Genomic DNA, 66147 nt, shown 5'->3' on the forward strand with positions numbered 1-66147 from the left:
AGACAATGTAGATACCTTCTGCTTCATTTGTCTCTTGGTTCTGTTTCCAAGACAATGTAAATATCTTCTGCTTCATTTGTCTCCTGGTTCTGTATCCAAGACAATATAGATATCTTCTGCTTCATTTGTCTCTTGGTTCTGTATCCAAGACAATGTAGATATCTTCTGCTTCATTTGTCTCTTGGTTCTGTATCCAAGACAATGTAGATATCTTCTGCTTCATTTGTCTCTTGGTTCTGTATCCAAGACAATGTAGATATCTTCTGCTTCATTTGTCTCTTGGTTCTGTATCCAAGACAATGTAGATATCTTCTGCTTCATTTGTCTCTTGGTTCTGTATACAAGACAATGTAGATATCTTCTGCTTCATTTGTCTCTTGGTTTTGTATCTAAGACAATGTAGATATCTTCTGCTTCATTTGTCTCTTGGTTCTGTATCCAAGACAATGTAGATATCTTCTGCTTCATTTGTCTCTTGGTTCTGTATCCAAGACAATGTAGATATCTTCTGCTTCATTTGTCTCTTGGTTCTGTATCCAAGACAATGTAGATATCTTCTGCTTCATTTGTCTCTTGGTTCTGTATACAAGACAATGTAGATATCTTCTGCTTCATTTGTCTCTTGGTTTTGTATCCAAGACAATGTAGATATCTTCTGCTTCATTTGTCTCTTGGTTCTGTATCCAAGACAATGTAGATATCTTCTGCTTCATTTGTCTCTTGGTTCTGTATCCAGGACAATGTAGATATCTTCTGCTTCATTTGTCTCTTGGTTCTGTACTTTCTTTGATAAATGACTTTTGCTGAATAACAATATAGAAGGCTTTCTTTTTATTTGCCATCGCACATCTTGTATAATGAAATACAGAACCAAACCATGAATTATCAGTTACACAGTGTGCTAGTGACCTACTATGATATACAATGTCTATGGGATTGTTTTGCTTTTGCTTTTGTTTTCTGTAATATGTCTGTGCTCTTTAATTAGCCAGTCTGTTTTGTTTCTATGGGTTACAGTTCTGTCATTTGTTTAGATTCGTAATTCTAATATTTAAATTCGGATGTATAACGATTATTGGTTTCGTCGATCGGAGAAACATGACAATTGTTAGTAATAGACCAAGAAATGCTCAACCTTTTCGGATCATTTCGCTTCATTCCGCTTGTTTTGGTGATGTTCGTGTCATAAATAATTATTTTGTTGAATTTTGTCTGCCGTTCGCATTTCTCTTCTATGTATGTTGTCTGTCTCTCTTTAACTTATTTTTGTATTGTTTCGTTCGAAGTCTTCTCTCATTTTAGTACTGCATATAAATTGTTTTTCTTTTTAACTGTTTCGGTAGTAAAATAACTCGTTCTTAGCGTGTAATCTATTGATAACTATTTGATAGTGTCAGCTAAAATACAATTTCTTGAAGATTATAATGGCACAGCCAGTATATTTCATTATTTATAATACGAAAACGGAATATCGACATTGAAATGGAAAATTTAGATTTATTTTATCAGTATTAAGGGGTATGGGTTAGAAATGGTGTTACCAGGTAAATTCAACTTTCAAACTCTGAAACTATTTAAATGTGTTCGTTACGGTTTCATATTAAAAGAAACGTATATTCATCAGCTTGAACAACAACATTGTCAGCATGCAGAGATTTCAGACCATTCAAAACTATATTGGTCACTGCATACATAGGGTACTCATCAAACCTTGAATTTACGGATTTGTTTTTATGATTGAACATGATGAACGATCAAACTGTTTGGACAAAGATTCCGTTTTTTCTTTGGCTCTCGTTTTGTCTATTCTCTCTCATAATTATCAACGCAGTACATCAACAGCCTAAAGTATATATCCAGTGAACGGGTGTATGATCTTCAATCTTATACATAAATTATGGATTTAAGTATAGTGTGAGAAAGATGATTCATTCTAATTCTGATATTCGCTCCTGTTATCTCTTAAGGGAATTTCCTTGTTAAAGAAGCTAGCCATCTATTATTTCCTCTCCATCCTTTACAACTCTCATTATTCAAATATCGCGATAGGTAAATGAAACAAAATAAGTTATTAACTGTATTTTTGATTCATTGTTTTAGACAATACATAAATATGATATTGAAAGATAGCTGGCGACGTACTAAACAATAGCGATGACAAACAGACAAAACTAGCTAGTCTTTATCTTTATACTATTTATACAAATGTTTACAACTAATATAATTTTATCACATATAAAAAAGAAGACATGTCTTGATATAATGATTGGATACAAATTACAATTATCATCACGTACACAAAGTCCAAGAAAAACATCAATTCTGAGAAATCGTTAATTCAATGCTCAGGACTTTGACTGAATACATACTAAATTTTGTAAACATAATTTTGTTGTGACATTCTGATCACAATTTGACTTCAATAGTGGTAATTTGTAGAAATTTGTATTACCTAACCAGTGTTTTATCATTGTGGTAACGTTAAATCCTTGGATGTAACGATCAAATTAAGGGATGTTTTCGTCTATGACTCTTGGCTGCCTCTGCCTCATTTTTAGACTTATATCTCAAACTTGACATAAGCGGTCATCTCAGTACCAGAATCTATGACAAACGAGATGATTTTAATTTCAAATTATGAATTTCTCCCACCTTAGTAGCAATTTACCAACTTCGCTTTCATACGGGATATACATTTCTCAACTTATTCTGTGTTCAGGAGCATGAAGCTACTACTCAGACTTTGTAAACGATACGAGTGTCTGAGCAGAAATGTGATGAATCAGGGGTATGTTAAAGAACGTCTCGTCTTTTTCTACAAAAAATACTTCGTGTTTTAAAACGTAATTAAAAAAATTAAGAATTTAGAATTGATACTATAAGTTAGAAGAGCATTAGAATTTTAAAAAAAGCTAAAATATTTGTTGGTAATGGGGCTCCTTTTCAAGATATTTTATTTATTTTTTAAAAGTGCAGGAAAAGGCTGACTCAGACTTTTACCTTATCTTTTCATTGGTAATATTTGGGTCTCAAATCAAAAGAAATGAAATCTAAAAATTTCGGTAAATAAATTTTTATGAGCTATTAAAGTCTTATATGGAAAGTAAATGGGTGTTATCGGGTAAAATATTTTACCTTCTATCGAATGAAAAATACAAAGGAGTACAAGAATTTGACACAAATTTCATAACTTCTCCTAAGTACATCCTTAATAACATTTAATAGTATTGTTTTCTTTGTCTTTCTAAATATTTTTTTTACTAATTTTAGTCTTTATTTATAATGTCCATTAGGTGTTGCTCGGTACTTATACATCCCGTTATTGTGTTGTTGTGCTATGGTGAATGTTTGTCTGTATGCCTTTGAGTTTCTTTGTTGACACATTTGTCTCATTTCATAGTGATTAAGATTATAACAAAATGTTGACTGCTGTACCCTTATTTTTGAAAATTTTATCTGTTGTGTGTGTTTTTGTATTCACTCATCGTTGCCAATATAATGGAATTTGATGCGACTGTCATACAAGTGAGAGGTTTAGCAAGCTATAAAAGAAAAGATGCGAGGAAACTTCAAAACGGAAAGTCCCTAATTAAATGGCAAAATCAAAAGCTCAACCACATCAAATGAATGGATAACAACTGTCATATTTCTGACTTGGTATATGTACTTTATTATGTAGAAAAAGGTGGATTGGACCGGGTTTTATAGCTAGCTTAACCTGTAACTTGTACGACAGTAGCATCAAATTCCATTATATTGACAACGATGCGTTATGAAAACAATCAGACATAAGGAATATGACAGTTGTTATCCATTTTTGTTTTGTGTTTGAGCTTTTGATTTAACTATTTGATTAGGGGCTTTCCATTGTGAATTTCCTCTGAGTTCAATATTTTTGTTATTTTACTTTTTGCTTACTTTATTGAATTATGATCGTTATTTACTCGTCTCCTGTTAAACCATTAGGGTCACTGACATCAGAGGTACATTGTGTCATTTCAATGGCTCGTCATAAGACACAATGGTTTCAGCTAGTGAGAGGTTTAGCTAGCTATAAAAACAAGAATTAAACCATGCCGGTACCAAATCAGGAATATGTTGTTTTAAATTCGTTTGATGTGTTTGAACTTTAAACGGTATGTTTACTATTTAACGTTTTAAAAAGTTACCCGCAAGAATCATAATAAACTTCCAAACTTCCACTTTGTTTTTCATTTTTTGACTAAGTGCTGTACCACTATAGGGCACTGAAATTCAAATGTTACAATCAATGGTGCTATCAGATATACTAAGGAATCCGATTGATAATAATTATACTCTAAAGACTTGGTAGCAGTACTCGTCTATTGAGAATATTCAAGCAGTGCATGTACATGGCCTTTCTATTCCTCGAATGATACTCCAAATCCTTATTAAATATAAAAATGCACATGTTAGATGAATGTTCGTGACAAGAACGCTGTTGGCATAGAGAGAAACCACAGACTCTCGTAAAAGGTTATAATATCAGGGCCGTAACTACATTGAGGCAAATGAGGCAAATGCCTCATGTTTTAAATTTAAAAAAAAAAAAAAAAAAACTAAAACAAAAGATTGTCTTCATATCAAATTGTTTTCACTGAAAGTGTCTTGCAAGAAGCAAATTCTCTTCACTCTCTGCCGTCGCCCCTGCATATTTTTCGTAATCCATGTTTCTATTTTACTTTTGGTTTTCAGAGTTGATGGTCTATTGTTTGTACTTCTGTGTCCCGGGTTTGTCTTTTGTTCATTTATTGTCCTACTTAATGACTAGTCTGAGTGTTGATTTTCATTTGTAAACGTGTCACACTGTGAAATATTGCATGTCCACCGATGTCCAGGCATTATGCGAGAAAATATTTTAAGAATATACGATGCTACTGGACACAGAAAAAAGTGGTCGTTTCTGCATGGAGAATTGAACTTGATATCAAAAAATACGAAACTGCCTTCTTGTATATAAAACCATATCCAATTTTTCTTAGTATGGATTGCAAAATTAGGTATTTTTCTGTAGGTGAGATATGCACAGAAGTGATAGATATGTATTATAAATATAGAAAATTGAACATCTTAATCAACAACAAAATTAAAAAAAAATATCTGTATTGTAGCGTTGTCGTTTTTGTATGGATTCGTGTTTGTCGATGTGTTATTTTGGTAGCGTAAATTACGTGAAATCCATATTCAAATGGCACAAAGAAAACAAACCACAACACAAAGTTTTAATTGAAATCACTATGTAATCTGTTAAATGTATATCAGTTTGACATAATAAAACAGTTGAACAATCATCCTAATTCACTAACACAATATTACTCTCAACACTTCTAACTAACAATCTCAAATCTCTCTATTCTCTTTCTATTACACTCTGATCTCTCTCGCATCCCCTTATATACATATTTACAGGCGGTATCCCGACGGTTCCAAAGATAGGGTACCGGGCGGTTCTGTAGATACCGGGCGGTACCTCAACAGTTCTTAAGATTGGCTACCGGGCGGTACCCTGACAGTTTTAAAGATGGGGTTACCGGACGGTACCCCGACGGTTCCAAAGATGGGGTACCGGGCGGTTCTTAAGATACCGGGTGGTGAATTTAAATGAATTATAAATACCGTTCAGATAAATAAAATACTGGGCATTGCGCTATACTGAGAAATGTAATTTAACCCTTATGTATTTAAAATAAAGACATCTTACATAATAATAATTATACTGTCAAACTAAAATCGCTACAGTATCATATATCCAAGCGCCTGTGCATAAAACTAGATAGCTGACATGGTTTAAATTAAAGTAAGACCACCAATTTCCCGGTATCAAATCATTTGTTGAAAAAAACATCAATGTATTGCCATATGACCTTTTTCACAATATCTAAAAATTCCCGAAATAACACGGTTTACCGTTTAGTTTTAGTCAACTCAAGACTCCTGAAATCTTAGAGTTTAACACAGACCTTTAGATTCTATATCTGCACATTATACTGTAATCTGCAAATAAAAGTCTGGGTTAACAGGGGGTCAAGTAGTATGTAATGTCATTATGTTTTACATTGTTATAAATTGTTAAGTCAAATCGGTGTACCTGAATAAGCTTATCGCCACCGTCAAACATTTTAAATGTTTAATGACAATTAATAGAATTAAAATTAACTACGCACTTGTCGCAAATGCGCAATAATTCATTACATATGCATTTATTTTATATAAGAAATATTAGGGCATATACATTTTTAAAAGGTGGGATGAGTCTCCGAGAACTTCATTTTTGTAAATGTGAAAATCTACGTAATTTCGGGTTTGTGCCGTGATTGGCTTTAATATTTCAGCGAAAGCCTCGTTTCCTGTTGAAAAAGAATTCGATAAAACAAAAAAGAACTGATTCTAACATTACATTCGGTATATATTTATGCAAATCCTATCAGAGTTGGTAAACATATTTTGTAACAGACCTCTTCAAAACATGTAAGTTCTGTGCAGGGTTCTTCAATAGCCTGCACAATCTACACACAAATTCGCGTTTTTGAAAATACAGCAAAATTTTCAGATTTTACACAGGCACTTGTTTCTGCCAATGTGGGGTTAACTAATCACACCCGTACGGTCGATTTTTCGTAAAACAGGCAAATTCGTTTGGAATGAGGAAAATATTTATAGAATAAGCAAAAAAACACTGGCTATCAACCAATCAAAATTTAGCATCTATATAAGGTGTAATTGTAATGATATATACCTGTAAGATACTTGTAATATCGTTTGTGGGGCTCATACGTAAGGATGCTATTCTTTTATTATGTTTTTTGGTCAGTGCCTTCGTTCGTTCGTCCGTCCATTCGTCCGTCCGTCCGTTCGTCCCACTTCACGTTAAAGTTTTTGGTCGAGGTAGTTTTTTTATGAAGTTGAAGTCCAATCAACTTGAAACTTAGTACAAATGTTCCCTATGATATGATCTTTCTAATTTTAATGCCAAATTAGAGGTTTTCCCCCATTTTCACGGTCCACTGAACATAGAAAATGATAATGCAGATGGGGCATCCGTGTACTGGGGACACATTCTTGTTTAGCATATGTACAGATGTATATGCATGGCAAAATTGTGCCGCTCTTTAGGTGTGCTTTTTTTAATTGTTTAAAAATATACAATTGGCAAATGGAGATAAAAAAAAAAGACTCTGTAGTGATACTATTTGACTTATTTTGGTTCTTTACATTTAGCTAATGTCGTAATGATACAATTGTACAACTTGTTATGATTTTATATCTATAAAAGTATGTACACTTTTGGTATTTAGCTGTACTTTGCCTCCCAATGACCTTAGATCTACTCAGAATCACCTTTGACCTCAAGCAACAATCATCTTTATTGTGGCGTAGAATATAGATATACAATGTAGGAAGATGTGGTGTGAGTGCCAATGAGACAACTCTCCATCCAAATAACAATTTATAAAAGTAAACCGTTATAGGTCAATGTACGGCCTTCAACACGGAGCCTTGGCTCATACCCAACAACAAGCTATAAAGAGCCCCAACATTACTAGTGTAAAACAATGTTTTGAATTTAGATGTCAAAGTTTACCGGAACCTGTGTGATTTTACGTAATGGCAGACAAATTGCATATGTCAACTCAAGTGTCAATGCATCTATTTTTACAACGCATTTTGATTGGTTCCTTTATAAAAAGGAAGCTAATGGTTGTAATGCAATAGGGGTACCTTCATGTGGAATAATAGTAAAAATTCTTGCCAAATGACGTTAACATTAATTTTTGGTTCATGACGATAAAATGTACATTTTCCTTTACATGTAGATGATGAAAATAAGTTGACTGAATATGACGAATCATGTTAAATTTTTTTCAAAAAATATAACAGTAAAGATAATCATTTGACACCTCTGAGGAATCATAAGAAGTATGTTTTGATGAATCATAGTAATATTTTAACTAATTTGATGCTATAAATGTATATATCTGATGCAGAGAATGACCGTTTGACGCCTAACTGTAAAAGTCTCTGAGGCCTAGTGGTCTACATGTAAGTTATGAAACTACTGGATCACTAGACTGTTAACACAATGATGTGAGCTCAAATCCTGCATATGGCAGATGCATTTGACTTCAATCTTAATTGACTAGGATTGTCAGTTTTCCTTTCAAAGGTCATTCTAAGGTTCTCTCCATGCAAACTGCCTTCCTCTACCAAAAAAAAATTATGGCCATTAAATAGCACAATACTGAATAGTACTGAAAGTAGTGTTAAACACCTATCAATCAGTTGAAGGGAATATTTTCAACTATACTAACTACATTAATATATTTTTAATGTACTATTTGGCTTCCTCTACCAATAAAAACTGACAGCCAGGAAATAGCACATTAGTGCTGAAAGTGGCATTAAACACCAATCGATTAAGTCATGTAAGTGGAATATTTTCAACTAGTATTAACTTTTACTGTGAACCAAATGTATAATTCTTCTTAGAAGGAATAAGAATTCAAACATTGTCAAAAAAGAATAGTTTTTGGAAAATGACGCAGTCATTGTTCCATTACTGGCGACCTGAACTTCATTACATTTCTCTGCCTACCGCGCTTGGTTTCGTATTTACTATTTTTCATACAAACTGGAATCTGCTTGTGTTATCATTATGCATGATCATTGTGTAGTAATCAGCCAGGAACCAGTTTACAAACTAACTGGTTTCTGCTTGTATTTCACTACACTCGAACAAAGTGTTGTAGTTTGACAGGAACCAGTTTAGAATTTGTAAACTACAAAACGTAATCGGTTATTGATCATACCGTTTTGGTGTTTCATACCGACTTATATGGTTTGAATAAGCTTAAGCCCCTTCAAACATTAATGTGATAGGTATATTAAAGACTGTTTTACAAAAGGATGGAACTGTTTTGCTTTCAAAGTCGTACTATAGTGATATCTGTTATGTAAGGATTTCCACTCTCACCGGTTAATTTCTTCTTTTACACGTGCTTTTGAAACTTCCTGTTTAAACATCGCAAGTTTTAAAATTGTTTTTTGAGTGAATTAAACTTATTGAAACAATCATGAAGCGTTCCAGAATCATTTTCAAGCAGTTTCTTTTTCTCTTTGATGATGGAAAATATGTTTTCTCAAGAAAATACCGCAAACGATCACAGAGGAATTGAAACGTACAAGTCAAGTCGGCACCTGAATAAATTGGCATCTAGTCAAATCGGCACCTATTTGACGTCAATTCGGCATCCAATAATATTTGTTATAATATTTTCTATTCATTTAATTAATAACAGGTACCAAGTACATAGTGAATTTCACTGTGAAATCCACCGTCACTCACTGAATATGTTGTTGTGTATTTAGGTAAACAACGAGACCAAAGTGAATATGTTGTTGTGTATAAGGGTACAGTAAACAACGAAGCCTTTACCCAAGCTATTGTTTTAACAATTAGACAATAATTAAAATAAAATGGAAAACTATGAGTCCCTTTCAATAAATCAAACTTTCATGCCAAATAATTAGCAAATTTTAGGTGTTTTTTTTCAGTAAAGTTTAAACAGCATTAAACAAACAATCCTGTAAAATGCTCAACTGGTTAAAATAATGCATAAAAATATCCAATATCTCATGTATTAGTCCAAATAATAATGACGTCTGGCAAGGCTATTTTATTTTTTTTCTGGGACGCCTTCCTTAGACGTTCGTAGGAAGGCTTCGTAAGAAGGCGTCCCAGAAAAAAATTAACATAGCCTTGCGGTCATAAGAAGGTGTCCCAGAATAAAATTTAAAAAAGCCTTGCCAGACGTAATAATTATTTGGACTACCGTAACGGTTACTCATATATATATCAGACATGGGGTAATTGAAATATGTAATTGTAATTGACTGTAATTAATAACAATTTATCATGTAATTGAATGTAATGTGTAATTGAGCATTTTTTCAATTACATGTAATTGAATGTAATTAATTACATAGCCAAAATTGCCTGTAATTGACAATTACTTTTCAATTACAAGTCAATTACATTTGAAATTTTGGATCAAAAGATTAAATCTTGTGTTTTCTCAAAAAATTATTAAAAGCAATAATCTTAACAAATGTTGTAAGCTGACAAAGAAAAGCCTTCACAGTATACTTTCTGTATTAATACAACCATGGTAGATTCTTCATTTTGTATTGAATGATAAAAAAAATGTAGACACATGTATGCCATAATTTTAAAAGAAACCACTAGGAAGTCACTGTCTTGACCTTAATTAGTAGATTTAGATAGATATTTTAAGACATTGATTTAACATAATTAACTTTATTCAAGGACTTAAATAACCAATAAATATAACCTCTGGCTATTTGTTTTATTACAAACTATATAATGACTGTTTTTATAACAGTTATGTTAAACAGATATAAGGCTAATTAGAGAGAGATAAATATACCCCTAGGGCCTATAGGTACATGTTTAAATTCTTGAAGGGATAATGCATATGACAAAATCTCACTTGCAAAATTTGTTCACTATATATATGAATGTTGAAAGAAAACATTTTATCAGATTTAAAAATGAGCTCCAAGAGTGTACATACTCTTAACACCACATTTCATAGAAATAGAGATATATATTTAGATAAAAACAATATTACTTAGTAAAATATGTTACTTATTGTTATAATTTGTGTGTATATGTTATATATTTTTTTTCCAATAAAATACTTTAATGTTCGGAGCACAATGATGACAAAATTTTGGCCACATATACCTCTTCCACCAACATGAGAATGAAGGTTGAGGCCTGCATCCCAATATTTTTTATTATGAATAAATTGTTTTTAAATTATTGGTTAAATATAGCTTTTTTAACTCACTAGACATCCGTTAATAAATAAAGCACAAAACCCAGCTTCTTTCTATGCATATATGTTCATCACTCTTTAACAGCTATTAATTATTAATATTATATACTAATCATATTACTGTATTAGTAAAAAGTTAAGTCATATTGCGATTATCGTTTTAAAATTGTCTTCCAAACCCTTCAGTCTGAGTGCTCATTTAAACAAAAAAAAAAAAAAAAAAAAAAAAAAAAAAGAGTGTACTGGAACATTTTACTGTTCCTGATGACTTCCAAAATGGAAATACTTTCAAAGGAAAATGTATGCATTGTGGCACCCTCATTAGTGGAAGTTATAAAGTTACATCCAACTTTGTTACACATATGAAGGTAATACTATATAAGAATTTTAAAAATTAATAAATTCATAATGCTTCTTTTTCATTTCTAATCAGATTTCATTTATCTTATATCCTCTAATAGCTTACATTTAAATTTGGAAAATATTTTGTTTATTAAATTAATTAGTTGTGATTAAAACTAAAGTTTATTTTTGTTTTAAGAAGTCAGATTTCTAAATCACTTATTTAAGATAAATAATTTGAATAAGCTGGGATAAAAATGAAAATCATTTCAAAAAATAAAAAATAGTGCTCTTTTTTTGTATCATTTACAATCAAATAAATTTAAATAAATGTAAAATTTCAATAGGTAAATTAAAACAATTTAATATTTTCAAGATATTAAATAAGGCCTTTTGGCCTTTTGTAATTTTCAGAGAAAACACAGAGATTTGTACATTCTGCATTCTGAGAATAAAGAAATTCAACCAACATTGACACAATGCATAAAAAAAAGTCCTTGTCCAAGGTGAAAAAACTGTAACTGCTAGCTTGCCAATTCCTGTAACACTTGGATTAAAACACCAGTTAAAACTTATATCAGTTGACTATAATTGTAAAATGATAAAATCATTGAAATCTTCTGTTGAAGAAAGATTGTTTCAGTTTGTAGAGGATGAAGGATATATTCTTGCTAGCTTTTTAGACCCAAGATTTAAGACCAGATGACCCCATGTCTATTATATATCATTAAAAATAAGCCAAAAAAGTCATTTAGTTGAGAAAAATGAATATATACAAAATGTACATGAACACCCAAAAATGTGAAAGTTAGTATTAAACTCTTTTTGCTTAAATACTGAAAAAAATTCTGGCAACCCCTTTCTTATTTTTACTCTTTTTGCTTAAAATACTGTTAAAATATATATTTAACATGGATGACGAATTGACTATATCCAGTGTCGATTTAACCAGGTGCTTATTTGTCCAGGTGCCAATTTAACCAGGTGCCGGTTGACTAGAATTCTTTGACAAATGTTTGAAATTACCTGAGTTTCATTAGACCTTTGATAACAGTAACACAAAGATTATTTACTTAATATTTTGTGGGAGAAGGGGGTTCAGACTATGTGGTATCAGGTCTGTTCGCGCCCAATACATTTTCACACCCTACACGTTCGCACCTCGCACGTTCACACCCAAGGTCCGTTCGCACTCTACTCATTCGCGCCCAATTTTAATTCAAATTCATGTTAAATAATTGGAAAATCATGATTGTTGTTTTAAATTGCAATAACAATACGCTATCCAAAACATGATTAAGATTTATTCAACACAAACACTCCCCAAGGGTGACTGGGGAATAGAAATATGGTCACTTGGTCTTCTCCCGACCGGCAGTAAATCGCTTGCTGAAGTGGGGCGTCCGTTTGGCTGTGCAGGATGTATCAAGTTCGCAGTCACGTACGGTCAGAAGGGGGACATTAAATCTGATGCCTCCTGTAAAGAGAGTGCCACGCTCTTTGCACGTTAAGAACCCTTGCAACAACTCTTTAAGGGGTCCGTAGGTGGCCTGTTGCAAGGCCAAATTTCTGTTCCTATCCAATATACCCTCTTTTTCCGGTGGCATTCCAAATTTCTCCGACCATCATCCCAGATGGCCTCTATTGTATCAACCTACCTATTGTATTTATTGTGAACTTGTTCTCGTCCTGAATATGCATGAAATATTTGCCACTGGACGTTAAGCAACCAACAATCAATCAATCAATCAACACAAACAAAAATGCTGTCTCACTTTATTTTAAGACAATGACAACAATTATACTTATAAGAAAACACTTGCTTACAGAGTTATTAAACACAAAACCAATTAAGATTGGGTGCGAACATGTAGGGTGTGAAAGTGAAAGAGGGCGAACGTGAGTTGGGCGCGAACGGACCCGGATTCAGACTATGTACCATTGAGAAATATACAAGCCTTTCTACGGTATTCATTTGTACAATTCAGGTAGTCTTGACCTATTCATTTGTCTTAAAAAAAACAGCCAGTTGTCACCTTCACTTCACACACACACATATACGAATATCAATTATTTGCTAATACGAGACATGTTGCATTGTTAAACTAATTACAGTATGTGAAAATCAAGACTTGCATAAAAACTATCCCAATATTAGAGACAGTGGCGTCATTTTTCTTCAGAGCTTTCAGCTCTTTGATTATTGCTAATCACAGCACCCAAAGCTGAGCTGAATAATTACATTAGATTAATGATTATTTAAAACAATTGAAAATATTTTTTTTTTTTATATAAAAAAAAAAGCTTAAGTAAAGCATTACAAATAAACCAAATAAAATACAAAAAATGAAATAAGACCAGCAATAAGATCCAGCAAGAATAATATATAAGGTACAGTCACCCAGGAATAAAGGCAAGACCTGTTGAACATTTAATAATATATAAGGTACAGTCACTCAGGAATAAAGGCAAGAACTGTTGAACATTTAATAATATATAAGGTACTGGAATGAAGAAGGATGATTCAATTTTATTTTTTTCTAGTATTGAATTACCCTCTCAAGATATGTCTGCATACTTCAATATACAGTACTTCTGATTTAAAAATTTATATGTTTGAGTTGTTGGCAATATCAAAGTTAAGAGGGTCTTGGTAGCATGATAGGTAGGGTGCTTTGGTCAAGATGGGTAGGGTGCTTTGGTCAAGATGGGTAGGGTGCTTTGGTCAAGATAGGTAGGGTGCTTTGGTCAAGATAGGTAGGGTGCTTTGGTCATGATTTTCTGTATTCTCTATTATTTAATACAAATTTTCACTATTCTGTAAATCTAAATACCCATGCCATATGTCACCGAGGGCCAGTGTGGCTTAATTGTAATTATCAAATGACATGTGTCTGCCTAATTAACCAGATTTACAATTACTATGTAAAGAGATACTCAAAGACATTTGTGACATATACAAATGTTTCTAATTAGCTGTATGGGATTTAAATAAATTACAATTTAATTAGAAAACTGAGAATAAACTTAATTCCTCAATAAAGCCAACTTTTGACAATAAACATATAATTCTAAAATTATCTAACATATAAAAAAAAATAGATATGAAATACTGTAAAAAAAATAAAAATTATGTTTAATACACCGGGAGGGAAAATGCACCTATGACACATATTCTCTTTTTTTCATCAAATAAAGATATATAAACCCTAGTATGCAATAACTACTTTGTTTTGTTTAATAGGATAAATGATGTACAGTGCAGGCTGAGTGCAAATGAAACTTAAATTGAACATACTTTCAATTTTGTAGAAGAAATCAAGACTTTAGCTTGGTCTAGAGTTGTCTCCAAGTTTTCAAAACTGGCAACAAAGTATAGCAGGTCATGATTTTTTTGGCTCCAAATATTTGGAGCCAGTGCAGCCCCTGATACTGACTACATCAATATTAAAACATTTATTTATAATCTACATTTATGATGAAGTCAATGATATATTAACTTACACATATATATACTTGACAACAAAAAACGATCTCAACATAACCTATTTTCTTGAACAAATGATAATTTTCTTCTCTCAGTATTATGAAATATTAAAAATCTCTTTAATCATGTTAATACACATATATACATGTAACGAAATCACAATAACATATTCAATGCATGATAAATATTGATTTGATATTATTAACATGAATAATAGTTTAATATCAAGTCTTGATGCTAAAAATAAAAAAATAAAAATCACCCAAAATCTCTTTTAAATATTATATGGTGTAATTCAGCTAAAGCTATTATTGATAATTAAAGATAGTAATTTTGAGATAGATTTATCTAACAAAATTAAAGTACAATTTTTGCTACTGAACATGGCTTTGTGTGTCTTGTCAGCAAGAAGTAACCAAAATGGTGGAGACAGATCTTGAGAAGGACTTTCAACACAGGGAAAAAATTATAATTGAGTTGTCTTTCTTGGAACAATATTCTTGTATTTGAAGGTGCTCCTATAGGTCTTGTATTACAACTCCAGTTTCCAGTGCATGTCAAAACATGGAGGGAAACAAAATAGTGCATTTTTTTCTGAACTCAATTTATTCTGTTTGATTATAGGTTTATGCTGAATTGAAACATATATAGACTTTAAAAAAATATTGCATCTTTTGGGGGATATCAATTCAGAAAAGTGGAAGGATATCATGTTTACTGGAAGTGGTGCGGCCTTGTAAAAACAGCAAACAGAAAGTAGAAAAAAAATATTTTGACTTCAGGATTGCATAACTTTTTTATTCTACGTGGCATGACCCACTTTTTTTTCGATTAAATCACAATTTCACATTAGTACATACATGAAATGAATATGAATATTTTTTTCTATGTAGCATTTTTTATTTTTTATTTTCAAAGATCAGCTGTTTTGCATGTAAGCCTATGGAGCAGTCAATAACAAGACTGCAACCTATATTGTGGAGTGGGTTTTGCTCAATGATTTGAGAAGCATGGCTGCTACAAGAGAGAATCACTTGTATGACAGTTGTTTATTATTCTTTTTAAGAGTGAAGGAGCATGGCTGCTACAAGAGAGAATCACTTGTATAACAGTTGTTTATTATTCTTTTTAAGAGTGAAGGAGCATGGCTGCTACAAGAGAGAATCACTTGTATAACAGTTGTTTATTATTCTTTTTAAGAGTGAAGGAGCATGGCTGCTACAAGAGAGAATCACTTGTATGACAGTTGTTTATTATTCTTTTTAAGAGTGAAGAAGCATGGCTGCTACAAGAGAGAATCACTTGTATAACAGTTGTTTATTATTCTTTTTAAGAGTGAAGGAGCATGGCTGCTACAAGAGAGAATCACTTGTATGACAGTTGTTTATTATTCTTTTTAAGAGTGAAGAAGCATGGCTGCTACAAGAGAGAATCACTTGTATGACAGTTGTTTATTATTCTTTTTAAGAGTGAAGGAGCATGGCTGCTACAAGAGAGAATCACTTGTAAAACAGTTGTTTATTATTCTTTTTAAGAGTGAAGGAGCATGGCTGCTACAAGAGAGAATCACTTGTATAACAGTTGTTTATTATTCTTTTTAAGAGTTAAGGAGCATGGCTGCTACAAGAGAGAATCACTTGTATGACAGTTGTTTATTATTCTTTTTAAGAGTGAAGAAGCATGGCTGCTACAAGAGAGAATCACTTGTTTGACAGTTGTTTATTATTCTTTTTAAGAGTGAAGAAGCATGGCTGCTACAAGAGAGAATCACTTGTTTGACAGTTGTTTATTATTCTTTTTAAGAGTGAAGGAGCATGGCTGCTACAAGAGAGAATCACTTGTATAACAGTTGTTTATTATTCTTTTTAAGAGTGAAGGAGCATGGCTGCTACAAGAGAGAATCACTTGTATAACAGTTGTTTATTATTCTTTTTAAGAGTGAAGGAGCATGGCTGCTACAAGAGAGAATCACTTGTATGACAGTTGTTTATTATTCTTTTTAAGAGTGAAGGAGCATGGCTGCTACAAGAGAGAATCACTTGTATGACAGTTGTTTATTATTCTTTTTAAGAGTAAAGGAGCATGGCTGCTACAAGAGAGAATCACTTGTATGACAGTTGTTTATTATTCTTTTTAAGAGTACAGGAGCATGGCTGCTACAAGAGAGAATCACTTGTATGACAGTTGTTTATTATTCTTTTTAAGAGTAAAGGAGCATGGCTGCTACAAGAGAGAATCACTTGTATGATAGTTGTTTATTATTCTTTTTAAGAGTGAAGGAGCATGGCTGCTACAAGAGAGAATCACTTGTATGATAGTTGTTTATTATTCTTTTTAAGAGTAAAGGAGCATGGCTGCTACAAGAGAGAATCACTTGTATGACAGTTGTTTATTATTCTTTTTAAGAGTAAAGGAGCATGGCTGCTACAAGAGAGAATCACTTGTATGATAGTTGTTTATTATTCTTTTTAAGAGTAAAGGAGCATGGCTGCTACAAGAGAGAATCACTTGTATGACAGTTGTTTATTATTCTTTTTAAGAGTGAAGGAGCATGGCTGCTACAAGAGAGAATCACTTGTATGACAGTTGTTTATTATTCTTTTTAAGAGTGAAGGAGCATGGCTGCTACAAGAGAGAATCACTTGTATGATAGTTGTTTATTATTCTTTTTAAGAGTGAAGGAGCATGGCTGCTACAAGAGAGAATCACTTGTATGACAGTTGTTTATTATTCTTTTTAAGAGTGAAGGAGCATGGCTGCTACAAGAGAGAATCACTTGTATGACAGTTGTTTATTATTCTTTTTAAGAGTGAAGGAGCATGGCTGCTACAAGAGAGAATCACTTGTTTGACAGTTGTTTATTATTCTTTTTAAGAGTGAAGGAGCATGGGTGCTACAAGAGAGAATCACTTGTATGACAGTTGTTTATTATTCTTTTTAAGAGTGAAGGAGCATGGCTGCTACAAGAGAGAATCACTTGTTTGACAGTTGTTTATTATTCTTTTTAAGAGTGAAGAAGCATGGCTGCTACAAGAGAGAATCACTTGTATAACAGTTGTTTATTATTCTTTTTAAGAGTGAAGAAGCATGGCTGCTACAAGAGAGAATCACTTGTATGACAGTTGTTTATTATTCTTTTTAAGAGTGAAGAAGCATGGCTGCTACAAGAGAGAATCACTTGTATGACAGTTGTTTATTATTCTTTTTAAGAGTGAAGGAGCATGGCTGCTACAAGAGAGAATCACTTGTTTGACAGTTGTTTATTATTCTTTTTAAGAGTGAAGAAGCATGGCTGCTACAAGAGAGAATCACTTGTATGACAGTTGTTTATTATTCTTTTTAAGAGTGAAGGAGCATGGCTGCTACAAGAGAGAATCACTTGTTTGACAGTTGTTTATTATTCTTTTTAAGAGTGAAGGAGCATGGCTGCTACAAGAGAGAATCACTTGTTTGACAGTTGTTTATTATTCTTTTTAAGAGTGAAGAAGCATGGCTGCTACAAGAGAGAATCACTTGTATGACAGTTGTTTATTATTCTTTTTAAGAGTGAAGGAGCATGGCTGTCACAAGAGAGAATCACTTGTATGACAGTTGTTTATTATTCTTTTTAAGAGTGAAGGAGCATGGCTGCTACAAGAGAGAATCACTTGTATGATAGTTGTTTATTATTCTTTTTAAGAGTGAAGGAGCATGGCTGCTACAAGAGAGAATCACTTGTATGACAGTTGTTTATTATTCTTTTTAAGAGTACAGAAGCATGGCTGCTACAAGAGAGAATCACTTGTATAACAGTTGTTTATTATTCTTTTTAAGAGTGAAGGAGCATGGCTGCTACAAGAGAGAATCACTTGTATGATAGTTGTTTATTATTCTTTTTAAGAGTGAAGGAGCATGGCTGCTACAAGAGAGAATCACTTGTATGATAGTTGTTTATTATTCTTTTTAAGAGTGAAGAAGCATGGCTGCTACAAGAGAGAATCACTTGTATGATAGTTGTTTATTAATCTTTTTAAGAGTGAAGGAGCATGGCTGCTACAAGAGAGAATCACTTGTATGACAGTTGTTTATTATTCTTTTTAAGAGTGAAGGAGCATGGCTGTCACAAGAGAGAATCACTTGTTTGACAGTTGTTTATTATTCTTTTTAAGAGTGAAGAAGCATGGCTGCTACAAGAGAGAATCACTTGTATAACAGTTGTTTATTATTCTTTTTAAGAGTGAAGAAGCATGGCTGCTACAAGAGAGAATCACTTGTTTGACAGTTGTTTATTATTCTTTTTAAGAGTGAAGGAGCATGGCTGCTACAAGAGAGAATCACTTGTTTGACAGTTGTTTATTATTCTTTTTAAGAGTGAAGAAGCATGGCTGCTACAAGAGAGAATCACTTGTATGATAGTTGTTTATTATTCTTTTTAAGAGTGAAGGAGCATGGCTGCTACAAGAGAGAATCACTTGTATGATAGTTGTTTATTATTCTTTTTAAGAGTGAAGAAGCATGGCTGCTACAAGAGAGAATCACTTGTATAACAGTTGTTTATTATTCTTTTTAAGAGTGAAGAAGCATGGCTGCTACAAGAGAGAATCACTTGTATAACAGTTGTTTATTATTCTTTTTAAGAGTGAAGAAGCATGGCTGCTACAAGAGAGAATCACTTGTATGACAGTTGTTTATTATTCTTTTTAAGAGTGAAGGAGCATGGCTGCTACAAGAGAGAATCACTTGTATGATAGTTGTTTATTATTCTTTTTAAGAGTGAAGGAGCATGGCTGCTACAAGAGAGAATCACTTGTATGACAGTTGTTTATTATTCTTTTTAAGAGTGAAGGAGCATGGCTGCTACAAGAGAGAATCACTTGTATGATAGTTGTTTATTATTCTTTTTAAGAGTGAAGGAGCATGGCTGCTACAAGAGATAATCACTTGTATGATAGTTGTTTATTATTCTTTTTAAGAGTGAAGGAGCATGGCTGCTACAAGAGAGAATCACTTGTTTGACAGTTGTTTATTATTCTTTTTAAGAGTGAAGGAGCATGGCTGCTACAAGAGAGAATCACTTGTATGACAGTTGTTTATTATTCTTTTTAAGAGTGAAGAAGCATGGCTGCTACAAGAGAGAATCACTTGTTTGACAGTTGTTTATTATTCTTTTTAAGAGTGAAGAAGCATGGCTGCTACAAGAGAGAATCACTTGTTTGACAGTTGTTTATTATTCTTTTTAAGAGTGAAGAAGCATGGCTGCTACAAGAGAGAATCACTTGTATGACAGTTGTTTATTATTCTTTTTAAGAGTGAAGAAGCATGGCTGCTACAAGAGAGAATCACTTGTATGATAGTTGTTTATTATTCTTTTTAAGAGTGAAGGAGCATGGCTGCTACAAGAGATAATCACTTGTATGATAGTTGTTTATTATTCTTTTTAAGAGTGAAGGAGCATGGCTGCTACAAGAGAGAATCACATGTTTGACAGTTGTTTATTATTCTTTTTAAGAGTGAAGAAGCATGGCTGCTACAAGAGAGAATCACTTGTTTGACAGTTGTTTATTATTCTTTTTAAGAGTGAAGAAGCATGGCTGCTACAAGAGAGAATCACTTGTATGACAGTTGTTTATTATTCTTTTTAAGAGTGAAGAAGCATGGCTGCTACAAGAGAGAATCACTTGTTTGACATTTGTTTATTATTCTTTTTAAGAGTGAAGAAGCATGGCTGCTACAAGAGAGAATCACTTGTATGATAGTTGTTTATTATTCTTTTTAAGAGTGAAGAAGCATGGCTGCTACAAGAGAGAATCACTTGTTTGACATTTGTTTATTATTCTTTTTAAGAGTGAAGAAGCATGGCTGCTACAAGAGAGAATCACTTGTATGATAGTTGTTTATTATTCTTTTTAAGAGTGAAGAAGCATGGCTGCTACAAGAGAGAATCACTTGTATGATAGTTGTTTATTATTCTTTTTAAGAGTGAAGGAGCATGGCTGCTACAAGAGAGAATCACTTGTATGATAGTTGTTTATTATTCTTTTTAAGAGTGAAGAAGCATGGCTGCTACAAGAGAGAATCACTTGTTTGACATTTGTTTATTATTCTTTTTAAGAGTGAAGGAGCATGGCTGCTACAAGAGAGAATCACTTGTATGATAGTTGTTTATTATTCTTTTTAAGAGTAAAGGAGCATGGCTGCTACAAGAGAGAATCACTTGTATAACAGTTGTTTATTATTCTTTTTAAGAGTGAAGAAGCATGGCTGCTACAAGAGAGAATCACTTGTTTGACAGTTGTTTATTATTCTTTTTAAGAGTGAAGAAGCATGGCTGCTACAAGAGAGAATCACTTGTATGACAGTTGTTTATTATTCTTTTTAAGAGTGAAGGAGCATGGCTGTCACAAGAGAGAATCACTTGTATGACAGTTGTTTATTATTCTTTTTAAGAGTGAAGGAGCATGGCTGCTACAAGAGAGAATCACTTGTATAACAGTTGTTTATTATTCTTTTTAAGAGTGAAGGAGCATGGCTGCTACAAGAGAGAATCACTTGTATAACAGTTGTTTATTATTCTTTTTAAGAGTGAAGAAGCATGGCTGCTACAAGAGAGAATCACTTGTTTGACAGTTGTTTATTATTCTTTTTAAGAGTGAAGAAGCATGGCTGCTACAAGAGAGAATCACTTGTATGACAGTTGTTTATTATTCTTTTTAAGAGTGAAGGAGCATGGCTGCTACAAGAGAGAATCACTTGTATGACAGTTGTTTATTATTCTTTTTAAGAGTGAAGAAGCATGGCTGCTACAAGAGAGAATCACTTGTATGACAGTTGTTTATTATTCTTTTTAAGAGTGAAGGAGCATGGCTGCTACAAGAGAGAATCACTTGTATGACAGTTGTTTATTATTCTTTTTAAGAGTGAAGAAGCATGGCTGCTACAAGAGAGAATCACTTGTATGATAGTTGTTTATTATTCTTTTTAAGAGTGAAGGAGCATGGCTGCTACAAGAGATAATCACTTGTATGATAGTTGTTTATTATTCTTTTTAAGAGTGAAGGAGCATGGCTGCTACAAGAGAGAATCACTTGTTTGACAGTTGTTTATTATTCTTTTTAAGAGTGAAGAAGCATGGCTGCTACAAGAGAGAATCACTTGTTTGACAGTTGTTTATTATTCTTTTTAAGAGTGAAGAAGCATGGCTGCTACAAGAGAGAATCACTTGTATGACAGTTGTTTATTATTCTTTTTAAGAGTGAAGAAGCATGGCTGCTACAAGAGAGAATCACTTGTATGACAGTTGTTTATTATTCTTTTTAAGAGTGAAGAAGCATGGCTGCTACAAGAGAGAATCACTTGTATGACAGTTGTTTATTATTCTTTTTAAGAGTGAAGAAGCATGGCTGCTACAAGAGAGAATCACTTGTTTGACATTTGTTTATTATTCTTTTTAAGAGTGAAGAAGCATGGCTGCTACAAGAGAGAATCACTTGTATGATAGTTGTTTATTATTCTTTTTAAGAGTGAAGAAGCATGGCTGCTACAAGAGAGAATCACTTGTATGATAGTTGTTTATTATTCTTTTTAAGAGTGAAGAAGCATGGCTGCTACAAAAGAGAATCACTTGTTTGACATTTGTTTATTATTCTTTTTAAGAGTGAAGGAGCATGGCTGCTACAAGAGAGAATCACTTGTATGACAGTTGTTTATTATTCTTTTTAAGAGTAAAGAAGCATGGCTGCTACAAGAGAGAATCACTTGTTTGACAGTTGTTTATTATTCTTTTTAAGAGTAAAGAAGCATGGCTGCTACAAGAGAGAATCACTTGTATGATAGTTGTTTATTATTCTTTTTAAGAGTGAAGGAGCATGGCTGCTACAAGAGAGAATCACTTGTTTGACAGTTGTTTATTATTCTTTTTAAGAGTGAAGGAGCATGGCTGCTACAAGAGAGAATCACTTGTTTTACAGTTGTTTATTATTCTTTTTAAGAGTGAAGAAGCATGGCTGCTACAAGAGAGAATCACTTGTATGACAGTTGTTTATTATTCTTTTTAAGAGTGAAGGAGCATGGCTGTCACAAGAGAGAATCACTTGTATGACAGTTGTTTATTATTCTTTTTAAGAGTGAAGGAGCATGGCTGCTACAAGAGAGAATCACTTGTATGATAGTTGTTTATTATTCTTTTTAAGAGTGAAGGAGCATGGCTGCTACAAGAGAGAATCACTTGTATGACAGTTGTTTATTATTCTTTTTAAGAGTACAGAAGCATGGCTGCTACAAGAGAGAATCACTTGTATAACAGTTGTTTATTATTCTTTTTAAGAGTGAAGGAGCATGGCTGCTACAAGAGAGAATCACTTGTATGATAGTTGTTTATTATTCTTTTTAAGAGTGAAGGAGCATGGCTGCTACAAAAGAGAATCACTTGTATGACAGTTGTTTATTATTCTTTTTAAGAGTGAAGAAGCATGGCTGCTACAAGAGAGAATCACTTGTATGATAGTTGTTTATTAATCTTTTTAAGAGTGAAGGAGCATGGCTGCTACAAGAGAGAATCACTTGTATGACAGTTGTTTATTATTCTTTTTAAGAGTGAAGGAGCATGGCTGTCACAAGAGAGAATCACTTGTTTGACAGTTGTTTATTATTCTTTTTAAGAGTGAAGAAGCATGGCTGCTACAAGAGAGAATCACTTGTATAACAGTTGTTTATTATTCTTTTTAAGAGTGAAGAAGCATGGCTGCTACAAGAGAGAATCACTTGTTTGACAGTTGTTTATTATTCTTTTTAAGAGTGAAGGAGCATGGCTGCTACAAGAGAGAATCACTTGTTTGACAGTTGTTTATTATTCTTTTTAAGAGTGAAGAAGCATGGCTGCTACAAGAGAGAATCACTTGTATGATAGTTGTTTATTATTCTTTTTAAGAGTGAAGGAGCATGGCTGCTACAAGAGAGAATCACTTGTATGATAGTTGTTTATTATTCTTTTTAAGAGTGAAGAAGCATGGCTGCTACAAGAGAGAATCACTTGTATAACAGTTGTTTATTATTCTTTTTAAGAGTGAAGAAGCATGGCTGCTACAAGAGAGAATCACTTGTATAACAGTTGTTTATTATTCTTTTTAAGAGTGAAGAAGCATGGCTGCTACAAGAGAGAATCACTTGTATGACAGTTGTTTATTATTCTTTTTAAGAGTGAAGGAGCATGGCTGCTACAAGAGAGAATCACTTGTATGATAGTTGTTTATTATTCTTTTTAAGAGTGAAGGAGCATGGCTGCTACAAGAGAGAATCACTTGTATGACAGTTGTTTATTATTCTTTTTAAGAGTGAAGGAGCATGGCTGCTACAAGAGAGAATCACTTGTATGATAGTTGTTTATTATTCTTTTTAAGAGTGAAGGAGCATGGCTGCTACAAGAGATAATCACTTGTATGATAGTTGTTTATTATTCTTTTTAAGAGTGAAGGAGCATGGCTGCTACAAGAGAGAATCACTTGTTTGACAGTTGTTTATTATTCTTTTTAAGAGTGAAGGAGCATGGCTGCTACAAGAGAGAATCACTTGTATGACAGTTGTTTATTATTCTTTTTAAGAGTGAAGAAGCATGGCTGCTACAAGAGAGAATCACTTGTTTGACAGTTGTTTATTATTCTTTTTAAGAGTGAAGAAGCATGGCTGCTACAAGAGAGAATCACTTGTTTGACAGTTGTTTATTATTCTTTTTAAGAGTGAAGGAGCATGGCTGCTACAAGAGAGAATCACTTGTATGACAGTTGTTTATTATTCTTTTTAAGAGTGAAGAAGCATGGCTGCTACAAGAGAGAATCACTTGTATAACAGTTGTTTATTATTCTTTTTAAGAGTAAAGAAGCATGGCTGCTACAAGAGAGAATCACTTGTATGACAGTTGTTTATTATTCTTTTTAAGAGTGAAGAAGCATGGCTGCTACAAGAGAGAATCACTTGTTTGACAGTTGTTTATTATTCTTTTTAAGAGTGAAGAAGCATGGCTGCTACAAGAGAGAATCACTTGTATGACAGTTGTTTATTATTCTTTTTAAGAGTGAAGGAGCATGGCTGTCACAAGAGAGAATCACTTGTATGACAGTTGTTTATTATTCTTTTTAAGAGTAAAGGAGCATGGCTGCTACAAGAGAGAATCACTTGTATGACAGTTGTTTATTATTCTTTTTAAGAGTGAAGAAGCATGGCTGCTACAAGAGAGAATCACTTGTTTGACAGTTGTTTATTATTCTTTTTAAGAGTGAAGAAGCATGGCTGCTACAAGAGAGAATCACTTGTATGGCAGTTGTTTATTATTCTTTTTAAGAGTGAAGGAGCATGGCTGCTACAAGAGAGAATCACTTGTATAACAGTTGTTTATTATTCTTTTTAAGAGTGAAGAAGCATGGCTGCTACAAGAGAGAATCACTTGTATGACAGTTGTTTATATTTCTTTTTAAGAGTGAAGGAGCATGGCTGCTACAAGAGAGAATCACTTGTATGACAGTTGTTTATATTTCTTTTTAAGAGTGAAGGAGCATGGCTGCTACAAGAGAGAATCACTTGTATAACAGTTGTTTATTATTCTTTTTAAGAGTGAAGAAGCATGGCTGCTACAAGAGAGAATCACTTGTATAACAGTTGTTTATTATTCTTTTTAAGAGTAAAGAAGCATGGCTGCTACAAGAGAGAATCACTTGTATGACAGTTGTTTATTATTCTTTTTAAGAGTGAAGAAGCATGGCTGCTACAAGAGAGAATCACTTGTTTGACAGTTGTTTATTATTCTTTTTAAGAGTGAAGGAGCATGGCTGCTACAAGAGAGAATCACTTGTATAACAGTTGTTTATTATTCTTTTTAAGAGTGAAGGAGCATGGCTGCTACAAGAGAGAATCACTTGTATGACAGTTGTTTATTATTCTTTTTAAGAGTGAAGAAGCATGGCTGCTACAAGAGAGAATCACTTGTATAACAGTTGTTTATTATTCTTTTTAAGAGTGAAGAAGCATGGCTGCTACAAGAGAGAATCACTTGTATGACAGTTGTTTATTATTCTTTTTAAGAGTGAAGAAGCATGGCTGCTACAAGAGAGAATCACTTGTATAACAGTTGTTTATTATTCTTTTTAAGAGTAAAGAAGCATGGCTGCTACAAGAGAGAATCACTTGTATGACAGTTGTTTATTATTCTTTTTAAGAGTGAAGAAGCATGGCTGCTACAAGAGAGAATCACTTGTATGACAGTTGTTTATTTTTCTTTTTAAGAGTGAAGAAGCATGGCTGCTACAAGAGAGAATCACTTGTATAACAGTTGTTTATTATTCTTTTTAAGAGTGAAGGAGCATGGCTGCTACAAGAGAGAATCACTTGTATAACAGTTGTTTATTATTCTTTTTAAGAGTGAAGGAGCATGGCTGCTACAAGAGAGAATCACTTGTATGACAGTTGTTTATTTTTCTTTTTAAGAGTGAAGAAGCATGGCTGCTACAAGAGAGAATCACTTGTATAACAGTTGTTTATTTTTCTTTTTAAGAGTGAAGAAGCATGGCTGCTACAAGAGAGAATCACTTGTTTGACAGTTGTTTATTATTCTTTTTAAGAGTGAAGGAGCATGGCTGCTACAAGAGAGAATCACTTGTATAACAGTTGTTTATTATTCTTTTTAAGAGTGAAAAAGCATGGCTGCTACAAGAGAGAATCACTTGTATAACAGTTGTTTATTATTCTTTTTAAGAGTGAAGAAGCATGGCTGCTACAAGAGAGAATCACTTGTATAACAGTTGTTTATTATTCTTTTTAAGAGTAAAGAAGCATGGCTGCTACAAGAGAGAATCACTTGTATGACAGTTGTTTATTATTCTTTTTAAGAGTGAAGAAGCATGGCTGCTACAAGAGAGAATCACTTGTTTGACAGTTGTTTATTATTCTTTTTAAGAGTGAAGAAGCATGGCTGCTACAAGAGAGAATCACTTGTATGACAGTTGTTTATTATTCTTTTTAAGAGTGAAGAAGCATGGCTGCTACAAGAGAGAATCACTTGTGTTGTATGACAGTTGTTTATTATTCTTTTTAAGAGTAAAGGAGCATGGCTGCTACAAGAGAGAATCACTTGTATGACAGTTGTTTATTATTCTTTTTAAGAGTGAAGGAGCATGGCTGCTACAAGAGAGAATCACTTGTATAACAGTTGTTTATTATTCTTTTTAAGAGTGAAGGAGCATGGCTGCTACAAGAGAGAATCACTTGTATGACAGTTGTTTATTATTCTTTTTAAGAGTGAAGAAGCATGGCTGCTACAAGAGAGAATCACTTGTATAACAGTTGTTTATTATTCTTTTTAAGAGTGAAGAAGCATGGCTGCTACAAGAGAGAATCACTTGTATGACAGTTGTTTATTATTCTTTTTAAGAGTGAAGAAGCATGGCTGCTACAAGAGAGAATCACTTGTATGATAGTTGTTTATTATTCTTTTTAAGAGTGAAGAAGCATGGCTGCTACAAGAGAGAATCACTTGTATAACAGTTGTTTATTATTCTTTTTAAGAGTACAGAAGCATGGCTGCTACAAGAGAGAATCACTTGTATAACAGTTGTTTATTTTTCTTTTTAAGAGTGAAGAAGCATGGCTGCTACAAGAGAGAATCACTTGTATAACAGTTGTTTATTATTCTTTTTAAGAGTGAAAAAGCATGGCTGCTACAAGAGAGAATCACTTGTTTGACAGTTGTTTATTATTCTTTTTAAGAGTGAAGGAGCATGGCTGCTACAAGAGAGAATCACTTGTATAACAGTTGTTTATTATTCTTTTTAAGAGTGAAGGAGCATGGCTGCTACAAGAGAGAATCACTTGTATAACAGTTGTTTATTATTCTTTTTAAGAGTGAAAAAGCATGGCTGCGACAAGAGAGAATCACTTGTTTGACAGTTGTTTATTATTCTTTTTAAGAGTGAAGGAGCATGGCTGCTACAAGAGAGAATCACTTGTATGATAGTTGTTTATTATTCTTTTTAAGAGTGAAAAAGCATGGCTGCTACAAGAGAGAATCACTTGTTTGACAGTTGTTTATTATTCTTTTTAAGAGTGAAAAAGCATGGCTGCTACAAGAGAGAATCACTTGTATGACAGTTGTTTATTATTCTTTTTAAGAGTGAAGAAGCATGGCTGCTACAAGAGAGAATCACTTGTTTGACAGTTGTTTATTATTCTTTTTAAGAGTGAAGAAGCATGGCTGCTACAAGAGAGAATCACTTGTATGACAGTTGTTTATTATTCTTTTTAAGAGTGAAGGAGCATGGCTGCTACAAGAGAGAATCACTTGTATAACAGTTGTTTATTATTCTTTTTAAGAGTGAAGAAGCATGGCTGCTACAAGAGAGAATCACTTGTATGACAGTTGTTTATATTTCTTTTTAAGAGTGAAGGAGCATGGCTGCTACAAGAGAGAATCACTTGTATAACAGTTGTTTATTATTCTTTTTAAGAGTAAAGAAGCATGGCTGCTACAAGAGAGAATCACTTGTATGACAGTTGTTTATTATTCTTTTTAAGAGTGAAGAAGCATGGCTGCTACAAGAGAGAATCACTTGTTTGACAGTTGTTTATTATTCTTTTTAAGAGTGAAGAAGCATGGCTGCTACAAGAGAGAATCACTTGTATGACAGTTGTTTATTATTCTTTTTAAGAGTGAAGAAGCATGGCTGCTACAAGAGAGAATCACTTGTATGACAGTTGTTTATTATTCTTTTTAAGAGTAAAGGAGCATGGCTGCTACAAGAGAGAATCACTTGTATGACAGTTGTTTATTATTCTTTTTAAGAGTGAAGGAGCATGGCTGCTACAAGAGAGAATCACTTGTATAACAGTTGTTTATTATTCTTTTTAAGAGTGAAGGAGCATGGCTGCTACAAGAGAGAATCACTTGTATGACAGTTGTTTATTATTCTTTTTAAGAGTGAAGAAGCATGGCTGCTACAAGAGAGAATCACTTGTATGACAGTTGTTTATTATTCTTTTTAAGAGTGAAGAAGCATGGCTGCTACAAGAGAGAATCACTTGTATGACAGTTGTTTATTTTTCTTTTTAAGAGTGAAGAAGCATGGCTGCTACAAGAGAGAATCACTTGTATAACAGTTGTTTATTTTTCTTTTTAAGAGTGAAGAAGCATGGCTGCTACAAGAGAGAATCACTTGTATAACAGTTGTTTATTATTCTTTTTAAGAGTGAAAAAGCATGGCTGCTACAAGAGAGAATCACTTGTTTGACAGTTGTTTATTATTCTTTTTAAGAGTGAAGGAGCATGGCTGCTACAAGAGAGAATCACTTGTATAACAGTTGTTTATTATTCTTTTTAAGAGTGAAAAAGCATGGCTGCGACAAGAGAGAATCACTTGTTTGACAGTTGTTTATTATTCTTTTTAAGAGTGAAGGAGCATGGCTGCTACAAGAGAGAATCACTTGTATGATAGTTGTTTATTATTCTTTTTAAGAGTGAAAAAGCATGGCTGCTACAAGAGAGAATCACTTGTTTGACAGTTGTTTATTATTCTTTTTAAGAGTGAAAAAGCATGGCTGCTACAAGAGAGAATCACTTGTATGACAGTTGTTTATTATTCTTTTTAAGAGTGAAGAAGCATGGCTGCTACAAGAGAGAATCACTTGTTTGACAGTTGTTTATTATTCTTTTTAAGAGTGAAGAAGCATGGCTGCTACAAGAGAGAATCACTTGTATGACAGTTGTTTATTATTCTTTTTAAGAGTGAAGGAGCATGGCTGCTACAAGAGAGAATCACTTGTATAACAGTTGTTTATTATTCTTTTTAAGAGTGAAGAAGCATGGCTGCTACAAGAGAGAATCACTTGTATGACAGTTGTTTATATTTCTTTTTAAGAGTGAAGGAGCATGGCTGCTACAAGAGAGAATCACTTGTATAACAGTTGTTTATTATTCTTTTTAAGAGTGAAGAAGCATGGCTGCTACAAGAGAGAATCACTTGTATAACAGTTGTTTATTATTCTTTTTAAGAGTAAAGAAGCATGGCTGCTACAAGAGAGAATCACTTGTATGACAGTTGTTTATTATTCTTTTTAAGAGTGAAGAAGCATGGCTGCTACAAGAGAGAATCACTTGTTTGACAGTTGTTTATTATTCTTTTTAAGAGTGAAGAAGCATGGCTGCTACAAGAGAGAATCACTTGTATGACAGTTGTTTATTATTCTTTTTAAGAGTGAAGAAGCATGGCTGCTACAAGAGAGAATCACTTGTGTTGTATGACAGTTGTTTATTATTCTTTTTAAGAGTAAAGGAGCATGGCTGCTACAAGAGAGAATCACTTGTATGACAGTTGTTTATTATTCTTTTTAAGAGTGAAGGAGCATGGCTGCTACAAGAGAGAATCACTTGTATAACAGTTGTTTATTATTCTTTTTAAGAGTGAAGGAGCATGGCTGCTACAAGAGAGAATCACTTGTATGACAGTTGTTTATTATTCTTTTTAAGAGTGAAGAAGCATGGCTGCTACAAGAGAGAATCACTTGTATAACAGTTGTTTATTATTCTTTTTAAGAGTGAAGAAGCATGGCTGCTACAAGAGAGAATCACTTGTATGACAGTTGTTTATTATTCTTTTTAAGAGTGAAGAAGCATGGCTGCTACAAGAGAGAATCACTTGTATAACAGTTGTTTATTTTTCTTTTTAAGAGTGAAGAAGCATGGCTGCTACAAGAGAGAATCACTTGTATAACAGTTGTTTATTATTCTTTTTAAGAGTGAAAAAGCATGGCTGCTACAAGAGAGAATCACTTGTTTGACAGTTGTTTATTATTCTTTTTAAGAGTGAAGGAGCATGGCTGCTACAAGAGAGAATCACTTGTATAACAGTTGTTTATTATTCTTTTTAAGAGTGAAAAAGCATGGCTGCTACAAGAGAGAATCACTTGTATAACAGTTGTTTATTATTCTTTTTAAGAGTGAAAAAGCATGGCTGCTACAAGAGAGAATCACTTGTTTGACAGTTGTTTATTATTCTTTTTAAGAGTGAAGGAGCATGGCTGCTACAAGAGAGAATCACTTGTATGATAGTTGTTTATTATTCTTTTTAAGAGTGAAAAAGCATGGCTGCTACAAGAGAGAATCACTTGTTTGACAGTTGTTTATTATTCTTTTTAAGAGTGAAAAAGCATGGCTGCTACAAGAGAGAATCACTTGTATAACAGTTGTTTATTATTCTTTTTAAGAGTGAAAAAGCATGGCTGCTACAAGAGAGAATCACTTGTTTGACAGTTGTTTATTATTCTTTTTAAGAGTGAAAAAGCATGGCTGCTACAAGAGAGAATCACTTGTTTGACAGTTGTTTATTATTCTTTTTAAGAGTGAAGAAGCATGGCTGCTACAAGAGAGAATCACTTGTATGACAGTTGTTTATTATTCTTTTTAAGAGTGAAAAAGCATGGCTGCTACAAGAGAGAATCACTTGTTTGACAGTTGTTTATTATTCTTTTTAAGAGTGAAGGAGCATGGCTGCTACAAGAGAGAATCACTTGTATAACAGTTGTTTATTATTCTTTTTAAGAGTGAAAAAGCATGGCTGCTACAAGAGAGAATCACTTGTTTGACAGTTGTTTATTATTCTTTTTAAGAGTGAAGGAGCATGGCTGCTACAAGAGAGAATCACTTGTATGATAGTTGTTTATTATTCTTTTTAAGAGTGAAAAAGCATGGCTGCTACAAGAGAGAATCACTTGTTTGACAGTTGTTTATTATTCTTTTTAAGAGTGAAAAAGCATGGCTGCTACAAGAGAGAATCACTTGTATAACAGTTGTTTATTATTCTTTTTAAGAGTGAAAAAGCATGGCTGCTACAAGAGAGAATCACTTGTTTGACAGTTGTTTATTATTCTTTTTAAGAGTGAAAAAGCATGGCTGCTACAAGAGAGAATCACTTGTATGACAGTTGTTTATTATTCTTTTTAAGAGTGAAAAAGCATGGCTGCTACAAGAGAGAATCACTTGTATAACAGTTGTTTATTATTCTTTTTAAGAGTGAAAAAGCATGGCTGCTACAAGAGAGAATCACTTGTTTGACAGTTGTTTATTATTCTTTTTAAGAGTGAAAAAGCATGGCTGCTACAAGAGAGAATCACTTGTATAACAGTTGTTTATTATTCTTTTTAAGAGTGAAAAAGCATGGCTGCTACAAGAGAGAATCACTTGTATGACAGTTGTTTATTATTCTTTTTAAGAGTGAAAAAGCATGGCTGCTACAAGAGAGAATCACTTGTATGACAGTTGTTTATTATTCTTTTTAAGAGTAAAGGAGCATGGCTGCTACAAGAGAGAATCACTTGTATGACAGTTGTTTATTATTCTTTTTAAGAGTGAAGAAGCATGGCTGCTACAAGAGAGAATCACTTGTATGACAGTTGTTTATTATTCTTTTTAAGAGTGAAGAAGCATGGCTGCTACAAGAGAGAATCACTTGTATAACAGTTGTTTATTATTCTTTTTAAGAGTAAAGGAGCATGGCTGCTACAAGAGAGAATCACTTGTTTGACAGTTGTTTATTATTCTTTTTAAGAGTAAAGGAGCATGGCTGCTACAAGAGAGAATCACTTGTATGATAGTTGTTTATTATTCTTTTTAAGAGTGAAGGAGCATGGCTGCTACAAGAGAGAATCACTTGTATGACAGTTGTTTATTATTCTTTTTAAGAGTAAAGGAGCATGGCTGCTACAAGAGAGAATCACTTGTATGACAGTTGTTTATTATTCTTTTTAAGAGTGAAAAAGCATGGCTGCTACAAGAGAAAAGAGAAGCAATGCAGGGAACAAGATGTCCAGATTGTTAGAGGCAGAAGACGAGGATGATTTCTATAAGACTACATATGGAGGTTTTAATGAGGTGACTCTTTAAAATATATTTATTGCATTTAACTTATATCTGAGCCCATATTAAATGACATCTATGCATGTACAATGTATCTGATCTAAAAATTACAAATTTTCTTCTTTTTTTTCAACTTCAGATATTTTATTTCACTGATAGTTGTTTAGAAAGCCCGTTAATGTTACAATAATGGCACTAAGGTTCTTCCCTCTATTTTTAATTACCTATAAAACCAGGGGATTTCATTGTCTTATAAATCTATATATTATAACAGAGTAATTCTACAGTTTTCTTATAAGTTTGTCCTGAATTCAAGTGAATTGTTCGTATTCTTCATTGATCATTTATTTAAATAAACTTATCATAGATACCAGGGTTAGATTTTGTATTTATGTCTGACGTGCATTTCATCTACAAAAGACTCATCATTAACACTCAAATCCAAAAAAGTTAAAAAGGCCAAATAAAGTAGGAAGTTGCAGAGCATTGAGGACCTAAATTCCTAAAAGTTTTGCCAAATACCGCTAAGGTAATCCATTCCTGAGGTAGAATATATTGATTTGATTTATTGATTCTGAATTATTTCTTTACAATGAAACTATGCTCAAGATTTTGGAAAGAAACATTTTCACTTTGAATGGCAAAATTCTGACTCAAATTTGATTAAAAAAAAGTGAATTAGTAAAATTATAAAAAAATCAAATGTCCTTCCTTACTAGTTGTAAGATGATAACTAATAAATGTCTGAACACTTGTTCTTTTTAATCTGTTTGTACTGTATATGCCAATATAGATAACAAGTTACTACAGAATGTCTGAACAGTTGTTCTTTTTAATCTGTTTGTACTGTATATGCCAATATAGATAACAAGTTACTACAGAATGTCTGAACAGTTGTTCTTTTCAATCTGTTTGTACTGTATATGCCAATATAGGTAACAAGTTACTACAGAATGTCTGAACAGTTGTTCTTTTCAATCTGTTTGTACTGTATATGCCAATATAGGTAACAAGTTACTACAGAATGACAAATTTATTTTTTTATTTGACTTCAGGAAGAAGGAGATAATGAATATGAATCTGAGAATTCTGAATCTGAAGATACGGACTCTGATATCAGCATAGATGAAAATGATGAAGTTAAAAGTGATGTGGAGGATGAAGATGGGAAGAGGAAGAAGAAAGGAGTCAACACCAAGGCCTACAAGGTGGTGTATCAATAGCTTAATTATATAATATGAATAATGTGGTATGTTTTCTAAGTAAGGTACAATGTAGCTGCATCAATTTTATACAGTTATTTTGGTTATGAGTGTATTTTATACTTTACTTTTTAATTGTATCACCAGGACTCAGGGAGACTACGGGGATTAATTGGCAATCTTTTCTGTCACTCCCCTTTTCTTGACCCCCAAAAGTGATTTCTAGAATGTTCACAACAGTTGTTTTCGATTTTGACAAAATAAATGGGTTACCTTTCAGTACTATAACAGGATTAAAATTCCCTTTAGATAATGTGTGATCCTTTATTCTATTGCATTTTTTGTAATTTTTTCTAGAATCATATTCAAAACAGTGTAGCTGTGGCCATTGATTGACGACCTTAAATTATCCCATTGACTGGGGCAGATTAGGTGAACGTTTGTCTGTAACGACCGCTGCTCACTATGTACTTGTTAAAGACACTTAAACTGTGGGGTCACAAAAGGTTCTCAACACCTAAATAAAGTAATTAGAAAAACTTATTAGGAATAACACGTCGTTTTGATTTATATCAATAATATAAATCAAAACATAAAGTTAATTCTGGTTAGTTTTTCGAATTATTTTAATATTAAAGGTGTTAAGAACATTTTGGTGACCCCACAGTTTAAAGTCTATAATAAGTAAGTAGTGATCAGTTGTAGTTACAGACACACGTTCACCTAATCTGTCCCAGTCAATGGGATAATTTAAGGTCGTCAATCAATGCCACAGCCACACTGTTTTGAATATGATTCTATATTCCTCACGAATCAGAGGTAGACCAACTATGACCAAAATCTGTATTATTACAATATGACTGTCTACAGACACATCTATGGCTCAGCTGACACAAGAAGATTAGTGCAAAAGGGAAAAATAGGCATTCAACAGTCATTTATTTTGGGTTTATATTTGAATGCATATGCATTTGTTTGTAGTTAATTGATTTGAGCTACTAAAATTTGTGAAAATTACACTTTAATACTGCAGTGATGCATACGATCCCCTCTATCTGGTAAATGACATCATAAAGGCACTTAATTTCCAGTAAAGAAAATAACTTGAAAGTGGTCTATTGAAATACACTGTGATTTAAAACACTTTGAAAAAAAATAATTTTGTCATCTTATTAATTACAGGAACCAGTGAAAAAGGTTGTAAAGACAGAAAAACCAAAAGAAAAGAAACCTCCAAAGCCTAAAGTATCAGCAGTACAAATTTATCATACTCCAGGTTTGAATAAATCTAAAGTAATTGCATCTGTCAAGTAAAAATATACCTGATTTTCAGCATCAGATATATAATGATAAGAAACATTTTCTCACAAACAAAACTTTTTCTCAGAGAAAGTGATGTCTTTGCCCATAATTTGATATTTCATTCTCAATAATTTTTTCTTTGATTTTACATTCCTTATAAAGTTGGACATAGGTTGCCATAGACATGATCGATATCTATAATTGCAAAGTTGGACATTTATATGCAAAATTTAAAGTTTCAGCTCAATAGTTGTAGTAAAAAGTAAAATCACAAAAATACTGAACTCAGAGGAAAATCAATTCGGAAAGTCTATAATCACATGGCAAAATCAAATAACAAAACGCATCAAAAACGAATGGACAAGAACTGTCATATTCCTGACTTGGAAGAGAGAAGACAAAAGAAGCCAGAGAGGAAATGCTAAAAGAAATGGCAGCACAGAAGAATGTAGCTGAAGTAAGAAAATTGACCCAGGAGGAACTTTTAGAGGAAGCCAAAATTACAGACCTCAATAGTTGTAGCTTTCTGTAACAGATGATGAGGAATTTAAAAACAAAATTATAGGCAATTGAACTGAGTTTGACTTTTCCTTTTAAGATTTCTGCTCTAAAGCAATTTATTCATTGCCCTGCTACAACCATTGAACGCTAATGCTGTATAGGGACACAATAAAACAATTAACTCCTATATATTCATAATTCCTTTTATTAAACATCGATTCATATGATTTATGTGGTATACCAATTACTCTTTTCAGTAAAGAAAACATTAAGAAAATCAACAGCAGATAAAACAAAAGAGAGACAAGATAGAGAGAAGACAAAAGAAGCCAGAGAGAAAATGTTAAAAGAAATGGCAGCACAGAAGAATGTAGCTGAAGTAAGAAGATTGACTCAGGAGGAACTTTTAGAGGAAGCCAAAATTACAGAGGAAGAAAATCTACAGTCTTTAGGTCAGATTACAAACATGTATAATAGAAACATAATTAGTCATATACTGCCTACCATCAGATGGTCAAATGAACAAATGTCATATCAAAGTCTTTGATTATAAATTAAACATGAAACACAAATTCAGGAATTATCGTCCTTCATTGCACACATTTGTAACCATGAATTTAAAACAAGAACTGTCTTTAAAAAAGATATCCGACGTATTTAAATTTGAGTATATGTTTAACACTATCATTTCGATAACCTATCTAAAAATCAATGAATTACCAACAAAAGAACGTTACAAATTGTTTTGTGAATATTCCGATTATATTTAAATAAGTGATTTACCATTTAAATAACATGTTCTCTGTTTTTGTTCAGTATCCTTGGTCCTCGTATCTTTCTGTTTACATTCACCAAAACCCCGCGGAAATCTCACATGCGTAGGTGCGTTCTAAAAGTCATGTACGTTCGTACAACAAAGTAAACATTAAAAATTATATAATTGTCCCAAATAAACATCTGTTATGGATGCAAAAAGCTATTGGAGAAACAATTATTTTAATAAAAATATAAATCTTTGTAAGATCAAATATTTATAGTTTTTCACTTGCTTTCCATCATGATATAATTAACGAGACGTTTTTTCAAACACAACCAAATCACCCACCATGACAGCATTTTTTCCAATCACAGAAAGGATTTTCAAGCATGCGTATTCTGTTGCCATAGTTAAGCGTCCTTAAGTTCAAAGGTCACAAACCGAAAATAAACCGACTACGTCGGAAAAAACAATAGTAAATGTTATTCCAAATGAGTTATGTATTGTTGAATATTGGAGATATAACTTTCATTTCATTTTAACTTACACACTTTTGGCTGCAGATGTGACATTATGGTTGTTTAAACATAATTGTTAGGTATATTTCAAGGAGGCTGCAACCCAACAAAATTAATAAATAAAAAGACATCTATAGGGCATCATACAGTCCTATATACTGTGGATTCCTTTAGATTCCTGGCTATCAAATTTTGTGGATATTTGATTTCCTGTCCCTTAAAACCTATGCATTAAAAATATGAAGAAATTCAAACTTTATTAGACACTTATAATCATGGTTTATCTTAGTTACAAATTTTGGAAGATTGTACCCAATAAATAGTGATGACTTCTGTTAATACAAGAATTTCTACCATGTTTTACTGTTGCAAAAATTGCAGTTGAATGGGCTTCACAAAAATAAACACTCACATTTTAAAATTTTTGAGCATTAATTATATGCAGCAAATTCACAAATGGAAATATTTAGTTTCACATTAATTATCATAGTAAAACAAACAAATTGTCTCACTGGAACTCAGCCTACATCTTATACAATAATGATAATATAGGCCCAGAAAAGTACTGTATCTGAAAAAAATATTTGTTTTAATGATGTTCAAAATATTTTGAAACACATGAAAATTTTACAATAATTTAAAACCAAATTAACTTTCTTTGTAATTTTCAATAATTAAATTAGATGAACTTTTTATTTATGATTTCAGAGGATTACAAAAGACTAGAAATGGAGAAAAAGAAAAACAGAATCCAGAAACAGATAAACAAAGGACCAATGATTAAATATCAGTCATTTACTATGCCACTGATAGAAGAGTTACCAATGGAAACAGAAATAAATGTAGATGATATGTAAGTCAATATAATGTTATAATAACATGTTATCATCACTGTATTCTTCTTTATTCAATGGCCCCCAAGGGTGACTGGGGAATAGAAATATGGTCACTTGGTCTTCTCCCGACCAGCAGTAAAACGCTTGCTGAAGTTGGGTGCCGTTTGGCTGTGCGGGATGTATCAAGTTCGCAGTCACGTCCGGTCAGAAGGGGGACGTTAAATCCAATGCCTCATGTAAAGAGAGTGCCACGCTCTTTGCACGTTAAGAACCCTTGCAACAACTCTTTGAGGGGTCTGTAGGTGGCCTGTTGCAAGGCAAAATTTCTGTCCCTATCCAATATACCCTCATTTTCCAGTGGCAGTCAAAATTTCCCCGACCATCATCCCAGATGGCCTTTTTTGTATCAACCTACCTATTGTATTTATTGTGAACTTGTTCTCGTCCTGAATAGGCATGAAATATTTGCCACTGGACGTTAAGCAACCAACAATCAATCAATCTTTATTCAATACAACAGAAGATTGTAAAAGAATGTCAGGTTGATTCATTTAAAGATATCGTACCCAGGGAAGGTGCTTTCAAAATGGGGTAACCACCTATAGAGAAAAATATATATTTCCATTGTACTAGACATCAACATGAAGTGGAGATTTCAAAGTGTCTTCTCTGGGTCACATGTAATTTTTATGAAATAGCTCTGAAAATAATGTAAAGAGTTTGATACACAATTTCTTTACCTACTGAAATGGCAGAAGTTATTTATGATTCAAATATTTCTGGGTAATACATATGTCCTACAACAATCACTCTATGCCACACCATAAAGTAACCTATTGAAAACCCAGAGATGACAAAACATGAAACTGTTTAATAGAGAAAACCAATCGTATGTTTTTTTTATTTCAGCAATAATAAAAAAACACTGATGAAAGACATAAACCAACATGTACAACAACCATTGAATAACATTATCCTTGCCTCAGACCAGATAAAATCCTGCATCTATATCAGCACCACACATTGGGTGCTAATAATAAAATGATATACATGTTATACATACAAATCGGTTATTATGTAAAATATTTAACTGGTTTTCTGATATACAGTGTACAAGTGTTTTGATTGATTTCAAATTGTTTCTTTCAGAATGGAACCCCAGAAGAAATCTGAAGACATATGTGAGATATCAGAGAAGTGTTCACGGACATTTATAACATTCACAGATGATAGAACATTTAAAGAATACTTTCCTCAGAAAAAACCTAAACTTTCACAAAAACAGTATTGTCCTGTTACTAAACTACCAGCCAAATATTTTGACCCTATAACGCAGACTCCATATGCTACAGCCGAGGCATTCAGATTGATACGAGAGGCATACGCTCAACAACAGACTGAAAGGAAGCGTAAATGATTACATTCCAAATACAGAGAACTTCAGTGATTAGTTACCAATATGTGTTCAAGAAGATTCAAGACTCTTATAGACCTGATAAATAAAAGAAATTTATTTTGTACATTTTATTCCATGTTTCTCAAGACCACAGTACACATAGAACGAGTTCAAGCTGTACACTTTGGTTTATAACTTTGGCTATAACTTTGTACGTACCATGATTCTATAAGAAGTTAGATTCTCTTGAGTTTATAAAATGAGTTATGAATTGAAGCAATTAGATCTTGTTTGTGTATTTCCTCTATGCTTAGATGGTGTTTGTAACGTATGGTAACAGCACTGTAGTGACTGCAAAGTACATGCTGTATTTCAGAATTGAATGCTTCTGTTTTTGTTAATTTATTTGGGTGTAAAAGTGTTGACAGAAGTACATTTTGTATAAAAAACTATAAATTACTGAAAGAAACATTCAATACTTAGAATATATTTTTTTCTAGGATCATGAAAACATGATTTGTTTCAAGTTTATAGCAGAGTTCCTCTGACCTTGTTCTCACTTTCCTGGTTTGGTTATTCAGCCTTAGGTTTTCATGGTTTATAAGATGATGTATGAATTTTTACTCCACCAGATCTGTCAGCTATATTTGGTGTATAGAATGATTGTAAGGTGTACATGTCTGTCCAACGGTTTATTTGACATATCTGTAGACCTAATATACATGGTTCATTCGAGGTACATTAATCCCCATTTCAAAGCTCAGGTACATTGCAAAATTATGAAAAATTTTAGCTTTATTCTGCTGCACATGCTTTACGATAAAACAAACCACAAGCAGTGCCTAATGACAATATTTAAACAAGTGGTTTCTAAATTGTGTGCTCCATTATAGTTATGTATTTATGTACCGAGACACAGACAATGTATTTATGTACCGAGACACAGACAATGATTTGCACATGTATCAATTGGGGTATACACACTCGAAAGAGCTTCAAGTTTATAACAAATCAGAATAAAATATTGAGGAGACAACAATCTTAATAAATGTATGAGAGTAGCCCTTTATTTATAAGATTTTAAAATTTATAGCAGTGAAATAGAGAAAATGTTTACAAGTCATGAATATATGCAACACAACAGAAAAATAAATGTATGGGGGAGGGTCGGAAGGCAATTTTTATTTGATAAAATTTTAATTATATATTTCCTTAAAATGTTCAAACAATATACCTACCAAACAATCAAATTTTAATAAAACTGCCTTTCCCCCTCCCCATTCAATTAATTCTGGAAAAGCCCTTATACTTTTTTTTAAATTCATGGACATTTTCCACTTTTGTATCATATGTTTTTGAAATAATTCAACACAACAACAAAAAGAAGAAGAATACATGTACATCCTTAGTAGCACAATGAAAAAAGTTACATAAAACCATTTGGAATTTTTAATATTGTCTTCAGTAATTCAGAGAGAGAAACCTAACAACAAAATAATCTAAATGTAAATAATTGGTTTCAACAAAAAGCAAATGTCTTTACCATGTCCAGCTATAATTAAGCCTAGACAATACCACAGATCTACCAACAACACCACACTATAAGATTAAACTGACCACTGATGGCCCTATTTGTAATTATGGAAATCATAAAAACTAAAAAGTTGCCTGTGTTCAATTGACATCCTCATTGCACTGAGATGTCCTAAGTACAACACACTAGCTGCTTACACAATTTTAAATGATAAACTAGGTTTGAGGGCTAAATAAATTATATTTTATGTATAATCGCTTGTTGTCTTATGTTTTTTTCTGTCCATGACACCATTGTCGTTGCTCGGTTACCACAAAGCACAGAGTATATAGGAATAAGGGTCAAGACTGGCCAGGGTTATACATTATATAGACTAATCAAACAATAAAAAAAATCAACAAGAAAGAGGTTAAATTACATGTTTTAACTATAAATATGTCGAGTTTGAAATTGCCTAAAATTTGTGAAGATGTTCTTCGAGCAGAAACACTGTTTAGGGTTAAAACTGAAATCCCCTAATCATCTTGAATTATAAAAGAGATAAATAAAAGCATACCAGAAAAAGATTATAATGTCAGTAATCATGGCACAAACCAACAATTCTCCAAAATACTGGAAGTAAGCTCAAAGTCCAAAATGCTGATAAATAGATTATGCTTTCTTAATCTCTAATATCAGCTGCTGCACTCAACAGTAGATACAGGAATAGTACGAAGAGTGCATGACGATTTCAGTTATGTTGGGGGTTTGATTTACGTATTTATTTACAATGTAAGCAATTTCCAAATATGAGAAAAAAATGTGCCAAGAATTGTCATATAGAAAAGAAAATGATTGATTTCAAAAGAAATCTTTTTAGGGTTATGCGATAAATGATTTTCCTAAAAAAGAATTAAAAAATGAGAAGGTAATTTTTGTTGCTTCCAGATGAAATAAAAATAGTTCCAAATTTAATGAATAAGGACAGCCCATTTATTGTAAATATGTGCTATAGACTTTCTATGTATTAAACAATATCAACAGTTGAGCTAGTGTTAGTGGAAATCTCAAATGTTCACAATTACCAGCTCAGATGGCAGTCCTTCTGTAGCAACATGGGTTAATAACAACTATTCTAAAATGCTGTTTTGATTAAATTAAGATTTTCTTTTAACAAACTAAGATTCCAACTCCCTCAGTCAAAGAGGAATTTGTGAATAGTAGGTCCCCTTTGGTCGCATAGCTCATAATATTTTAAAACATTTATGAGAGTTTTTGTTTGGGGTTTTTCATTTCTTTATTTTAATTTTTTGGCCATCATTCGCTATTTTTTTTTTTTTGTTGCTTATTTTCCTCCCTTTTTTTTTTTACCTTTTTAGCCATTATTCTGCTCAATAGATATAGGAAGACGTGGTGTGAGTGCCAATGAGACAACTCTCCATCCAAATAACAATTTTAGAAAAAAAAGTAAACCATTATAGGTCAATGTACGGCCTTCAACACGGAGCCTTGGCTCACACCGAACAACAAGCTATAAAGGGCCTCAAAATTACTAGTGTAAACCCATTCAAACGGGAAAACCAACGGTCTAATCAGGTAATTAAAAAAGGGGAAAATCCACAGAAACAGACTTAATCAAACGTTAGACTTTAGAAATAAAGGCAACAGTAGTATACTGCTGTTCGAAAGTCACATATCGATTGACAGAAAACAAATCCGGGCTACAAACTTAAACTGAGGAAAACACATCAAATATAAGAGAAAAACAACGAAACAACAGAAACACTAAGACTAATAATCACAAAAAAACAAACACAAACGTTATCAAAGGTACCAGGATTATAATTTAGTACGCCAGACGCGCATTTCGTCTACATAAGACTCATCAGTGACGCTCAAATCAAAATATTTATAAAGCCAAACAAGTAAAAAGTTGAAGAGCATTGAGGATCCAACATTCCAAAAAGTTGTGCCAAATACGGCTAAGGTAATCTATGCCTGGGATAAGAAAATCCTTAGTGTTTAGAAAAATTCTAAGTTTTGTAAACAGGAAATTTAGAAAAATGACAAAAACATTTCGAGCACCCATCTCCAGAAAACTAAATATATAAAGCCCATTGCGGCTTTTCTATATATAAACAAATAACTATTTTGTATTTATGTGCGTGTCTTTTTAGTATCTGTATTGCAAAAGATAACGGTACCTTTTTATAAGGATCATCCCATAGTATAAAGCTACGTACAAGTGAGAGGTTTAGCGCTATAAAACCAGTTTCAATCCACCATTTTCTACATTTGAAAATGCCTGTAACAAGTCAGGAAATGACAGTTCTTGACCATTCGTCTTTTATGTGTTTTGTCATTTGATTTTGCCATGTGATTATGGACTTTCCAAATTGATTTTCCTCTGAGTTCAGTATTTTTGTGATTTTACTTTTTGTACCTTTATAAAAGAGTCTTAAACAATGCTATCTTAAGTTATTAACAAATTTTATTAAATGCACATGTATAAATAAATTATTAAAAATATATAAAAAAAAAGATAACATAATGTACTTTTCTGTCACAGCATTTGCTTTGAATGTGGCACAAATTTGGTGAGTATTTTTTATACGAAATGAGGCATATGTTTTAACAGATCCTTTCATAGCATACACATATTTACCAATGTTAATTACACAGCATCATATACAACATTTTAGTAATTTTAGTCAACAGATTCACTCAAATCTTCACATACACTTCACGTTTTCATTAATGTTTATTACATTTACATCATATTCTTAGAAAATAGTGTCGGCAGTGAACACGGGACACATACTGGAATAACGGCAAGATTGATTGAAAGACAATGGTAACTAATATTATATATAACATTGATTTGGATTTGTTCTTTATCCATGCTTAATCCCTGACTCAGTTGTAAGTTGGTTAACGTTTACATGGATTCAGATCTGACTCTGACATTGATCTGGATTTGTTCTTCATCCATGATTTACCCTGATCCGGTTCCATTGATAATAAGAAAGTTTGTTAACATTTACATGGATTCAGGCCCATCAGCACCGACTGGAGGACTTGTCATCAGAATAGAATTTTCTTTTTCACGACCAACTGCGCATGTACAAGTAACGGGTAGATGGTGAGTGTATGGCTCGTACTTCCACACACCATTTTCGCAAACTCCCGTGTTTTTAAGCATTTTCATAGGTAAGGTTACAGGTTCGCATACATTGAAATCGCTTTGTCCTGATTTCTCTAGACAACCTTGACAACGACAGCGTACTTCTGTTATCATTTTAGGATAGCGTTTAGTATCCTCTTCCATAACGTAATAGTACGGACATGTGGATCTGTGATATAGAGAGGCACCTATTGTTTTCAGTAACTCTAACGAATTACTTGGGCAAGATGTTTCACCAAATGTTAACTTCCCATTGACTAATTCTTGTTTGAGATTGGAAACCTCATAAGGTATACGTTCCAATACGTTATTTCCGTTTTCAGCTTGCAATTTTTTCCACATCTCGTCGAGGTTGGCTGGGTCTTGACAAGGCAGTGGTGTTGAAACTACTAGAGCAGTATAACACAATACAGCGACAGAGACATACACAAGCTGTAAATAAAAAAATAAAGTCAAATATTTATTGGTCCAAATAGATATAAGAAGATATGGTATTAGTGCCAATAAAACAACTCTCAATCCAAGTCACAATTTGTAAAAGAAAAAAACATTATAGCTACACGTCTATATATGTTCTAGATTTTTATAATAGGCATTTTTGTACTGAAATGATGATTATTTCATTTAATTGTGAACACATGTGAACATAAGGGGCTATGGGACTACAAGCCAAGTTCGTCTTAACATTACTTCTAATTTTAATTATGAATATTCTTTATAGAATAAAGTTCATATCGCACTTTCCAAATTAGCCCTAAAGGTAGGTTTGAAAATGTCAAATAGTAGAAAGATTCGAGAAAAATTATATAAGAAAAACCAACATTCAAATAAGGATAATTTTATTTAACTGTATGTCTTATGTGTTTTTTCAAGATGTTAAACATGAACTCTCTGAAGTTCTAATACATATGATCAATATTCCAGAGAATCCATAGTATTGGACTTCAGATAATATATGTTAAGTTCGTATAGTCATATTAAACTTACCATAATGCTAGCAGTTGTTGGGAGTTAATGTTGAATTGGTGTGGTTACTTGTTGAGAGATGATGATTTTAATTCAAATTTCTAAATTCTTGACTTTTTATAGAGAAGTTTAGGACTTTTTGGTTTGAATTTGGAGCGGATATAATAATTGGTCCACGTCATATCGGGGTAAAATGATCTTCCGTTAACATGTATTGATTGTCACCTAATTCGTGTATTTAATTCAAATATTTATGAATTCGTTTATCCGAGCATTTAAAAGTATACTAGGAAGTCTAGCGCTAGTGGACCGTCCGTAACTACCGCATCAAAATTAAGTACTTGTAGGTGGTTTCCTATAGGTAAAAATGATTATGTAAATGTTTAATGGACATACATCATATAAACAAACAATTGTCGTTATTATATCTTGAAGCAGCTAATTATGAATATAAATCTTTAAATAGTACACTTGGAATGAGAAGTAATTAATTATAGTGTGTACCAGGAAATAACGTGTTATAATACAGGTATACATATACCTGCAAGCTTGCTCTCTTACGCTATAGTATAGAAGTGAATACATTACCTTTTTTGTTTGGATTTCTCAATGAATTTATTTATGTTTGTCTTACTTCCTTAAGCTTAAAGAAAGATAAATATATATGAGTTATTTGTCCACTTTAGATTGTTGCAGTAACTGTTTTTTACTCGTTATTAATTTAAAACATGACCACACATCAACTAAAATCATTTTGTGTTTTTTTCTCAATTTTTTTAATTTATTTATTTCCTCATTGTTTTTTGTTTGTATTTTTTTTCTTCATTTGTGCATATGCAACTTAATAATATGTAATGTATGCATGCTCTTATTCATTGAATTTTTAGATATGTTAAATGGAGAAGAATTATCTCAACATATTGCCTAATATTTGTGATTTATCCAATTTGTGTATATGCAAATACTTTACATGTAAACATTTCTTTTTACCTAACTTAGTATTCTATGGGACGTTTCACTGCGCATGATTTCTGAAATTGAATAAAAAGTAATAATACACTAATATTCCAAAGAGCCTGTGATATACTTTAAGATCTTGGTTGCTTACATTTTTGTATATTTTTGTCATTTTATGATTTCGAAAATTTCATTTTGGCACAGTGTATCAAATTCTTTTCATACTCCGTGTATATCCTTTGATGTTTAATATTAGTTATTTATTGGTGTTAACGTTTATTCAATATGAACGTATTCCTAATATTAGAACGACTTGAAGATAGAATTTGAGGTTCGAATATTTTATTCTATTACAACTATAATAAATAGTATTTGCACTATAGTTGATATCTTTATTTAAATCAAATACTGACAAAAACTATATGAGGAAGACAAATCTTAAATCTTATGTAATCACTTATGTATATTTATAACTATTTTTTACCTTAGTAATCAATTCATGGGAATTGGGAAGTTGTAAAAAATTAATAGAATGTTGTTTTTTGGTTGATGGGGCTTATAAGTAAAAAATGAAAAGAATCTCACATGCTACATATGCATTTCTGTTTCCAATTTGAGGAATATAAAGTACGTGTCTCTCTCTCTCTTCACCAGAATCCGTGGTATATATATCCCAATTCATTAGGTATTATTAATTATGAATCACAATATATTGAACTCCAAGAAAAGTTGAGAACAGAAAGTTCATAATCAAATGGCAAAATCAAACGCTCAAACACATCAAACGAATGGACAACATCTGTCATATTCCTGACTTGCTACAGGCATTTTCCTATATTGAAAATTTGGGATTAAACTTAGTTTTATAGTTCAAGAGGATCTACAAATGCTAATCAACACTAATAAAACGTCACCAGTATATGTACATAAAGTTGATGAACCAGGGTTGTTTCATTTTTTTTATATAAATAAGGCCGTTAGTTTTCTCTTTTGAATTGTTTTACATTCAATTTGTCATATCGGGGCCTTTTATCGCTGACTATGCGGTATGGGCTTTGCTCATTTTTGAAGGCCGTACGGTGACATATAGTTGTTAATACCTGTGACATTATGGTCTCTTGTGGACAGTTGTCTCATTGCAATCATATCTCATCTTCTTTTTTTATACTATGTCAAATAACATCTCATCCTTTTTATGAAAAAAATATCATCGGATGATACCAAGACCTTGTCGATAAATATTCTGTATCAACTTCACAAATAATACGTGATGGGTTTGAAGTATATTTTCTAGGTACTGACGTTATTCATTATCTTAATAACATGTTATTGTGGTCTTTTTTATTTGTCTTTTATATTTTTTACCTTTACTGCTTAGTCTATTTTTGGTAATATTCTTTTGACGGGGTTCGGTGTTAATATATCCCACTCTTCTTTTATTGTGACCGGGTCATTTTTTGCATTCCTGTATTTCATTTCTGCTTATGTGCTTTGCATATAGAGTGTCTATATGCCATTTCGTTTTTCTTAGCTGACATAGTTGTTTGTTTTTATACAGTGTTATACGATTATACGATAATAACACAATCTACCTCAATTTGTAACATTTGTAGCTAGTATGTCTGTATGTTTTGTTCACCATTGTTGTCGATATTATTGAATTCTTCGCGGCTGGCATACAAGTAAGAGGTTTAGCTAGCTATACAATCGTGATAGATAGCAAATAAATAGTTGGACATCAAAATGTATTCAGCCAAGCAAAGTGTGCACTTACTTGTGCTTATTTCTACCAGGTAAACGTTTAAAAATAAATTTGAAATAGTGTGCATTATAAATTTTAAACTTTCGATTTAGGAGGAATTGTGGACTGCCAAATAATCTTCACTTATATCAGAAGATAATAAATTCAGGCAATATCAGTTTATCAATGAATTTTCAAATCTCATAAATCGAATAGGAAAAGACAAATCAAGGTACCAAACCAAAAACACTGAGGGAATCGCAGAAACTGCAAATAGAGTGAGAACGCGCGTGTTCACAGTGTAAGCCTTTACTACTGTGCATTCATTACCCCCTTGCAAATCCACCCTCAGCCAAATTGTCATAATTGGGAATAGAACCAACTGACGACTGTAACAGAAGATCTACAAGAGCATAGCTAGTAAAATTAGACACATACATATCGTATCAGTCAGCTACTGTTTTATGTTAACCATCGAATTTATTTGATTTTATGAAACATTTTTTGTGTGAAGAGCATATACTATATTCCTGTTAATTAAGTGTTTTAGTGTAAAAATGCACGCGTGTAATGTTTTAATTGTGATATGTATCATAACAACATACAATTGACAGATCCTAGAAACGAACCGTTGATTATACTTATTGATAAATTTAATATCCCCTTAAAATTACCCTTTAATATCTCGATATATAAAAACAACAAACAGTTTTACAATTTTTCTATCCGTACATACATAAGAAGGAACTAATGATGTAATTATGACCCCCACAGATATGAAGGAAACCTGAACAATACCTCACAAAATTTGCTGAAATAGTTATTAAAACGGGTACATTATCATGCTAATGTTGAAACATAAGATTGAATTTGTGAATATGGGTGTCTGATATTATCATGATTATCCGCACAAACTTATGATGGATAAAACGAACACAATCTACGTATACCCCCTACTGTGGATCGTTCCTAGGGGAGTTTTATAATCAATGATTTACCATTCATGATTCGTTAAAAGAAATTACATATTGTGTTCCTTTAAATCAAAATATTGATCGTACTATCAAATCAAACTATCAAACTATCAAACACCTGGGATTTAAAGATACTTCCTACTTATAATACTTAAAGGCATATATAGTATATCTACTTTGTAGAAATTAAATTACACAGACCAATAGTTTAGTAATTGAAGCGGTGAAATGTAAATAGAATGTGGTAAACGTAAAAGACAACAATCCAATTGACTTATTTCTTGATAATGATAACATTTGACTTTAAGTTTATGCTTTATTTTCTTTTTCAAAATTAATTAGACCACAGCAAACTGCATTTTAATATGATGTCCAGATAAGATATGCCCGTAATATAGAATGTCTTTGAGTATTCGAAGCATTAAATCTAAGGAGATGCAAATGGGTGAGGCATTGCAAAAAATCCAACTTTAACTGTCGGACGCATGATATTGATTAAAGGGGGACGAAAGATACCAAAGGGACAGTCAAACTCATAAATCGAAAATGAACTGACAACGCAATAGCTAAAAATGAAAAAGACAAACAGACAAACAATAGTACACATGACACAACAAAGAAAACTAAAGAATAAGCCACACAAACCCCACCAAAAACTTGGGGGATCTCAGGTGCTCCAGAAGGGTAAGTAGATCCTGCTCCACATGTGGCACCCGTCGTGTTGCTCATGTTGTAACAAATCCGGTTAATAGTCTAATTCGGTAGATTAAGTGTTTTTCTCATTTTTAAATGATTTTATTTGTTTGTTTGTATTGTTAGTTGGTTGGAAATGCCATACTACAAACATTGCATGGATAGATATAGGATGGATTACTTTTTACGAAATGATTAAGATTTAAAACAGGGAAGTTAATACAGTATATCTTTGTAGGTCACCTCGAAGGCATTAAAAGCCGTTGTGATGTTGATAATGATAAATAATGGAATTTATAAGTTATGCAATGCTACGATGGGAATTTCTGCTTATGATGAAGGAACAAAATTTGTCACCAATGTGGACACAATTAAAATATAAGGAATAAAGGGGAAAAGTTAATAGTTCACACCTGGAAAATACAGAATGAGATAAAATATTTCTTTTATTCTACACATATACATTTAAAAAGAAGTAGAGCAAATTAGCGTACTTATTTTTGTTTAGGAATTAACAATAATCAGGGAAGTTAAATTCTCTACCTTTGGGTCAGATTGAATAAATTAATAGCCCTAACTATTTATTGCTGAATAATGGAAATGTATACGTATTGATTTTAAATATTTAACAAACTATTTGATATACATGATATAATAGTTGTTCTCGACCAATTATATACTATAGTTTTCGCACTATTAATACTGAAGACAGACAAAACATTCTCTTATCGAATAATTATCTTATTACTCTAAATAACATAGATAGAATATGTTACAGTTAAGTATTTTATTGAGCAATTTGGAATATAGTATGTGCAAGGAAGTTTTAAAATGACTCGAAGCTTTTTAATAAAATTGAGAATGGCTTTTTTAAGTTTACTTAAACAGAAATTTAATACCGAACAATAACTTATATTTACTTAATTAAGATGAAAAGCGAGCTATAATTAAGTTGCATTTGTTTGATGTGTTTGAGTTTCGGATTTTGCCGTTTGATTAGAAACTTTCCGTTATGAATTTTCCTCGGAGTTTGGTATTTTTGTGATTTTACTTTTTACCAATAAGAATAAGTCGAAAATGAAATGACAACAACATGGCAAAATGAAGAAGAACGACACAAAGATAATAACGTCTAGAACACGCTACATAATAAACCCAGAGATCTCAACCAGTTTTATTAAGTCTGATCGTGTTGCTTGGTCATTAGTTTTATATGTAGTGTTTATTGAACTTACACATTTTCGTCGTCCTCCTCTTTAAGAATCACGTTGTCAGCTTATATCGATATGTGTTTTGCCTGTTCCAAAACAGGAATATGACAATTTTTTTCCATTCGTTTGATGTGCTTGAGCATTTTATTTGGCCATTTGATAATGTACTTTTCGTTTTGCATATTCCTCGAAGATGGTCATTTTTGTTATACTGAATGACCCTTAATATGCTATTTTAATGCCAGGAAGTTCGTAAAGTTAGCATTTAACTTATACATTAGCATCAATAAGTTGTATTTATACCATGACAGAGTCATAAGTTAACTAAGAGTGCATTTCTTTCTAACACAAACGATGCAAACGGCAAAGCGCGCACATGGTTGATCATTTGTTTCTAACATACGTTTGCAAAGTTTACATAAACTTTGAAAAACTATGCACACGCTCAAAATGCGTCTACAGATTGTCGTTCATCGTTTGTTAGTACAAACGCTACATTTGTTTCTAATTTCAACCTGATTAAACGATGTATTTTTCTACGTTTGTTAAAAGTCTGTTTACCAACAACATATGAATGCATTATTGAAAGTTCAAACATGGTCAGTAAAGACTTATTAAACAATGTATTTCTTTCTACTTTTGTAGCATTTAGAACACAACAACGAACGCCACACAACGTTTACAAAGTTTTGGTTTGAAAGAAATGCACCCTAAGTAACTAAAAGAGGGACGAAAGATACCAGAGGGACAGTCAAACTCATAAATCGAAAATAAACTGACAACGCCATGGCTAAAAATGAAAAGGACAAACAGACAAACAATAGTACACATGACACAATATAGAAAACTTAAGAATAAACAACATGAACCCCACCAAAAGCTAGGGGTGATCTCAGGTGCTCTGGAAGGGTATGTAGATCCTGCTCCACATTTGGCACCCGTCGTGTTGTTTATGAGATAAAAAATCCGGTGGTCACATTCATGAAAGGGAACGGGATTGTAGTGACGACGTAAGGAACATATCCGATATCATTTGGGAAACTGTTATTCCATAACGGCCAACCAACTCGTGATGGCGTCCGTAAAATTTACGGAGATATGGTTTCAACTTCACCATTTGGAACTCTTGGTTTAATAGCTTCCTTGTGAGCAACAACCCTAATACCATCAACTAGTGATACTGACGTAAGGACCGTCTTCAAGGTGACATTTACTCTGTTATAATGGCATCAACTGCAGTGGTCAAACACAATATTAACATTTAACTACTATTATGGGACAGAATTGACGTAATTTTCTCTTTCAATATCGTCTGACAAGACACATATCTTGAAATCTAAAAATAAAACAAGCAGTAGATGCTTCCATATATATTAAACTTCACTTTATTATTTTGTATCATCTTTTAAAAATTCAATTTACCAACTGGTATACACGTCTTAGATATCATAGTGATATTTATAAATCTCCTCATATAAAATAAGAAAAAAAAAATTAAATAATCGTGGACTAGTATTGGTTTTTTTTTAACAGGTAAGAAGAAGTATATCAGAATTAGAAGATAATTAGAATCAAATCAATACATATTCATACCCTAAGTTCACGGGGATTTTTGTAGAAATTAAGAGATTCTGGTAATTAACACGGATGCAATAACTTTATTAGGGATTGAAATGTTTTGTTGAAAAATGTTGGGGATTTTCGCTTAACATCATCAAAGCTGAATAGTTCTATTAATATGAACAACTTGACGTCACCCGGAATTATAATGGATATAAGAAAAGTTCAGTAAACATAGAAGTCTATTAATTATTTCATTGTAATACCACTACTTGTATTTAACCCTGGTGTTGCTCAACAAACTTAAGATATATTAACTTGGTTATCAATAAATACTGAACTAGATAGGATCAGTGGTTTAGGCCACATTATTCTTAGAACTTGTGTAACTTAATAGTCATTATCTAATAGTCTATAAACTTACAACAGCCATTTATTCATTAAATATGATGCTTTGCATATTCTTAAAGTAAAAAATATATGTATGTACCAGTATTACAGCATAGCTGTTTCAAGACGAAGTTGGCTGTTGGTTATATATCTTTGTAAATACACCCATTTTTGTTGTATTTGATTTCCAAACCTACATAGACCATGAATCCGATTCAAAGAATTGCAGAAAACATGACATATGGATTTAAAATATGTATAATAGTTTATCCTATCGACCACTTATCTCGTTCATTCTTTGAGTTTTTGCGATTCTTTAAAATATTATTATATTTTTCATGATGAAACATGAGAAATTACATACTACAGTATTAGGTACACATTATAACACATTAAGCAATACTTAAAAGACCAATCAACTCATAAAGATATAGAAGATATAAATATAAATATAACAATTGAATTTGTTAATTAATTAAATAAAAGCTGTTTCTAACAAATACCATTTCTGATCCATTTTAATTATTTGTACAGGGGTTAAGAAACATGCAGAGCATTTTTTCTATATTAATCCAATATTTTAAATATTCTATCCCAACATATGTTGTGGGGGTATGTGCTGACATCTACATTTGTTTGTTTAATAGTTGAATAACAACAACATATTATTAACTGTTTAACTGTGTACCAAATCCTCAGATACAACTAAAATGACTACCTTTGCACTGAAAGGCAGCCAGTGTCATTATTTTAAATCGAATCTATAACCGATAGCCAGAATTTTTGTGTTACATTTACATTCCCAAAAAGTGTGAAAAATATTTTCTTTTATTTCTGAACAAAATGTACATAGTTCAGATTCTTTTAATTTACATTTTAATAAAAATGAACTACATGGTACAATAAACAATCTTAAATTGAAAGTTTGTCAAAAAAAGAATTTCTGGTTATAATGAAGGGCATGGAATAAATATCATTCCAATCTTCTATCTACATATTTTAATCTATTTCCAATTTATTAGGGGAAGATAAAAAAAAATATTATCCTCCAAAAATAATTAATAAAAACTTTTACAAGATTTTAGTTGCCTTTGAACTCTACACAATTAGTATTGATATCATACTTTTTCTTAAATTCATCATATGAGAATAATGTATTATTATCCGACATCAGATCATTAATAAAGACTATACAATTTTCAATATAATTGAACCTCAAAATCATCTTGCCATCCATTTTTGATGTTTGGGTCAGCCATATGGACTAAGCCAGAATTCCAATATTGTTTTCAGCTATTAGCTTATTTTTTAACTTTGGAAAAATATAAATTGAAAAAAGTCAAAATCTGATCGTTTATTTCAACAACAATTTTCATCTAATGTGAATGTGACATTGTATTGCATAAGGGACGTTCACCGGATTTACAAAATAACAATGATTAAATGTTATTTATAATAACAATACAGTAGAACATTGCATCATTTTTTTGCGTAATGTTTTAACATCTGTATGGAAATTCCAGACAGAAAAAAGAAAATAAGTTGCATTACAAGCATCCTGTACGTTTCCAAAAGAATGTATTACCAAATGCAATATTATAATTTGTTATAGCAATAGCGTACACAAGAAGACTGTACAAGGATCTGTGTACTGTAACTGTTTAAATACGGATACAACGTATAGTATTATAAATATCGTATTAAATTACCAAACATTAAATGTCTATACCTGATTTAAAAGCAGAACAAATCCAATTCATTAACCTTGTATTGATATTTAGAACAGTTTCATATCATGCTAATAGATATCAAAGGTACCAGGATTATAATTTAGTACGCCAGACGCGCGTTTCGTCTACATAAGACTCATCAGTGACGCTCATATCAAAATATTTATAAAGCCAAAGAATGACAAAGTTCAAGAGCATTGAGGATCCAAACTATGAACAACAGCTCAGGTCAAACTATCTTTTCTTCTATTCCCAATATTATTTACGATGCACTCTAACTGACCAAAATTTTATAATTCTGTATGCTACTTATCACCGAATTCACTTTGCAATGGGTGACATGCTTTTGGTTCAGAAGCACATGGAGTTGCCCAATGGTTTTATAGTTTTGTTGCTCAATCATTAGTGTTATGTTTAGTGAATTGTTAATTCTTTTGTCATATCGTCGTTTTTTTCATTCTTTTAAGTAATTGTGTTTCTGTCTTTCCCGCTATCCTTCTGTTTCATAAATAATAGAATCAGAAAATACGTGTACTTTTCAAAAAGAGGAGCGACTGATGCTAATATATTGTCCTTTCTCACGGTTTCCATGTTCGGCATTTCAACGCTTTCGTTATAATGTCAGTTTTTAGTTTTCTTTCGCAATTTAAAAGCCATGTATCCTTCATGGGTACCAAGGTTAGAATCTCTAATTGTATGAACTATAACTAGTATTTATTTTTTTGTATGATATAAATATAAACGGTATACACGGCAGTCTGATAATAAAGTCATTAGAGAAACCAGGCCTAAAATTGAGTACTCCTTACGTTCGTTGTCTTTTTTTTATGAAAGAATCATGAGATATACTCGAATAAAATCAGATACGAAGTTGAAAGCATTTTGATTTATTCTACCCATATCCATTTAAAAAGAAGTAGAGCAAATTAGCGTACTTATTTTTGTTTAAGAATAAACAATAATCAGGGAAGTTAAATTTTTACCTTTGGGTCAGATTGAGAAATTAATAGCCCTAACTATTTATTGCTGAATAATGGAAATGTATACCTATTGATTTTAAATATTTAACAAACTATTTAATATACATGATATAATAGTTGTTCTCGACCAATTATATACTATAGTTTTCGCACTATTAATACTGAAGAAAGACAAAACATTCTCTTATCGAATAATTATCTTATTACTCTAAATAACATAGATAGAATATGTTACAGTTTAGTATTTTATTGAGCAATTTGGAATATAGTATGTGCAAGGAAGTTTTAAAATGACTCGAAGCTTTTTAATAAAATTGAGAATGGCTTTTTTAAGTTTACTTAAACAGAAATTTAATAACGAACAATAACTTATATCTACTTAATTAAGATGAAAAGCGAGCTATAATTAAGTTGCATTTGTTTGATGTGTTTGAGGTTCGGATTTTGCCGTTTGATTAGAAACTTTCCGTTATGAATTTTCCTCGGAGTTTGGTATTTTTGTGATTTTACTTTTTACCAATAAGAATAAGTCGAAAATGAAATGACAACAACATGGCAAAATGAAGAAGAACGACACAAAGATAATACCGTCTAGAACACACTACACAACAAACCCGGAGATCTCAACCAGTTTTATTAAGTATTGATCGTGTTGATTGGTCATTAGTTTTATATGTAGTGTTTAGTGAACTTACACATTTTCGTCGTCCTCCTCTTTAAGAATCGCGTTGTCAGCTTATATCGATACGTGTTTTGCCTGTTCCAAAACAGGAATATGACAGTTGTTTTCCATTCGTTTGATGTGCTTGAGCATTTTATTTGGCCATTTGATAACGGTACTTTTCGTTTTGCATTTTCCTCGAAGATGGTCATTTTTGTTATACTGAATGACCCTTAATATGCTATTTTAATGCCAAGAAGTTCGTAAAGTTAGCATTTAACTACATTAGCATCAATAAGTATTTATACCATGACAGAGTCATAAGTTAACTAAGAGTGCATTTCTTTCTAACACAAACGATGCAAACGGCAAAGCGCGCACATGTTTTGATCATTTGTTTCTAACATACGTTTGCAAAGTTTACATAAACTTTGAAAAACTATACACACGCTCAAGATGCGTCTACAGTTTGTCGTTCATCGTTTGTTAGTACAAACGCTACATTTGTTTCTAATTTCAACCTGATTAAACGATGTATTTTTTTTCTACGTTTGTTAAAAGTCTGTTTACCAACAACATGTGAATGCATTATTGAAAGTTCAAACATGGTCAGTAAAGACTTATTAAACGATGTATTTCTTTCTACTTTTGTAGCATTTAGAACACAACAACGAACGCCACACAACGTTTACAAAGTTTTGGTTTGAAAGAAATGCACCCTAAGTAACTAAAAGAGGGACGAAAGATACCAGAGGGACAGTCAAACTCATAAATCGAAAATAAACTGACAACGCCATGGCTAAAAATGAAAAAGACAAACAGACAAACAATAGTACACATGACACAACATAGAAATAAACAACATGAACCCCACCAAAAACTAGGGGTGATCTCAGGTGCTCCGGAAGGGTATGCAGATCCTGCTCAACATTTGCACCCGTCGTCTTGTTTATGAGATAACAAATCCAGTAAATAGGCTAATTCGGTAGGTCACATTCATGAAAGGGAACGGGATTGTAGTTACGACGTAAGGAACATATCCGATAACATTTGGGAAACTGTTATTCCATAACGGCCAACCAACTCGTGATGGCGTCCGTAAAATTTACGGAGAGATGGTTTTTGTGATTTTACTTTCAACTTCACCATTTGGAACTCTTGATTTAATAGCTTCCTTGTGAGCAACAACCCTAATACCGTCAACTAGTGATACTGACGTAAGGACCGTCTTCAAGGTGACATTTACTCTGTTATACTGGCATCAACTGCAGTGGTCAAACACAATATTAACATTTAACTACTATTATGGGACAGAATTGACGTAATTCTCTCTTTCAATATCGTCTGACAAGACACATATCTTGAAATCCAAAATTAATTAAAACAAGCAGTAGATGCTTCCATTTATATTAAACTTCACTTTATTATTTTGTATCATCTTTTAAAAATTCAATTTACCAACTGGTATACACGCCTTAGATGTCATAGTTATATTTATAAATCTCCTCATATAAAAGGAAAAAAACAATTGAATAATCGTGGACTGGTGTTGTTTATTATTTTAATAGGTAAGAAGAAGTATATCAGAATTAGAAGATAATTAGAATCAAATCAATACATATTCATACCCTAAGTTCACGGGGATTTTTGTAGAAATTAATAGATTCTGGTAATTCACACTGATGCAATCACTTTATTAGGGATTGAAATGTTTTGTTCAAAAATGTTGGGGATTTTCGCTTAACATCATCAAGGCTGAATAGTTCTATTAATATGAACAACTTGACGTCACCCGGAATTATAATGGATATAAGAAAAGTTCAGTAAACATAAAAGTCTATTAATTATTTAATTGTAATACCACTACTTGTATTTAACCCTGGTGTTGCTCAACAAACTTAAGATATATTAACTTGGTTATCAATAAATACTGAACTAGATAGGATCAGTGGTTTAGGCCACATTATTCTTAGAACTTGTGTGACTTAATAGTCATTATCTAATAGTCTATAAAAGAGGGACGAAAGATACCAAAGGGACAGTCAAACTCATAAACTTACAACAGCCATTTATTCATTAAATATGATGCTTTGCATATTCTTAAAGTAAAAAATATATGCATGTACCAGTATTACAGCATAGCTGTTTCAAGACGAAGTCGGCTGTTGGTTATATATCTTTGTAAATACACCCATTTTTGTTGTATTTGATTTCCAAACCTACAAAGACCATGAATCTGATTCAAAGAATTGCAGAAAACATGACATATGGATTTAAAATGTGTATAATAGTTTATCCTATCGACCACTTATCTCGTTCATTCTTTGAGTTTTTGCGATTTTTTAAAAATTAATTTAATATTTCAAAATGCCATGAAATAAACGCAAAATTCATATGCAAAACCTATCCCGATGTCATAATATAATTAACGTTGTTATGACGTCATATACGAAGTTGCATTAAGTCAGGGTGGAAGATAGTGATATATCTTTTTTTATATCTATTTATCACATACACCCATTTTGTATGTGTTGTAACCAACAACGTAGTGGATGAAATAATGTATAACATAAACTCATGACATCGAGATTTAAAATCTGTATTTGCGTTTTCATCTGGTAGACACTTTGTTTTACTTCGTCTTGAATTTGTCATTCAATTCCCTCTTATGATTTTACCTAATGTATATTTTTGATTGGATTTACGGTATTCAATATTTAAAGAGCGTTGTAACACACAGTTTATACTTCGTTTGTGGTGTACTGTAGTAAGTTTATGGGACGTGTCGGTTGTTTTTTTTTTTTGTGGTAAAAATGTTGAAATGTATTATTTTATAATTTATGTTGTATTTCTCTAATTTTTGTTCTATTTTCACATTTCCTGACCGGTGTGAGAAAAATATTTCTCCTCACTGGTGAAAAATCTATTCTCGGCAAATGATTGGTTATATTTAATTGTGACGTTAAATGTTCTTGCTTTCTTCTGAATTTTCTTATTGTGACATAATGAAAAAAGGCGACCATGCCTGATGACGTCACATCAAAAGTACACAACTTTCATCAAATCTTTGAAAAGGAAGGATAAAAATCATTAAAGAAACAGATTCCACCACTGTAACTCGTGTATTACGATATTTCTTTACTCTCCCCAGTTAAATTTTAATTATTTGAAAAGCTCGGCAAGCCTCGCACTTTATATACTCTTAATACTATTGTTGCAGTTGTGGAATCTATATTTCTCTGTGCTGGTTGTTCTTATGTTAACTTGTACTATATTAGTGTCACGTAATGTTGTCATCTTAGCGGTGTTGTATAAAATTGCCACAGAAGCGGGATGTTTGGCTAACCATAAACCCGGTTCAATCATCCACTTTTGTCTTAGAATATCATGTACCAAGGCAGAAATATGGCAGTTGTTATCAAATAGTTCGTTTGAATGTATGTTGACAGTTGCACTGCAGTTCAGTGTTTCTGTTGTTCCGTTGTTTTTTTTTTTCTTATATAGGATGTGTTTCCTTCGGTTTTGTTTTGTAACTTGGATTTGTTTTCTCTTAACCGATTTATGACTGTTGAACGGCAGTATACTATTGTCGCCTTTGTTTAAGCTGGTTTTATCTCTTACTTAACTGCATTAATTGTGACTTTTTAAAATTGTATCTTCACGATTTAACATGGCAGGTGTCTCGATTTATAATATTGGTTAAAATTATGATGATTTATTAAAATATAAATTTATAAAAAAAATAAACAAATACAAAAATGAATAAATTTAGTCCCAAATTTAAATTAAGCATTCTTAAAACTCTCCAAGACGCTATGCTTAATAATTATGGTATGCAAGATGCGCAATATGTCTACAAAAGACTCATACGTGGCGCTATAATAATAAAATCAATGTTTTTTATTATTATATTTTTCATGATGAAACATGAGAAATTACATACTACAGTATTAGGTACACATTATAACACATTAAGCAATACTTAAAAGATCATTCAACTCATAAAGATATAGAAGATATAAATATAAATATAACAATTGAAATTGTTAATTAATTAAAAAAAAGCTGTTTCTTACAAATACCATTTCTGATCCATTTTAATTATTTGTACAGGGGTTAAGAAACATGCAGAGCATTTTTTCTATATTAATCCAATATTTTAAATATTCTATCCCAACATATTTGTGGGGGATATGTGCTGACATCTACATTTGTTTGTTTAATAGTTGAATAACAACAACATATTATTAACTGTTTAACTGTGTACCAAATCCTCAGACACAACTAAAATGACTACCTTTGCACTGAAAGGCAGCCAGTGTCATTATTTTTAATTAAATCTATAACCGATAGCCAGAAATTTTGTGTTACATTTACATTCCTTAAAAGTGTGAAACATGTTTTCTTTTATTTCTGAACAAAATGTACATAGTTCCGATTCTTTTAATTTACATTTAATAAAAATGAACTACATGGTACAATAAACAATCTTACATTGAAAGTTTTTCAAAAAAAGAATTTCTGGTTATTATGAAGGGCATGGAATAAATATCATTCCAATCTTCTATCTACATATTTTAATCTATTTCCAATTTATTACGGGAAGATAAAAAAAAATATTATCCTCCAAAAATAATTAATAAAAACTTTTACAAGATTTTGGGTCCCTTTTAACTCTACACAATTAGTATTGATATCATACTTTTTCTTAAATTCATCATATGAGAATAATGTATTATTATCTGACATCAGATCATTAATAAAGACTATACAATTTTCAATATAATTGAACCTCAAAATCATCTTGCCATCCATTTTTGATGTTTGAGTCAGCCATATGGACTAAGCCAGAATTCCAATATTGTTTTCAGCTATTAGCTTATTTTTTAACTTTGGAAAAATATAAATTGAAAAAAGTCAAAATCTGATCGTTTATTTCAACAACAATTTTCATCTAATGTGAATGTGACATTGTATTGCATAAGAGACGTTCACCGGATTTACAAAATAACAATAATTAAATGTTAATAATTTTAATAATACAGTAGAATATTTCATTATTTTTTTGCGTAATGTTTTAACATTTGTATGGAAATTCCAAACAGAAAAAAAGAAAATAAGTTCCATTACAAGCATCCTGTACGTTTCCAAAAGAATGTATTACCAAATGCAATATTATAATTTGTTATAGCAATAGCGTACACAAGAAGACTGTACAAGGATCTCTGTAACTGTTTAAATCCGGATATAACGTATAGTATTATAACTATCGTATTAAATTACCAAACATTAAATGTCTATACCTGATTTAAAAGCAGAACAAATCCAATTCATTAACCTTGTATTGATATTTAGAACAGTTTCATACCATGCTAAACTATGAACAACAGCTCAGGTCAAACTATCTTTTCTTCTATTCCCAATATTATTTACGATGCGCTCTAACTGACCAAAAATTTATAATTCTGTATGCTATTTATCACCGAATTCACTTTGAAATGGGTGACATGCTTTTCGTTCAGAAGCACATGGAGTTTCCCGATGGTTTTATAGTTTTGTTGCTCAATCATTAGTTTTATGTTTAGTGAATTGTTAATTCTTTTGTCATATCGTCATTTTTATCTTTCTTTTAAGTAATTGTGTTTTCTGTCTTTCCCGCTATCCTTCTATTTCATAAATAATAGAATCAGAAAATACTTGTACTTTTCAAAAATAGGGGCGAATGATGCTAATATATTGACCTTTCTCACGGTTTCCATGTTCGGCATTTCAACGCTTTCGTTATAATGTCAGTTTTTAGTTTTCTTTCGCAATTTAAAAGCCATATATCCTTCATGGGTACCAAGGTTAGAATCTCTATTTGTATGAATTATAACTAGTATTTATTTTTTTCTTTGATATAAATATAAACGGTATACACGGCAGTCTGATAATAAAGCCATTAGAGAAACCAGTCCTAAAATTGAGTACCTCTTACGTTTGTTGCTCTTTTTTTATTAAAAAATCATGAGATATGCTGGAATAAAACCAGATACGAAGTTGAAAGCATTTTGAACTCGAAATTTTGAAATGGTTTTCCCATATAAACGGGAGTATGACTAGCAATAAAACCAAGTTGAGCCAACCATTGTTTTATAAAAATGTCATATACCAAGTCAGGAATATGGCAGATATTTCTATGAATGTTGGCATTTATATTTTTGTTGTTCCGTTGTTTTCCTCTTATGGTTGATGTGTTTTCCTTGAATTTCATTTGTGACCCGGATTAGTGGTCGCTTTATCGAATTATGACTATTGTAGCCTGTATTTGTTAAACACAACTAATTACTGGGCTAGAACATTCTTAGTATTCCGTGAAGTTTTTTTTATGAAAAGACAGAGGCTTCTTTATTGACATTAAAGTTAACTTTAACGACTAAATATCAATGTTTGCCAAGTTAACCGATTCAGTCGAGTTTGTAAATCGAGGGTCTCCAGTGCCCGAGTGATCTAACTAGTCGAGCTACTGTATTACATGGCCTGTCATCACAGATGTTGTTCGTTCGAATTCAGCACATGGCAGGTATACTCTTAATTGACTTTGTAGGTCAGTTTTGATACCGAAGATCGATGATTCCTTCATGACACTGACCGCCTCGAAGTAGCGAAACAACTCTTCAAGTTGTATTAATCACCAATCAAACAATTAATCAATATTTGTAAAAGGTTTTGTGTTTATTGATTTTTAATCGTGTAGCTATGATATTGTATAAATATATGTGTGTGTTTGTTTTTGTAGATGAGGTTTTATCTTTTCCCTGAACTATCATTCAATCGTATGTCGGGCGCCCTGAAAGACAATGCATTTACAGCTCTACATTTTTCACCGTTCACTTTTTTTCTCTCACAACAGTTAAACATTGAGGGATAGTTATGCCAGTACGGACAGTATTGCGGTTGTGATAAGCTCATTTAAATTTACTCATTAGTCCCAGGCTTCTAACTTGATACGCGTATTTTTTACATCCGAATCTCAAGAGGCGGTCAAATTAAAAACACATTTGAAGAGCCTTAATTATCAAAAAAAATCGGAGGAATTGTGACAAATTATAAGACAATGTTTTAATTCCAAAAAAAAATAGATTGCAAATGATCGTTGAGACAAAATGTGGAAATGTGTCTTTTTCAAAATCAAGAGTACATGTAACTTCATTTCAGAAATTTAATCCATTCTTTCGTACTTTTCGTAAATGACATGCACTTAAATGTCATGAACAATTATTGCTTTCTGCCTTTATTTATCGTTTTTTTCCACTTTTCAAGGCTCATAAATACTCTGACAGTATAAGACCGATTTGAATTTGACTCCATATCCTGTAAAAGAATGGCTTTTTATGTAGTTATTTATTTTACCTCAAGGATGTCTTTATCTGGGTAATTCATGGTTAATATATTTAAACGACTTATAAAGCCTTTAGTCAGACCACGTTCTGACATAAAATATCATTGAAACGGTGATTTTTCCAGAAATGTTCCCCTCAGAAACTGTTAAATTTGCCCTAACAGGGTAACACCATTCGTAAATAATCTTAGCAAGATGACTTTTTTAGATAAGTTTGGTTATCAATGCTCTAATAACGCTTTATTAATGTTGTTCGCCAGAAGATTTTGTTTATATATGCTCTAATTTGGCTTAAGGTAGATAGGGTGTCTTCCCGCAAATTTTTAGAGTAGTAGATAATTCAGGTGTAAGAACTTTCATTTCAATATAGAAAATGACATGTTTTATCATATTTATGGTTGTATTTTACAAAAAAAAACGTGTGTTTGATTAAAAAAATTTCAACTTTGCCACTTAAAGGGAGGCACCTCAATGCAAGGGCAGATAATTCAGATTAAGGTAATTTTACAATAGAATGTGTTAGAAATTTTACTATTTTATAATGTAGCAAGAAAACAGGTCTGGTGACCCCATTTTTTCTTTTTCTTAACTGAATGCATACTATTAAAGCTATCTTCTCATATGTTATCTCAAAATTCTATGGTGTAGTTTACGCTTTATTGCAGAAAACTTGGTTTTCCATGCATAATCTATATAAAATCTGTCAATTTTGAACAGCGTGTAGCGTGAAAATAAGCCCCGTGACCCATTCTATTTATTACTTTAAAAAACAAAGCATTATATAAACTACATTTTGGAAAATTACTAAAAAACTTCTACTGATTATAATTTAGACACCCCATCTACCTTAACAGTAATAATTAAGTCGAACATATAAGAAACTCTTGAATGCCGTCATATGTAGTGCTATTTTAGTATCTTCTCAACTCCCTAGTGACATGTTTTTATGTTTTTATAGTCTTTACATATCAGAAAATGCAACTTATATGGAATTTTACCGTTTGAGTCCATTTCTGATTAAGACAACAAAATTACCGAACTGCAAGTAAAATTCAAATTTAAAAGTACCTTATTGAATGGCAAATTTAAAAGCTCAAACACTTCAAGCTTCAAGTAAAACAACTGTCATATTCCTGACTTAGTACATGGCGTTTCCTAATGTTAACTAAATCTGGTTTTACAGCTATCTACGTCCCTCATCTGTATGACAGTCGCATAAAATTCCATTTTATTCACACTGAACAGCAAACAAATTTACTAATTCAGTGACATTGGACGTCATACTTATCTCCGAAATATATACAAGAAACTAAAATTAAACAGACATACTATATAAAAATGTAAAAAAAATAGGATAAAGCCGTCATAATTTTGATATAATCTTAATCACAATTGAAACAAACAAATATGTCAAATGAGAAAACGAAATGCCATACAGACAGAGCACATAAACAAAAAAGAAAGAGGAGAATGTTTTACTTTGCTTAAAGTGGTAGTTTGAAATCTTTAATGTGTTATATATAAATGCATGATTTTTACCTATTGCAGCTGATGTGTTTTTACCAGTAAACTATGTGAAACGTATAAATATGTTCTTTCAAGATGTGCAAAGTATAATGAAATTATTATAGAGGTTCAATAGATATTATATAGTTTGTATCACTTTATAAATAGAACGTTCAGGTTAAAGAGGAAGTCTACATTATAAAATATGTATTGAACATGTCGATCGGTGAATATTTAATATATTAAACTTTCAAAGGGAATTTTGCTGTTCAGCATTTTGTAATGTATGTCAAGGTCAAAGCTATGAAAATATACCCGGAATGTTTACATCTCAATCAAATGTATAATCTATTTAGTTAAAGGTCTGAACGGAGGGTCTGTATAATATTTGTTGTTAATTGTGTGTATTATCTATGTAGTTAAAGGTCTCAGTAAGGAGACTGTATATAAATCTATTCAAATAAATAAAGAATAAACACGATTTCCGATTGGATTTCAATATAACGATTAAGAAGATTTCTACTGTAGCAACTCATTTTACTTAACGAATGTATCTATTTTTGCAACGAATGATCAATCTCTAACAGATGACGTTTTTTTTTGCATATATTTTAAATTCCAAGCGCACTCGAAGTGTTGGTCACTGTATATTATTTGAATCATCTAAATTTCAGCTTTTGGAATTTACCATAGAATGCAACCAATGTTGAACAGTTATGAACTCAAAATACCAGTCCTAAAAATAATGCAAAGCATCGTACTAAAAAAAGTTCTTATAGTTTAAATAATATTGATAAAGAAAAGAAGTAATTATGACATATATATATATATATATATATTCCCGTCTAGATAATCTACGCATTTAAAATTATAACATTTAAAACTTTAAAAGGAAAAAAATTTCTGTTAAACATTCTGTGTTATAGTTCAAAGTTACAAATGTCAATTTTTATTAACTATTTAGTTCATGATCTTTCCTTTTTATATTTGCGGTCTCACAAGTCACTGGCCTTTCATCTGCTTAGGGATTTCTCATTGAAAAAGGGAGGGATCAATAGTTCAATTCTAAATCTTTTGAAAATAATTCGACCAGGAGGCAAGTGACAGTCCCGACTGTATCATTAGCTCTGTTGTCTGTTTTTGGTATTGACATGTTTTATAACAATTTCTGTAAAATTGTCCCTTGTTCATTTAGTAAACATAAAAGACTAGGGTACCAACTTCTTCAGGCAAAATTGACTTACATTTCGCTATTTTCTAAGTCCATTTTGGTCAAATAGCTCCTCAACTCTATGTTCGTACACATCCTTGGCTTTTCACTATTCGATGTTGAGTGTTCCTGGTAAAGGTAAGTCCATGACGTATGATATTTATAAATTATTGTTTTTATTTTTAAAATTGGTAAAAAATTTAACAGAGAAAATAAATCTTGTAAAAGAATGATTATTACATCATGATTGTCGATTTCATAACCTTGTCAAATCATTTACTAAATTTTACTATCAGTACAAGGACATCAGAAGGGATATAGTAATTTTTAAAAGTATTGTTAAAAGTCATTAAAAATAGAATATTTTGGTATTCCTATTAATCAACTCGTAGAATCTTGCATC

The 66147-nt window shown here is 32.1% G+C and overlaps 2 protein-coding genes across 3 annotated transcripts; one reads left to right on the forward strand and one right to left on the reverse strand.

Annotated features, from left to right (window-relative positions):
* The first annotated feature begins 6329 nt into the window (after positions 1–6329).
* On the forward strand, positions 6330–39211 carry LOC139504882 (vacuolar protein sorting-associated protein 72 homolog). 2 transcript variants are annotated; one of them, XM_071294785.1, is made up of 7 exons: positions 6330–6423; positions 32469–32590; positions 33631–33783; positions 34960–35053; positions 35838–36032; positions 37564–37708; positions 38841–39211. In XM_071294785.1, exons 2-7 carry the CDS (start codon positions 32480–32482, stop codon positions 39106–39108), a joined length of 966 nt encoding a protein of 321 aa, XP_071150886.1. In that variant the 5' UTR covers positions 6330–6423; positions 32469–32479; the 3' UTR covers positions 39109–39211. The 2 variants fall into 2 exon arrangements, with proteins under 2 accessions (XP_071150886.1, XP_071150881.1); XM_071294780.1 differs by having other exon boundaries at positions 6337–6489.
* Positions 39212–43102: 3891 nt separating this feature from the next.
* LOC139504904 (interleukin 17-like protein) lies at positions 43103–44834 on the reverse strand. The gene is made up of 2 exons (XM_071294789.1): positions 44772–44834; positions 43103–44216 (listed from the first exon to the last, which is right to left on the reverse strand). The coding sequence occupies exons 1-2, from the start codon at positions 44772–44774 to the stop codon at positions 43641–43643; spliced, it is 579 nt and encodes a 192-aa protein (XP_071150890.1). The 5' UTR covers positions 44775–44834; the 3' UTR covers positions 43103–43640.
* Positions 44835–66147: the final 21313 nt, after the last annotated feature.

The sequence above is a fragment of the Mytilus edulis genome, chromosome 1 (genome assembly GCF_963676685.1).
Source record: "Mytilus edulis chromosome 1, xbMytEdul2.2, whole genome shotgun sequence".
In the NCBI taxonomy this organism is placed as follows: Eukaryota; Metazoa; Mollusca; class Bivalvia; order Mytilida; family Mytilidae; genus Mytilus; species Mytilus edulis.

Bases quoted from the DNA above. Each gene is read 5' to 3' on its own strand.
- LOC139504882 (XM_071294785.1), top strand. From the start codon at position 32,480: ATGGCTGCTACAAGAGAAAAGAGAAGCAATGCAGGGAACAAGATGTCC. The intron at 32,591-33,630 runs GTGACTCTTTAA...ATTTGACTTCAG, and splicing joins CATATGGAGGTTTTAATGAG to GAAGAAGGAGATAATGAATA. The intron at 37,709-38,840 runs GTAAGTCAATAT...TGTTTCTTTCAG, and splicing joins GAAATAAATGTAGATGATAT to AATGGAACCCCAGAAGAAAT.